Source organism: Lactuca virosa, chromosome 2 (genome assembly GCF_052849685.1).
Source record: "Lactuca virosa cultivar CGN04683 chromosome 2, Lactuca_virosa_CGN04683_v6, whole genome shotgun sequence".
Classification (NCBI taxonomy): domain Eukaryota; kingdom Viridiplantae; phylum Streptophyta; class Magnoliopsida; order Asterales; family Asteraceae; genus Lactuca; species Lactuca virosa.
The window spans coordinates 298436002-298508090 of NC_136427.1; the positions used below are offsets into that span (position 1 = coordinate 298436002).

General features: G+C 38.6%; 1 protein-coding gene and 1 pseudogene across 1 annotated transcript; both read left to right on the forward strand.

The window, feature by feature from the left end:
* The first annotated feature begins 20580 nt into the window (after positions 1-20580).
* On the forward strand, positions 20581-22558 carry LOC145157126 (uncharacterized). Its single transcript, XM_079076246.1, has 2 exons — positions 20581-21976; positions 22252-22558. The coding sequence occupies exons 1-2, from the start codon at positions 21340-21342 to the stop codon at positions 22287-22289; spliced, it is 675 nt and encodes a 224-aa protein (XP_078932372.1). The 5' UTR covers positions 20581-21339; the 3' UTR covers positions 22290-22558.
* Positions 22559-32045: 9487 nt separating this feature from the next.
* On the forward strand, positions 32046-32540 carry LOC145158683 (secreted RxLR effector protein 161 pseudogene; annotated as a pseudogene).
* The last annotated feature ends 39549 nt before the right edge of the window (positions 32541-72089 follow it).

A 72089-nucleotide genomic window follows, 5' to 3' on the forward strand; every position in this document is an offset into this window, starting at 1 on the left:
AGTGAAAATTTCAACAAATGTAAAAGAAACCTTTTGATGAGTCTGCAATTAGCTAGCGGTGGAGGGACATATGGCAAACAAGGGGTGGATGAAGGGAGACGTGTGTAGTAACAGTGTCAGAAGCCGCCGATGACGATGCAATCTGAAGCCCCAACTTAGTGAAAGCCAAAATAAACCATAAAACCACCAGCTCAAAACTGGGAAGCCCTTGAGATTTAATTGTACATATAACAATCGATTGGAGGAGATAGACCTATGATGATCGTTGTCTAATCAGTTTGAAATGAAGAAGGAATAGACGGTGGAGACGAACTGGAGCAAACGGTGGTGATTGTGGTGCTGAATCGCTTCTAGAGAGAAACACTCACAGAGGGTTGAGGAAGGATCGAGATGAAGGCGGTGACTAGGGTTGAGGAAGTAAACCCGATGAACAGTACCCTGGGTCAGGTACTGTTCATAAGGCTTAACTTCTTTAATATATATATATATATATATATATATATATATATATATATATATATATATATATATATATATATATATATATATATAGAGAGAGAGAGAGAGAGAGAGAGGGAGCTAGGTTCAAATGTGGATGAACATCTATTGTGCGGACGTATGGACAGTGCTATTCTGTGAGAATGACAAAGAAAATATGTTGTTTGATAATATGAATTCGTTCAATCTTACATAACTATTGTCATTATCACACATTCTCACTAATTAAATCATCTATAAATTTATTATAGACTTTTTATTATTATTCTCATTCTGTCAGAATGTTTATTGAGTCGTATTCTGTCAGAATGAAAATGAGTGAAAAACGATTTGTGAGACAAAAAATGAATAAAAATTAGTAAGAATGCATGAAAGTGACGACATTTTTGTAAGGTTGAACGTATTCGCATTACTAAACAACTTATTCTCTTAGTAATTCTCATAGAATCGCACTATCCATACGTCCACACAATAATTGTCCATCCACATTATAACCTATATATATATATATATATATATATATATATATATATATATATATATATTATAAAGCATATTTAGCTTTTCTTGAAATTTAAGAGGTACATGCTTGATAACTTAATGTACAAATCTGTTATGCACAAATCACTTATCTTTTTATGAACAAAAACTAATTATGGTAAAAAAAATAATCAACGAAAATATTTAAGGAAGAAAACATCAATTAATTTTTTTTTTCTTTTTTAACATGGACATGATGTTTCTCCAAATGTTGGGCATCAAAACTTTCTAACATATCAGCCAGAACATTTATAGTCATTGAAAGAGTCAAATAACATTTTCTAAATAAAAAAATCATTCATCGAAACAGTAATAATTGCCACCGCCGCTTTGCGCGGGTGTACACCTAGTATATATATATATATATATATATATATATATATATATATATATAAAGAGAGAGAGAGAGAGAGCTAGGTTCAGGTATTTAAAGTAATTATTGTGTTATTGTATGAATAAATATAGGTCAATCATTTCAAAAGGGTAAATTTGTAATCATACATTTAATTAATTATGGTAAATAAATAAATCAATTAATATCCCTTTAATTTAGGAATATCAGTTTTAAAACCCAATTCCTAGTATATATTCTCACGTCCGCCTCTTCCCTCTTCTCTTCTATTCATCGTCGCCCCCAACCTTTTCCCTCTCATCTCCCTCTCGTACACACTCCACTTCCGGCCGACCAATATGAAAATACATTTTTTGCCCTTTATGACTCTAACCCATTAACCCTAAGAGTGTATCCCAATTCTCAGCTTCGATTCTTCCGTTTGCAGCCGACATTCACATTTCACAGTGGTTCTGGTTCGTCGACTGCACTCGCCTTATACACGCCTTAAAAGACTACGTCCCCTGTTTGCTACTTCGTCGATGGTGTTATTGATTTCTACTCACCGACGCAACGTCGTCTCCACTCGGGCGAAGCAAGGCAGCGACGACTCAGGTCAATTTCGATTTCTATGCCATTGTTTGAATAAGATGTCTTTATTGATTTCTTTTTTGAATCTGATTTCATAGGTATGCAAAATTTGTTCTTTGCTGATTTCATACACAGTCGATGTATTTGTTGATTTCATTCACAGTCGGTTTCTTTGTTTATTTCAAATCCTCATTTTATAAACACTCGATGTTTTTGCTAATTTCATACACAACCACGTTTAAGTAAAACTTATTTGATAAACATGTAATCTGCTTTTTATCATAGGAGTGTGAGTTGTTGATTTTTGCTTTAGCTGTTGATTGCATTTTGTTTTATGGCTTGTTCATTTGTTAGCATAGTTTAGTTAACATTGTATGGGTTTCATTATGCTTTATCTAATATGGATTGATTCTATTACACATATGGGTTTATCTAATTAAAACTATGTATCTATGTATCTGATTTGTAACAATATGTTTCTAGACGAATTGATGCAAACAGTTAGACAAGAAACAGAGAAGAATAACGATTGCAATGACAGTATGTTTGTAGACGAATTGATGCACACCAAGCGCTCGCTAAAATGCTTCAACTGAATGGTATTTCTTCGTTTATAGTATTCTATCAGAAAAGAATGTTTTTTATGATAATCATGAACATATTCTGTTAGAATTCCCCGAATTAATATAATTATTGGTAAATGAATTCCAATTCTATCAGAATGGAACCACGAATTCCAATTATGTTGGAATGGAATATGGATATTTTCTCACTAATTTATTATTGGATTTGTTTCTACAGAAGGTGATGCTTGAAGAACGGACCACAAAATTTGAACGATGCCTCTTAGCAACATTATTCTTTTAGAATGTAGTAGTGTCTTTGTTAGATTTTGATGTTTTTTTTCCAGATTTGAAATTTTTTTAGTTTTATTCTTTAACAATAAATGTAATTCTTAGCAATTGTTACATGTATTCTATAAGAATTAATGTAATTTTTGTTTTAATTCTTCAATTGATGGTTCGAGAATTTTGTTATTCTACAAGAAATTTTTAAAGTCATGATCAAGAAATATGTTCAAGAATATTTTTATTATTTTATGGTTCAAGAATTTGTTTATTTTTGAACACACTCAAACATATTCTGTCAGAATGTCCGAATTAAAAACCTTATAATTCGTAAAATCGGATTTTTAAAATTAATAGAATATATGATCCCTTAAAATATGCAAATTTCCTTTATTAAATCTATGTTAATTGACTAAAATACCCTTTTAGTTAAATTAGATGGTATTTTTCAATTATATTTAATTCAATAATATGTAATAATCACTTTCTTAAAATAAGTAAAATGATTGGCCCACATTTATGCATACAATAACACAATAATTACTTTGAATATAATAACCTAAGCCTATATATATATATATATATATATATATATATATATATATATATATATATATATATATATATAGGGTTGAGATCGGTTGAGAACTCATAGTTTCCCGAGAACCTAAGAACTAAAGGTGGAGCATTGGATCAAAATCAAATCATTAAGGACACGATCGTCATCATACCAATCTCACTTAATTTTTTGTATTATTGAAAATATTAATAAAAAGCTCTCAAATTAACATTATAAAACAAAATTTTGGATTTTTTTATAAAAAGAAAAATTATTTTCATTTTTTTTTAAACTGCAGATTTTTTTAACTTTTTTGGAAAGCATAAATTTTTAAAAAATTTGAATTTTTTTTTAAAACTGCAATGTTTTCAAAAAAAACAACAATTTTTTTGAAAAAAAAAATTGTTTTTAAAAAAAGCTGCAAATTTTTTAATAAAACAGTAATTTAAAAAAAACTGTAACTTTAAAAAAAACTGCATTTTTTTCTAAAATACTGCAATTTTTTTCAAAAAAAAGTGCAACTTTATCAAAAAAAAACTGCAATTTTTTTAATAAAGCTGCATTTTTTAAAAAAAATAAAAAAATTTAAAAATCAGTAAATTTATATAAAAAAAACTAGAATATTTAAAAAAAACTCTAATTTTTTTAACAAAAAAAAAAATCAACATTTTAGATGCATATGTTCATGTTTTTTCAAATGAATATATACATATTTCTTATACTATAATATTAGTAAGTAAATCATAAAAAATCTCATTTTTATTAATCAATCTATAAACATAATAGTACAAGTATTTTATTCGATTCAAAATAAAATATAAAAAATAAAAAATGCTACGAAGATTCACAATGTTATCATTTCGTCATATCAAGATTTTCATATTTTCTTCAATTTATCACTTTTTACCTCTTCAATATTTTTCACAAATTCTTCAAAATCTACAAGAAAATTAAAAAAAATTTGATTAATGCAAGAACACTCACAAAAATACACATGCATATATCATATAAGATTTACATGTGATTTATATGTGAATTACATGTGATTTACATGTGAATCACATGTAATTCATATGTGAGTTACATGTTTTTTACATGTGAATCACATATAATTCTTATGTGATTCACTTGTGATCTATATGTGAATCACTTGTGATTCATATGTAACTCATATGGGATTCACTTGTGATTTATATGTGAATTACATGTGATTTTATATGTGAATTACATGTGATTCATATGTGAATCACTTGTGAATTACATGTGAATCACTTGTGATTTATATGTGATTCACTTGTGATTTATATGTGAATCACTTGTGATCCAAATGTGAATCACTTGTGTTGTTGTTGTAGTCATTAACAAGATGAAATTTAAATGCTTGCTTCTCCTATACATATCACACTACCGAAAAAAGAAAAAAGGAATCTACGCATTTCCAGTTACAATTGGTCAATTATATCTAGCAAAAAGAGCAACTAAACAAGTATGGGCTATGAAAAAGAAAACAGGCTTAAAAAGTTACTCAATTTCCATTCAATGTTAGGTAACATGCAGAACAAGTTCACCAATTTAACCAATCGCGAAGAACATATACGACATAACAACCAATTAACTACAAATTCAAGAAATGTCAACCAATTCTGAGATCTTAATCAAAACTATAAGTTAATCAGCAAAAGAAGTACAGTACGAGCTAGGGTTTGAAAAGAAGGTCGTTCAGATCTGGAAATGCACCTGAAAAGCAAAGCGGATTCTATTGTACTCTTTAAACGAATCACAAGAGTCTGAGATATCTGATGGATCGGCCGAATCTGAATATGAGGCAACGTCGGTGGTTGGATGTGTTGAAGGATTATGATTGTGATATCCTTTATCATCCGGGGAAGGCCAATGTGGTGGCCGATGCTCTTAGCTGCAAGGCAGTCCTGGGTCCGATCAGGGATATTTGTTTAAGGATGACCGTGATTACTCCACTTTTGGAGCGGATTTGAGAGGCTCAGGTTGAGGCTATGAAGGAAGAGCACCAGAAGAGTGAGCACATAATGGTTCAGGTGGCTTCCTTTGATTATGATAGTCAAGGGTTATTAACTCTTCATCAAAGAGTATGGGTTCCGTATTGGGGTGGTGTGCATCAGGTTCTGATGGAGGAGGTGCACAAATCGAGGTTCTCCATTCATCCTGGGGCGACGAAGATGTATAGAGATCTTTAGCCTGATTACTGGTGGCCATGTATGATGCGGGATGTAGCTTGGTATGTGGAGAGGTGCTTGACTTGCCGGAAGTCAAGGCCAAGCATCATCGGCCTCATGGCAAGATGCAGCCGTTGGATATTCTTGTTTGGAAATGGGAGGAGATTACCATCGATTTCATTATGAAGTTGCCTCGAACTGCGTGCGGAGTGGATTTGATTTGGGTCATCGTAGATCAATTGACCAAGAGTGTGCATGGTATTCCTATTCAGGAGGGTATCTCTGCGGAGAATTTGGATGAGGTATACATCAGGGAGGTCGTGGCACGACATGGGATGCCAGTTTCTGTGGTTTCAGACAGGGACGTCCGGTTTACTTCCAGATTTTGGAAGAGGATCCATGACGAGTTGGACACTTGTCTGCATTTTAGTACAGCCTTCCACCTGCAGACCAACAGTCAAAGAGAATGTCAAAGTGAGATTTGGTGGTGTTTTAGTGAAGGAAAAAGAAGAAGAACTCTTGGTGGTTGCTTGGGAGTAGCTTGGGCTTGTTGATCCAGATTCATCATCATCTTTGCAAACCATTTGTGCGCGGGGATTTCCAGAACATTAGACTGAGACTCGTTTGAGAGATTCGGCAGCTAGAGGTGAGTTTCCTCACTATGTTTAGCGGGTCGAAGGCACCAATGTCGGCCCATGGTTTCATATGTCAGGATGCTAGTTGTCTACGTGACTCTTGCATGTAGTATGTGCTTATATGTTTACCGGGTGGAGCCCGATGCCCTGCGAAGCCCGATGACTATCCCGTATGCTATTTATCTTGGTGATTATTGCATATGCTTGTATGATTGTATGTTTATGTGTTTATATGTATACCGGGAGCGGCCTGATGACTGACATATCTGTTTATCGAGCGGGGATCGATGTCGGGCGGGGCCCATTATATGTTTTATATGTATGGTATGTGGTATTTGGGGAACTCACTAAGTTTTGTGCTTACGGTTTTTAGTTTATGTTTCAGGTACTTCTGGTTCGAAGGGGAAGAGCTCGGGATGATTGCAGTGCACACACCACGTCGTTCCGCATATTTTATGTTACTCTGATGTACCCGCATATTATTGATATATTTTGATTCACCATGATTGCTATGATGTCGTTTGGATAATGGTTTTGTTAATTTAAAAATCAAAATTTGTAGTCTTGGTTTTTGGGACGTTACAGACACGTATATTTGTGGAAATCGTTTTTTCTTTCTTTCATGGATTGACGTTTGTAAAAATCGTTTTTCTTATTCTTTCTTTCATAAAAAAACCCAGAGAGAGAGAGAGAGAGAGAGAGAGAGAGAGAGAGAGAGAGAGAGAGAGAGAGAGAGAGAGAGAGAGCCCACTTCATATTCTAAAAATTAATAAATAATAATAGATAAATTATAAAAAATGACAAAAAAAAAATAAATAAGGGCAATATAGTCATTTAAGGTCTATAGGGACGAAACGTGCAACTTTTAACGTTATAAGGGATTGTCCGAGTTAATTTTTAAAAATAGGGACCAGACGTGCCTTTTGACACCTGTACGAGGTACGATTCGTGTAATTTACTTGAACTTTTAAATGTTAAAAACTCAAAACTAAAAGCCCCTAAAAGCTAGTTGCAGTAGGTTTTAGATTCAAAACTTCTTCTTTAAAATAAAAACTAAAAGCTTCACCTGCCAAATAATTTTTTTTTTCGAGATCTCAAAGCTAAAAGCTAAAAAAGCTTTGTGCCAAACATACCATTTATCATTTCTAAACAAACATAGAAATGAAGAATAGAAAAAGAAAATTTGAGGTGAGTTAATTGTTAAAAATTAAATAGGATCAGACGTGTTTTTTGGCACCTGTGTACAAGGTGCGATTCATGTAATTTACTCTAACTTTTAAATGTTAAAAACTCAAAACTGAAAGCTCATAAAAACTTGTTGAAATAGTTTTTAGATTTGAAACTTGTTCTTTAAAATAAAAACTAAAAGCTCCGCCTGCCAAATGATTTTTTTTTTCGAGATTTTTCTCAATGCTAAAATCTAAAAAAGTTTTGTGACAAACATAGCCTTTACCATTTCTAAACAAACATAGAAACGAAGAAACAAGAAAACTAGAAAAAAAAAGTTTAAGGTGAGTTTGGTTGAGTTATATTATTATAGATCACAAACTATGAAGACAAAAACACCAAACTCTTTCTCCACAACGCCCAAAATACCATAGTTACTATAAAAATAAAACTAGTTACAAAGTTTGTACCAAATACCATTGATACCAAATTCCAAAATACAATTTGGATTAGTAAATAAAGTACTAATATATCAATTTTCAAAATACCATTGTACCAAAATAACAATGTGTCAAAATAACCAAAATATCAAAACAATCTATTAGAAAACAATTAAACTTCAATCAGTTTCTTTCTATTCCATTTATCTTCTTCTTCCTTCGTCGCCTCTTCAATCTCTACATAATTAACAAAAAACGCAGTGAGTTTCTTAATTTTTTAACAAACAACAAATAAATATTAAGATGATTTAAATTTACTACCTATCGTTAATTAATTTTTTTTTTCATTTTTCTTTGTTTTGTATCCTTATTGATTTATAAAATAATGTCTTTAACCTATGGATATCGGGTCGGTCTGGTTTTTACCCGAAGACCGAAGAAGCATCAACAATGGAATCGAAACCGGCCCAATTGTAGTCATTTTTCCGGTCCGGTCTTGTTCTACGGGTCATATACTCAATGTATAAAGACAACATTTTTCTTTATATATCTTAAAAGTAAAAAAAAAAAATGATTACCACAAACTTATTAGTTAATTTTCCCAACAACAATTTATTATTTTTGTAGTTAAACTTACTCGAATTAATTATAATTTTGCAAAGAAAAAAAAAATCTGCAAACATATAATAACTTAATCAGTGGGAAACATATATACAAAACATATTTAAATTTTTAATATAAATCTTTAACCATTTTCAATCTTCCAATAAATTCAAATGCTATTAAATACTATATAGATATATTTCAGTACTATCCACCTATCAATGCGTAATCAAATCCAATAAATATTTGATAGTTAAATTTAAGTGTTTTATCAATTGAAAATAACTCAAACTCAGTGCTACTAAACTGTGAAAAAACTTAAATGAATACATATATTAAAGGTCAAATAACAGATATTAAGCATTTGAGAATTGAGATGGAACACAAGTGAGACCATATTACTTATGCTGTTATGCCCTAGTTTAAAACAAACAGATATTAAGCATAAAAACTTAACTTAAAACATATATTAAAGGTCATATAGCAGCTATTAAGCATTTGAGATGGAACATAAGTGAGACCATATTACTTAGGCGGTTATTCCCTAGTTAAAAGCAAATAGATATTAAGCATCATTTGAAATGAAACATAACAACACTCAATGAGAGACTAAAACCAAGGAATATCAAAACGATATTGGAAATGATGCAAAGCCAAAAATGGAAATACGTGTTTAGACATAGTTTATTTCGTGTCTAGTTGTACATTCAAAAATGGTAAATAGTCAATACTACCAAACGACATGCCAAAAGATTACTTTCATAACCTTATTATGTAAATGAAACTATCATTTATGGTTTTTTTGACTTTTGAGTCAACAACATAATTAACAAACAAGGAATTCACTTTATAAAAACACCAAATAAGATTGGATTCAAAATACTTTAAAATTTTACCAATTTCAAACACACAAAAACAATTCGAAGATCCAAACAGACACTTAAATGAATTAGGTAGAGGAAAAACAACATACCTCATCAATCAACTCAAAGACAAGCCATATAATCTATTGATTGATAGGCATGCCAAGGTAGCAAGAGAACATCAGGCAGAAAATGATGTATCAATGATACTTCTCCGGATACAATCATGCATTTCCAAGCTGTTCGGTTTTGAACTTGAATGACAAAGAATGACTGGTTCTCATCCTTGTTAGGATCGAGACACTTAACACACGACTCTAAACACACACACACAGCTCACGAAAAACAAGAACACAAGGATGAACACGAGGGATTTAACGTGGTTCGGTCCTTCTCTGACCTACGTCCACCGGTAACTAGGAGTTTATATTTTTTGGTGCTAATCTGCACTCACTCTTTGTTGCTTATTTTTACAATACAGATGAGACTCATATATAGAGTCTGAAGTAAACAATTGAACAAGAAAAGCAGCCATGAAACATGCATCCGGGAAATATGGATCACCTCTCCTTTTCCACCTTTTTGACTTGCTTTTCTTCCATGTTTTCTGCCTTTTGACCAGCCCAATGGCTTCACACTCAACAATCTCCCACTTGAAGCCACGAAACAATCTTCACCATAGCTTCAACTGTGTATCTGTATTTCTGTAAAAACTTTTGATCTTGACTCCTTCCTAGTTACCCTGGCCTTCTCTTCAATTTACCTGAAGGCTAGTTGAAGCTTCCGTTAGCTCCAACACATCAGTCATGACTAAGTCTGCCACTGACCCGTTCTCTGTCTCCACCGGCTCCCACTGAAATGAACTGCCCGATCCTGGAACATCTTGAGAACAAACGACACTCTCCATGTGAAGCAGATAATCTGGAGAGACTTTTACAGATGGAATACTGGTTCTCTTAACCCACTGTGTTCTGGATATTCTAGCTGAAGCACAACCCTTGCTCCCACTGCTATGAATGCCCTTGACTGGTTTTTCTGAACCGTTCCAAACACGTTCAACCTGAATCTGACCTGTGACTCTGGGTTTGCCATCTGCAAAGCAAACCTTCTTCTGTCCACGAGACTCTATGAACCGGATTTTGTTTTTCTTCTGAACTGGGACGGTTACTCCCTCAGATGGTAATCTGACCATATATAATGAACCCTTCTTATGTCCACGAGCTATCACAAGATTTCCTTTGACAACCTTCCACTGCCCATTCCTGAACTTAACCTCGTGTCCCTGTTCATCCAACTGCCCAACAGAAATCAATTGTTTCTTCAGACTTGGAATTACCCGGACATCCTTCAAAGTCCATGGACCAACTGGAGTCTTCAAAACTAAGTCACCTATGCTCGTCACATCAAGAACCTCATCGTTCGCCAGTCTTACCTTACCAAAGTCTCCTTCTTTTAGATTCTGTAGTGCTTCACGGCTGTGGGTAGCGTGAAATGAAGCACCCGAATCCATAACCCAGGAATCCACATTGCTCTCCACACTACAGATCAAAACATCATCATCTGAATGGTCTACTGCAGCGTTAACTTCTTTCTTGTCTTTTGGACATTGATTCCTGAAATGTCCAACCTCTTTACAGTTTCAACAAGTCACATCATTTCGAGTCCTCGACTGACTCCTTCTCCTGTTCCCGCTCCCACTACCTCTGTTATTTTTTCTACCTCTGACCGCATTCAATTGTTCACTTGATGATTCCCCGGAATTTCTTCGTCTGACGTCTTCGCCTAGAATTAAATCCCGAATTCCCTCAAAAGTGAGCTCTTTCGATCCTGAGGAACTAGTAACGAATGTAACTGTTCCGGACCAAATGTCAGGTAATGATGATAACAGTAGTAAAGCTTGAACTTCTTCCTCAAATTTTATTCCCACTGACCCAAGTCTGGATAAAATCGAGTTCAAATTGTTGATGTGTACTGTAACTGAACTTCCTTCCCTCATCCTCGTGTTGACTAGCTCCCGAATCAGGAAGACTTTATTTGCTGCCGACGGCTTCTCGTACATATTAGACAATGCCTCCATGATTCCCTTTGCCGAGGTCTCCTTCAAAATGTTGAAGGCAACATCCTTTGACAACGTCAGTCTAATAAATGCATTGGCCTTCTTATCCAAAATCTCCCAGTTTGCCTGTGTTATCGCCTCCGGTTTTTCACCTAAAACTGCGTCCAAGTCTTTCTGCACGAGCAAATCTTCAATTTGCATCTTCCACCAACCAAAATCTTTCCCATCAAACTTCTCAATCTGAAGCTTACTGTTTTCTGCCATTTTCTGAAAGATTAGGGGCTAAACTGCAATTTTCTGAAAGTTCAGGGGCTAAACTGCAATTTTTCAAATCTGCTACAGTGTTGCTACAGTGCCTGCTGACGTCACCGCTGACGTCGTGCTACAATGCTTGCTACAGTTCCTGTTGGCGTCACCGCTGACGTCGTGCTACAGTGCCTGCTACAGTGTCGTCTTCTCCGGCAGAACTCCGGTGCTACAGTGTCGTCTTCTCCGGCAGAACTTCGGTGCTACAGTGTCGTCTTCTCCGGCGGAACTTCGGTGCTACAGTGTCGTCTTCTCCGGCGTAACTGGTTTTTCCGGTAACTATTCCGGCAACCTTTGACCGGCGATTTGGACGTCTTCCGGTGGTCAAAAAATTCAGAAAAAAATATTTTCGGAATCTTCGGAACGAGACCTTTCCAACGGTATACACCAAAATCGTTTTTGACGAAAAAAAATTTCGACCAAAAACTGAAAATCACCTTCTGGAGCTAAAACCTTGCTCTGATACCACTTGTTAGGATCGAGACACTTAACACACGACTCTAAACACACACACAGCTCACGAAAAACAAGAACACAAGGATGAACACGAGGGATTTAACGTGGTTCGGTCCTTCTCTGACCTACGTCCACCGGTAACTAGGAGTTTATATTTCTTGGTGCTAATCTGCACTCACTCTTTGTTGCTTATTTTTACAATACAGATGAGACTCATACATAGAGTCTGAAGTAAACAATTGAACAAGAAAAGCAGCCATGAAACATGCATCCGGGAAATATGGATCACCTCTCCTTTTCCACCTTTTTGACTTGCTTTTCTTCCATGTTTTCTGCCATGTTTTCTGCCTTTTGACCAGTCCAATGGCTTCACACTCAACAATCCTCACGTAAATCGATAGCACATACGTAGAATCCTCTTATCCAACTAGAACGATCAAATTCAAACATATCCTCATATGTGTTCAAATTAATAGTATAGATAAGCAACCAGGAGTTGTTTTCTTCAAGTTTGTGAATCTTAACTTCCGTTTGAAATTGTTCCCAAAGTTCTACGACAAGTAAGTTCCCCATAGATACGAAAATTCCGTTGCAGTATTCAAAATAATGAGTTCTTGTCTTTGCCACAAATGGGAAATCAATCTTCCCGGCTACGTTGTCTTCTAACCTATAGTATATAAGCCATCCATGTTTCTGAGCCCAGTATGCAGTCAAGTTGCAATACAAGCCGCCTTCAAAATCAAGGGCGTCTGGGTGAAGTATGTTCGGAACCCAAAAAGTCGTTCCAATGCTGAATCTGTTTTCCCTAGTAGAATAAACCCCAAACTCTAGCATATAGTTATAAGACGGATCATGGGCATAGACTCGGTTCACATACACAACCTTGAAGTGTCTCCGGGACTCTAGCCGGTTGAATGCCAATACCATACCCTTTTGTGGCAAACTGAGATACCTCTCAAAGGGAGGTAACATATTGAAAAAATTATTAACGGGAAGGAAGATAAAGAAGTTACCTCTGCTGCTTAAAAGCATAACTCCATCACTCGAACTTTCAAGCTTGATATCAGGAAGATCGGGTAAAGCGAGGGTGTTCAAAAGCGAATCATCCTTAGGAAAGTAGTTAATGAAATCAAACTGAATAGTATTAACTGCGACTGGGACCTGATGGAGCGCCGGCGACCTCCTTTTAACCAGAAATCCGCGGGGATGTTGCAGTTCCTGAATGATCTCCGCTTCCCAAGCCTTATCGAGGTTTCTCAACGTTAACAACGCCAACTCTCTTCCAGTGAGTCGGAAGAAGATATCTCTGAGAATGTGGTCGGGTACATCGACAAACGGCACCACCTCGTGCTCAGCGGCATTCTCTGCGTTATTCTCGTCTGCCATTTTTTTTTGTTTGTTGGACAATCTCGGAGAAAGACGACGAGTAAGGAGAAATAGGAAAGAACCTGGGGTATATTAATGGAGCAGCTAGTATGTAATGATAACCTATATTTTTCTGTTGAAATGTTCGTTTTAGTACACATACACCCCTTATTACTTTCACTCTCTTTCTTTTTATCGTTTACTACACGCGCATGCGGTGTTGATACGAATAGGGCATTTGGATAGAATAAACTTTTTTTAATTCATATTAAAACTGATTGATTGATACACCATTTCGATTTCATCGTTTCGTTAAAATATTTCCTCATTAACCCCTTTAATTTGTATTAATGTTTATTATTATACCTATATTGGTTCTATATAAATAGTTTCCATTATCTGCTTTTTTATTTTTATTACATACGTATATCATTTATTTAAATACATAGTTTGAAATTACATCTTATAAGTTTTTAAGATCCCTTCGAAATGTTGTGGATTTTACTGTCGAGTTACAATGTTCTTGCAGTTTTATTCTCTCGAAAAGTCCTTTCGGGGTTTTGCCACACATCTCTAGCCGATACCACAAATGGTATTGTGATTGTTATTGATTTCCCAATGCGTACACAAATACAGGGCCAATGGGCTACATGCTGGGCCATCTAAACTAACAGTTTCTCTCATCGTAATATTTCTTACTTTGTTATCTCAAATTTTCATTTTTTTTTTCTATTTCAAAAAAACGACATAACAGACATTTATTTACATCCACCCCCCATACCTTGTATATAGGTCACAAACCGACACATTCCTTGCCCGAAAACAAAAAATTTAAACTGCATCTCGATGGTATAGGGTAAGAATGTGCGTGTAAACGTGTTACTGTTTGTAGAAGAAATTAGAACAAAAAAAAATTGAAGATCAAAATACCATGAACTGGCTTCTTTTATTGCTTTGTGTATGTATATGCGTCCACAAGGAAAGAAAGAAGAAACTAATGAGACTAAGTCAATCTCAAATTCACAATACACATCTACATGGTTAAGTCAAACCAGCATTTGACTTTATCTACAACTAAAACTCATATACTTTGTATTTACGTCACCAAACACACACATCCATTGTCCTTTACACAGGATCTTCAAACTGCATCTTCAGACGTCACCTCCCCTTTTTCCAATTCCACACCTTTGAGTTTCAGTTTCAGTTCATCTGTACATATCTTCAGAGCATCATGCTTCTTGTTCAGATCATCAACTAACTGACACTTTTCAGTAAGTTCTGTTTTCAACATTTCAATAGCAGTATTCCATTTATCCTCTTCAGTCGCATGAGAATTTTTGAGTAGATCAATCTGGGTACTCAGTTCTTTGATTACATCATCTCGCTTTGATATACCAGCTAGGCTTAACTTTACTTGCTCATGCAATTTACTTTCCCTGGCTTCCTGTGCATCTAATTTCCCAGTTAACATGGATATAACTTCCTCAATTGATTCAAGTTTCTTCACCAACTGAGTTTGGTATACAACTTTTCTAGCAAGCTCTTCTTTCAGCTTTGTAGTTTCATCGTCTGCTGTTAATACTTGCTTTCTGTACACCTCTAACACCTTTCCGGTTGTTTCAATCTTACGATTAGACTCGCTAACCATGCGTTTAAGCTCAGCCATGTTAGCTTTCTCAGCTTCAAGAAGGGCATTTTCGTCTCGTAAATACTGAATCTTTTTCTTCAAGCTGAACTGTTCTTTTTCAAGAGTTGAAATCTTTTTGAGTAACACGTCAGGCTCAGGGTCATGAACTTTGATTTCTTTCGCCTTCGATTCATCATTCTTGACTGGTGGGTTTAGATTCTTGTTGATGGACATGAAAGATTCTGCCAGATCGGAATTTGATGATAACGTGAAGGAAGATTCTGTGCCTTCTCTTGTAGAAATATGAAAACCACCTCCACTAGTGTCCAAAATAAAGTCATAACCAACAGGTGTCATGAATTCAGGTGTTTTAATCAGTTGAGTAACTTGAGTAGAGGTTGAAGTAGAAGAATCAACATGCTGTGTTTTGATAGGTGTTGTAATTTTGAGTGTGTTCTTGCTCACTTCTTTAATCAAATCAACAGTTTGATCGGCCAATGCCCCATGCATGCGTGATAACTCGCTTACCAGTTTTGCCATGTTCAATTTCTTGCTATCGTAAAATTCGGCTATTATTTTGAAGAAATTTTCATCTTGTTCAATCTGGTTATGGATTTCTTTGACGCATTGCTGGAACCCTAGTTTCCCAGAAATTTGAAGATCAATTAGTATATACATTGAAATGAACGATAATTGATTTGTATCGTGAAAGAAAGATTATGTAATGATTCAAGTTCCATAAGGATATTACCTTCTACATTTTCTACAAGGCATTTGGAATTTTCTGACATAATCCGACTATCCTGCCCTTGTGACTGTGATTTTGATTCGACTCCCTCCATACCAAGCGATCAACTGCGTGCAAATTCTGTTAGTCTTAAGAATATTATTTCTCTGTATATGCTCTGTATATTGTGGCTGCAAGATAAAACAAGAATTGTTTTGAAGGCGAAGAAGAAGAAGAAGAAGAAAGAAATAACAGTGGATGCGGTGGATGTAGATAAGAAATCGATTGAATAGAATTGAACCGTGTATAAGTCTTGGTGTTCTATGGGTTGTTTTCTTTTACTCTGTTTTATGTTCTTGATTCCTCTTGATTGACTGGATTGTTTTCAAATGATTCTTGATCATCAATTCGGAGTTAATCAAAAAGTTTGATTAATGTGTAAGCTTTGCACTGAAGTGAATTTGTAATCCCTGCAGATCAATATCACTGAGAGAATTCATGGAACTCGTTTTTTACAACACAAATCATAATGAAACGAAAATAACAACAATGAAGTGGATCACTGAAATCAGTACTAACATAATCAGGCAATCAGCATCCGATCCTTCACAACAAATCGAACTGAACATCATTGAAACCAAAATTAAGAGAGAAGAGTTGAGGATTTCACTAACCTTTCAGAAAAAAACTGAAATTAATTCGAGAGAATTGGTTTACATCTGCAATAATCAGTAATCACTGATTGGGAATATGAAAGCTCGTTCTGTTTTAGAGAGAGATTATGGAGAGAAAGTATAACGGGAGAAACAGGGATCCGAGCCAAAAGAAAATTCCGGAATTTAGGGAGCGAATGTTACCGCCTTTTTCCCGTTTAAATATGCGTTTCCAAATGTTAACGTGGTTGGAGAAGAACTTTGATTCCCCTTTATGAAACTGTAAACTGTAAAGTTGGAATCCTTTTTTTGAATATTAAGATTGATTATTTTTTACATTTTGTTATAATCAGTATTTGTCAAATATAAAAAAAGCACTCTTCTATAAAAATGGAATGATATAATATATATTTATCTTTATATTTACCTTTACTATATTATTAAATATATTGTCTGTTTCTTGAAAATTAAGAGGTATAACTCTTGTAACACCATGTACAATCCTGTTATCTTTACTATATTATTAAACATATTGTCTATTTCTTGAAAATTAAGAGGTATAACTCTTGTAACACCATGTACAATCCTGTTAAGCTTACAATGTAAGCGTATACACACGCGTATTTGAAAAACCCTAATATGTTCCATCAGCCGTCATTTCTCCTAGATCTTTTCTGTTTCCCTCCTTACTCTCTTCAATCTCCGGTAGCCTCGGTTACCACCAACCTCCTGACGTTGTCATTACCTACCTTCACTGGCATCTGCCGCCCGCTTCTAACTTATGTCGAGACGAGAAACCCTAACTCTATCTCGCTGCCACCATCAACGCCATCATTGCACACCGGAAACCATATCCCTAAAGTGGCTCCACTATCGCCACCAGACATCTCACAGTATAAACCGGATTGAGGTAGGTTATTCAAGAGTTTCTTTATGTTCTTACTTTGTGTATGTTAACATGTGTGTTTCGATTTCACGTGCTAGGGCTCAAAAACAGGTGTGAGTTATGTTTTTTTTCTATGGAAATCTTTATAACATGTTTGATTTACTAATAGTCGCGAAAATCTGCAGCAAACCTTCCGAAGAATTTTAACGATCTACCATTGATGTTGGTTCTTGTTGCTTTAAGTTTTTAACAGGTCATACTTTTTTTTTGGTTTTTTTGTTTCTAATATCTCTGGAAATATTGAACAAACTAGCCATTTGATGCTTATCTTGGTCTTTCTAAACGTAACCCCTTTCATATCGTTGATTTTTCTGAAATTTTGCAGATCATTTGCTTCCAGGTCTGTTCAATGTCTGTCATGAGCTTGAAGGACATTGAGATGCAACGCACAAATCATCGTTTGCCCCAACCCGTATCATGTACCTCCGACCATGGCGGACAATTCAAATTTTTTTTTTGAAATCTTTAGCCCCAAAAGTCGTCTCTCTCAAAGACCAGGAATTTAAAATTTGAAAACAAGAAGCAAAATCTCTCTGAAAATCCTATCAAGAAATCCATCAGCAATGAAGTTTCTCCTTCTTCTCGGCCACCTATACATGCTCTGTTCCGGTGTTTCTCTTCTTTTCTCCTTTTCTTTTTCTCCTCCTTCTTTAAACTTCGATGGTTAAAATATTAATGTTGGATCTGGTCTCTTGGTGCATGGATCGTTTCTAAGTAATGTCGAAGGGAAAAAGTTGGGGTGGTTTGTTTTGAGCTGAAATCGCAAATATAAACTTTCAGATCTAATTTATGTTTTGGAATCTTGCAGTTTTTAGCACTCTCACAGAAAACCCTAGCGCTTCAGAGAGATGTTCATGATTTCCATCCACGTGAAACCTTCATCGGTCTTATTATTATTATTATTATTTTTAATTCCCTTTTGTATAAGAAGAATAATGCTCAGATCTTTTGCCACAAACAGTTGGAGACGGATTCATGAACGAAAAATGGTGCATAAATCAAAATCAAAGGGGTAAAGATGAGTATGGGAAGAATAAGAGAAAACCATAGACATCATCATTGCTCTTCCGTGTAGGGTCTACGATATCAAACTCCGATGTATTCAAAACCTATTTCAAATATGTAAGTGACATTTGGTCCATTAAAATTAAAAAGAGCACATGGAATCATGTATATATGTTTTCTTTTAAGTGTGGATTCATTAATTAATTTTATGTGTGTGTGTGTTATCTTTTGTGTTTTAGTACTTAGATCGGTTTACAATTATTTATGTAGTATCATGTTGATGAGCTTTTGAAGAATTCTAAAACTGAAATTCAGATATAGTGCTAAAGTTAGTATCTTGAGTGTAATGCGATCACTTTTAAACTTCAAAATTGACAGGATTCTTGATGAGATGGTAAGAAATTGCTAATACCATTATTCCTAAAAAACATGACAAAATGACCTTGTGAACGTGAGAATTATGTGTGCATGCAGATAGAGGGTTGACTTGAAAGGGAAAGAGGCCAAAGAAACTACATATAGTTATTATGTTTTATTTGTAGAAAGTAATTTAGACTCTATAGATAAGAAATATCTTATTATTTCAACCTTTTTTTATTTGTTTTCAGGTTAATGGTTAAGTGAGTTGTGTTACCTGCAAGTTTCATAAGGACCCAATATTTCGTATATAACCAATCAAGGGATATTTTTAGTTCAATGAGTGTCTTTTTTATAAAAATAAGTCGATATTGCTTCCCATAAGCACAATGTTTACACAACTTTAACTTTGTTGTTTAATGGTTGCCGGGAATACCTGTTACTCAATAATACCATGTTTTTTTCACATATGTTATATGTCATGTTTAATGGTCAAATATCATATGCCACAATCTTGTGATCTTCGGGTTGACCTCAAGAGACAGCTACCAAACCAAAAATAGTTTCACCCTTTACCACTAGGGGTGGGAATTATTTGGTTATAAACCGAAAAATCCGAAAACCAAATCGAACCGAAATCGATTTCAAACCAAACCATATTCAAATTCGAGTTTTGGTTTGGTTTGAGACCAAACCGATTGTGAATTTGGTTTTTGATTCGAGCTTCGGTCTCATAAAGTTTAAACCAAACCAAACCAAACCGAAAAAACCGAATTTCATAAATTAATTAATTAAAAAATATATTATTTATTTCATAGTTTGATTCATAATCCTAATTCTTATTCCGCATATGTCATTTCGTTTTGGGATTATCAATATTTTATATATTAAATAAAATTATTAGTTATAAAGTAAAAAAAAATCATTTTAGATAGTAGTAATACCATTTTAACAGTTTAATGAAACCTTAGATATTTTTGTATGAAAATTTAGATCTTTATGTTTTCAAATTTAGGTTTTTATGTTAAAAAATTCTAATTTATGTTTGGAAAATTGCAACATTATTTTTTTTAAGTTAATATTTGGTTTCCTCGGTTTTCAAACTCAACCAAACCGAATTTGAATTTGGTTTTCGGTTTGATCTAGAGAATTTGAATTTGATTTGGTTTGGTTTTCGAATTAGACCAAAAAATATTTCAAACCGAGAAAACTGATTTGAAAAAACCAAAGAATCTGTAAACCAAACCGATTTCCACCCCTATTTACCACATACAAAGTCAACTCTCTATATCCCTTCATAACTAGTAACTACTAATGTACCCTTTGACATCTTTAACAACCCATTTTGTCTAAATGTACCTGAACCATTTCACTTATATAGTACCTACGGAAATCATTTCTTTCTTAAGCTCGAGAACAAGTTGCCTCCGTGAGTGTCCACATTGTCTCATTGTGTAGAGATGAGATTGAGTGTCACCCTATCAGAAATTCCACCTTTGCTCTTAGACCATCCATAATGGGAGTTGTACGAGGATTTAATAGAATAAATGTAAATATAATATAGAGGGGAGAGAGTGTGGGGTTGAATGATCATGCAATGGTTCAATAGAATTGTAACGAAAATTTATGAATTTTTGAAGAATTAAAATGAATGTATATGTTAGTGTATATTCTAGTTATCTTGTATCTTTGGGGTCCGTTTTGTATATTCCTTATAGCTTAGGGTAGCTTTATGTATTTTATACCCATTAGTTTAATTCTCTTCGTATATGTATCTTTAAACGTTTCTTTCTCTGTAAGCTGTATCAAAACTTTCACAGCAAAAAGGGCTTAAAGCCTTTAATCAAATTACTTCATCTTTCTCACATTCTTATGATCTACATATACATATATATGCTAACATGGTATCAGAGTGTAGGATTTGTTCTTACTCATCCCTCAATCGGTAACCCTAGGCAGATCAATTTCACAACATCGCTCCTTCAAATTTCGGTTCTCAAAATTGAAAATGCTTCACGAAATTCAACTATAAAAAGGTCAATGATCAATCAACTGTGAAATCGCAGAAGCCCTTTCATCCATATCAATTTCTGGTTCGAAGTGTCCTCATACAGTAACCACGTTCTTCCTTTTATTTCTCAAATTACATTATGAATTTAGCTACTTCCACTTCTGTACAAACACGCCCAATATCCGTAGTTCTTGATGGTACCAACTATGTGATGTGGCATTATCATATGACCATCCATCTAAAGTCCCTTGGACTTTACAGTTATGTCACGGGCACGACTACAGCCCCAGTGAAGAACACAGATGAAACAGATGTTGCATTTGCTAAACGGACTGATGACTGGGATATCAAAAATGCCAAAAATTTTGGGTTTCTTTAATTCTTCCACTACTACATATGTTCATAAACAATTTCTTGGATATACGACTGCAAAACAAGTATGGGATTTATTAGCCAAACGTTTCACTACCACTGGACTTTCTCATCAATATCATTTATGGTCTGCATTTTAAAGCAAACGACAGCAACCAGATCAATCTGTCAGTCAATATGTCTCAGATATGCAAGTCATTAAAGATCAACTGAATGATGCTGCTCCACAAATTTTTGATGAGACAGCTGACAAGTTCAGATCTTACTTTAGTCAGCTTCATCTTATCACACTACTAATGGGCCTCACTGATAAATTTGAGAATGTACGGGCATCTCTACTTCATCGGTATCCTCTTACTACACTTGATGCAGCTATTTCAGAGTTGATAAGTGAGGAAAATCGAATTCGTACTCGTTTTCCGGTATCATCCGAGAGTGTGCTACATGTTCCTTTCTCTGGTCTGAAAGGCAAACCACATGATCAAAAATTTGCAACAAAATGGAATACTAGTGAGTGTTCCTTCTGCAAATCACCAGCACATCTACTTCTCAGTTGTCATATTCGTTCGTGCAAATGTTGCAATGTCAAACACCCAAGACATTATGGTTCTGATTGTCCAAAGAATCCTCGAAATATTGGGTCCTATCGTCCACCCTTCAAACCAAACACAGTTACCGGATCCATTCCACCTGAAATGTCCAGTACGACTACTATCGTCACAACATCTAATAATGATCTCATTGAGCTTATGCGGAAGAACCAAGAGCTGATGGAACGTATCATGTCAGGTTCCATGGGAACAAATGAACCAGGATCATCTTCAGGTAACACGTGGTTGTTTGATTCCGGTTGTTGCAACCACATGACTCCTTTATCTGATATCTTTACTACTAAACTACCATCTCATTTCCATCCATCTGTTAGTACCGTCGATGGGACTCGCTTACCAATTACCTTTAGTGGCCATGTATCCACTCCTCACCTATCATTACATAATATCGTTCACGTCCCCAGTTTGTCGGTTATCCTTGTTTCAATTAGTCAACTTTGTGACTCTGGCTCATATGTTCTTTTTTCTCCATTTGGTTGTCTTGTGCAGGATCTGCAGACCAAGGAGACTCTTGGAATAGGCCGTAGAGTTGGAAAAATGTTTGAAGTGGTCTATCTTCGCCTTCCTGCCCCATCTTCCAATCTTGTTGCTTCTGTTCTTAGTTCTTCTTGTTTTGATACTTGGCATGCTAGACTAGGTCATATTTACCAGTCTAAACTTAAACTACTAGTTCAATCCGGTTTACTTGGTATTGTTAAAACCGAGTCAGTTTCTTGTTTATCGTGTAAACTTGGAAAACATCATGCTTTACCTTTTGTTTCAAATGAATTCAAAGCATATGAACCTTTTGACTTGATTCACTCTGATGTTTGGGGACCATCACCTCATCCCACTATGGGAGGTGCTCAATATTTTGTTATCTTTGTTGATGATTGCACCCGTTTTACTTGGATTTATCTTATGAAAAACAGATCCGAGTTACCACATATTTACATCACTTTTGCAAAAATGATTCAAACACATTTTTCAAAACCCATCAAAGTATTTCGTGCTGATAATGCTATGGAATACAAATAGTATTCATGTCCAGGTACCTCTCAACAAAATGGTCGTGCTGAACGAAAACATCGACACATTTTAGATACTATTCTCACTCTACTTATCTCATCTCAAGTACCTGAACGTTTCTAGGGTGAAGCAACATTTACAGTTATATACACCATCAATCGACATCCCACACAAATCCTTCAAAACAAGTCACCATATGAGCTTCTTCATAAAACTCTACCAGCTTACGATCTCCTTCGTGTCTGGGGATGTGTCTATTTTGTTCAGTTACAGTCTCATGAATGCTCAAAACTTGAGCCTCGTTCCCGTCTTTGTTGCTTTCTTGGTTATGGCATTGAACATAAGGGCTACCGTTGTTAGGATCCTATATCCAAACGCCTTCGAATCTCTCGTCATGTCACCTTTTGGGAACACAAAATGTTCTCTGGCATTTCTAAATTTCAGGTTAATTCTCCTTTATCTAATCTCTTTTTCACAAATATTTCTATCTCATTAGACTCACATGAACCTGAATCCCATGATCCAGAATGTCCTCCATTCAATTCCTCATCTTCTCTTCTAGACGATCAAACAGAACATTCAAGTTCAACTCCACAACCTATTCTCGAGACCCCTCCCCAATCTCCAGATCCGATAGCCAACCCATCTTTGGATACACGACGTTCTGAAAGGGTAAGACATATTCCCTCTCATCTTCGTGATTTTCACTGTTACACCACTTTACTATCACACTATGAACCTTCTTCCTATAAAGAGGCAATATCTAACCCATTATGGCATAATGCTATGCAAGAAGAACTTCAATCCTTAAATAAGGCTCAAACTTAGGAAATTGTTCCACTTCCACAGGGGAAGTCTCTTATTGGTTCCAAATGGGTATATAAAGTCAAATCTAGATCAGATGGTACGGTTGATAGGTACAAAGCACGCCTTGTTGCTAAAGACTTTAATCAGGAATATGGGATTGATTATGAGGAAACTTTTGCTCCGGTTGCACGTATTACTTCGGTTCGTAGCTTACTAGCTATAGCTGCAGCTCGTTGTTGGCCTCTATACCAAATGAATGTTAAAAATGCTTTCCTTAATGGTGATCTTGCTGTGGAAGTTTATGTTGGGTTTTGAGCATTCTAACACTTCCTAAGTGTACATGCAACCCTAATAAACCTTGGATCTATGTTTGTCTAAGGTACATGCAAAATATTATTTTCCAAGGTTTATAACCTATCTAGCATGGCATGGGGTACTTTTAAACATAAAAGGACTAGATGAATTACATATCTTTTGTTGATTGTTGATTCCTTGAAGTTTGAGAGCCAAGCACCAATAATGTGAATGCCTCAAATGGAAATCACAAATCACCACAAACTTGGAAAATGTATGAGAGAGTATACTAACACTTAGAAATCGGCCACCACTATTACACACACACTAGGGTCTCATTTCATGCAACATGAGCTTGTTTATATAGTGTGCATGGTTATGGTGAAACCCTAATAACCCATGTCTTTTCCTTTCCAAGGATCCATGGGTTAAAAGCTCCATGGATCATCCATGGACTTCCACATAAGCTTAGCCCATTAACAAATGAGTATTAGCCCACACCATATAAATATAATAGCCCATGATTTAATTAGTCTTCCTTTTAATCACTAAATTAATTCATAATTAATTCAAGATTAAAACTAATTAAATAACATGACTTTATATTAATATATTATAACTTATAATATATTAATAAATCGTAAGTATACAATTCTCATAAAATTATCCATAAACAGTTTGGGTGAAGTGCAACCCAAATGGACCATGCCGGGTCGGGTCAAGTATATACCAAATAAGTTATGGACTTAGACACCTTATCCAACAGTCTCCCACTTGGATAAGTCTAATAACTGTATTTGCGTATGTTACTTCAGGAACCAACCAGCAATCGTAGCTCTCGAAAACTCAGTTGAACTATGAAGCGCCATTTTAGATAAGTGATCATATAATCCTCTGTTCTCATGATATCAGCCGGACAAATACATGGAACAACGTCGTACTTATTGTCCAACAGTTTGTTTCCCGATTTCCGATTTGTTTGACAAAGAACTAAATTGAACACATCAATTAGGTTCTGACCGGGACCGGTACATAGGTCAAAACAAAATCATCGAGGGGCCCAGATATCGCTTCTATTTCTAGAAGGAACAGATAAACTTCGACTCATATGCTTGTTCTACTACTTGTTGAATTGTACACAAAGGCACGTTTTATAACATCAAGTTACTGATGCGTTTTCGTGCAATCAATGCACAACCAACTCATAGGCAACAACTCATATCTCTAGGTTTGAAGACTTATATGATATTACCGTCTCACGATCACTCGAGATAAATTCCATGAAGTGATACAAGTGAGCGTGGGTTAATTCCAATACTCATAACTTATGAGTACTCATGAATGTTGTAGCAACCATTGCTATGTCTAAACACGTTTAGCCATCTACAAACTCGATTCATGACAGTCTTAATTCATACCTACTTCCAACATATGAACGACTGTGGAGTGTTTAAATAACTTAGTCATTCGGAAAGAATAACCTAGCTATTCTGGAAGTCAAAACATGCAAAGTGAAACACAATAATAATTGAATCCAATATGGTCTCAGAACCCTTTTGAATATAAATAAAACCACCTTTTATTTATTACCATATTGATTACACATTATTCATTGTATAATGTTTCAAATAATCAACTTAATACTTGAACAGAAACAACAGTCGTCCCATGCTCCTAGCATGTACACTTTGTTTTTCTAAACAATAGTTATGCCATACTCCAAGTATGCACACTATGTTTGTCTATGATCTTTACTTTGTGAAATAGATCAATTGAACATGATTCCAATGATGCTCATTTCACAATCCCAAATCCTTATTGTAAATGTAAGAATTCCTAATTCCTACCATTTACCAAAAAACTGTTAGATTTTAAACTTATATGCACTGATCCTCTCGTAATGATTATGCACAAGGTCACCAAAACCTTGTCATCAGTCATTACAGAGGATTCCAAAGGAGATCAACTCTATGGAAACGAACTCTCATATTCAAAGTACATTGCTTTGAACATCCTTCTTGCATAAAAGTTTCTAACTTTCTCATAGATTCTTAATATCCAACTCCCAATATGGAAAATTTCCATATTCCCATTTTGATTATCATATCTGAACAAGAGCTACCTCTTTTCAGAATATATCCATATGGTCCTTCCAAAATTTAACACTATACTTCCAACTGTCCCTGAGCAACCAATCTTTGGTGAACCTTAGATTGTCCTCGACAATTGCTTAATCATTTTAGTCTTATCCAATTCTAGACTTTTCCCTTCTTAATGCTTTGAGCATTTGGAAAATTTAGAAAGGATGAATATTATAGCACATGTGACCGATCCTATACCCGAAGCATATGGGACACGATTCACGATGTCTCACATAAAGACCTGATACTAGATCAGTTTTTTGCTACAATATTTTTTTTTATTTGCCATGTTTTCAAAAATCGACTATGAAGAGGGATGTCGTAATCATAATCGAATTTGAGAACGCAATATATATAGAAATTCTTTAAGTTGAACCATTCCAACATAAAATACATATATATATCCTTGACTAAAGATGATTGAAAACTCAATCTAAGCTTTTAGAATTGAAATGAAGTATAATTTCCTCTCCCTTAATTATAGCAAAACAACTTTTCCAACCCCTACAACTTTACGAATTGAAACTTTTGTTTTTCAATAATTAACATTGCTAACTTGCAACACTAAACATAATAATCATGCTCCCACTAACATGATGATTATCAGCATAACACTTATGCTCCCACTAGCTCTGACATATTTCCAGAAATCAACTGGACTTCTGAAATTTAGATTCGTACACCCTTTCTTAGATAGCTCACATGTGTGTCTAAACAATTTCCAGAACTATGAAAAGGGATGCCGTAATCATAGTATTAATTGTTTAGACCTTTGTCATTTCTCACAAGTCCATGTTAGTGTGCCGGTTAACCACACACGCTCCACTAACGACTTTGAGAATGCAAACATCACAATTGCTATCTACTTAAAATCTTCTTAGTGAAAGCATTTCCTCACCATCATTTTCATGAATCGGAGAGAAACCTTATGACACTTAGATTTTATAGTGTATGAGTTTATATCCATGTGAATTTGTCAAAACCATAATCACAAGACAAGATTAGTGACAAATTCAGCCTTACATGGATTGAACTTGTTCAATCTTAATTTCTTGTCACCTGGTAGCACAAGGCCCACCAATGCTTCCAAGCTGTTATGCACACAGTTTAGAACTAACAGAACTCATATGCATAGTCAACTTAATAGGAACAGACACAGAAACAAGAATTATGTCAACTTAATAGGTTGCAAACCTTAAGTCGTGTGCTAGTGATAAAACTCAAGTTTTACTCTTGATTAAATCTTGAAATCCTTTCAGGATCTTTAAGACTCCCACTGTCCTCTTGACATATAAGTTTCCCTAGTCAAGAACCATTCCTTGACAAAACAAATATTCAAGGGATAGTGCGGATTCTTATCAAGACCAACACTTCACACAATTGGTCTTAATTGGTCTTTGTCTCATTCAAGACATCACAACTTACCAATTTCAAATGTACAAGAGTAGAAAACATTTTACACTACATTTGATAAGTGTTTTAAACCTTACCTTATGTCACTCAATGTTACAATCTTGGAGTATGACTCTAAGAGTTGTTTTGGAACGAAGTATGACTCATTCTCTTGATTTTAACCATTCCAACAATTCATGACCCCTCTTCTTAGTCATACCAATGCACTAAGATATCCTTAGAGTATGAATTTGTGATATGGTTTCATAATCATTAAGATGATCATAAAAACATGATACTAAAGTACTCTCCCATCTTTTCAGATTTGAGAAACTTTTATCTCTCTGCCAAATTTGATTCTTCTCATCCGTTCTGCCATACATTGAAACTTTTCCAATGTTACAGAATTATACTTAACCTTATAAGTATAACCATATTTACTAATCTTTAGTAAATAATGACGAATTGATCTTTGTGGTGGACCTTGACCAGCACACACCCAGTGTACCTAATTCCTTAGTCCTTCAATTGACTCACATATGCATGTGATCAATGAATTAGTCTCAATTTTACAAAGATGAAAATTCTCATTCATCATACAATACAGCTTGTATGATTCCAAGTTTCTGTCCAACTGAAGCTTCGGTGATGAGAACCTTTCCTCATTTGGTAAATTCAGACACTACCACAAATGAGAGAATCAAACTCATATTTCCAATATTGCTAGAAACATACAAACATCAATTTTCCATAAATGCCATTGTAAGGGGATATAATATAAAATAAACTAAACAAAACTTTTATTTCTTTATAATGCGGAAAAATATTCCTTACAATGCATCTTCAAATGAAAACTATGCTATTACATATTTCCTAGCAATCTATCATAACTTTTTAAGTAGTAGTTCAAAAATCCGATCCTCGAACCATGCGATAGAAATCCATCTTCGTGATCAGATTCAACACACTCTTCTTTTAACCTTCCTTTTGCTCGATCCTGCTAAACATCAAGATGCAACCTAGTCACATCATGTAATAAGAATCAACAATTAGGAACTTTAACAAAGTTAGATAGTGGACTTACCTGAAGCCGAGTCAAACATTTTGTCTCTACTTGCTTCCAAATATTTCAGGTATTCAGGGCAGCTTCGCTTCCAATGTCCCTTCTCATGACAATAAAAACATATAGACTCTTTGGGAATGGTACACGAGACAATCACAGACTTAGCCTTTCCCTTTACCTTTTGGTCAACCGGGTTGACCAAGGCCGATCCCTTCCCATTAGGAAGAGAAAGCTTTTCTGGACTTCCTACGTTACCATTTTCCATGTCCATGGAAGTTTCAGAATTAGACCTTCCATCAATATTTGCTTGACCATTGCGCCAAATCATTGCTGATTCAGCAGCAACAAGAAAATAAGAAAGATCTATTAGGGTTATGTCAGGATCTGTCATATGGTATTCTTTAATAAACTCACCATACGACTCAGGAAGTGACTGAAGAACCCAGTCAACAGCGAACTTCCTTGAAATAACAGCACCCAACATTCTCAACCTGTCAATGTGTGACTTCATTCCTAAGACATGAGTGCACACAGGTCTTCCATCTTTATGTTTCATTTCTAGTAGAGCTTGAGTGATCTTGAACCTTTCAAGTCTTCGGGCTTGTGGGTCAGGGAGAATAAATGGAGGAGGTGGGGGGAGTGAAGCATGATGTTGAGGGACATCATCTTCAAGAGGAAAGCTTGTTTCAAGCGATTTGGGAAGATCATAGTTGTCTGAACTAGACATCTACAATGGGAGAAAATCAAGTTAGTTGATTCAAGTCCTTAATATAACACCCAATATGAAATATTAAGGCTAGGACCCAACACAATATTTTATAACTTGGAAGAGGGATGCCGTAATCCAAGCTATAAAATATTTGAAGGTAGGTGAATGACGATTCACCAATTTCCACCATGAAAAACGAAATAATTTATTAGGTTTTAATTGGATTTGAAACTCCTATATCTTTTGAGATTCATTGAACTTTTCAATGGCATGTTTCAATCTCGATTGTGCCCTTCAGGATTTGTGACTGGGATGCCGAGGATCACAAAACAAGGTGTGAATAACAATGCAAACTCACTTGGTACCCTTAATATTATCACCTAATCGATGTGCCGGTTAACCACACACGCTCCACCGATCTATGATAAACATTAAGTCACCCTTCGTGATCCTTACTAGTCCAAGTTAGTGTGCCGGTTAACCACACACGCTCCACCAACGACTTGGTAAGGTACAAAGTGTGAATTTCATGGGTTAGCACCATATTCACATTTTCCTAAAGTAACTAAGATTGGGAATTTATAAAAGGTTTAGTTACTTTATAATATTCATTATACTTTTAATGAGAATTTTAAGTCATTGTCCTACCCGTTCGGCTAACGACCCTCCACCGATCAAGGAAGCGGTGGGTGAGAGTGGACACCCATTAAGCTGCCATTTTATAGGCAACAACCTTATACCCCCCCCCCTTATAGACCGGCTTCGTGAATGAGACCTACTAACGGTAAAACGACTTAATCTTATACATATATATAATAATTAACCATTAATGTTATAAATAATATAAGGGTTGAATTTTAACTTTTAAAACTCTAAGGGTTGGAATTAAAGTATATTAAAGTGTGTGTAACTTTACAAATTCCAAAACTTGAGGGCAAGTTTTGTAACTATCCAAAACTTTTCATTTCATAACTTATGAATTAAAGGTTCATAAAAATGAAGACTCTTCATTTTATGTAACTTATGTGTTTTAAATGTGTGTTTAAAAGAAGTGACCTTTGGATATCCATAACTTGAGGACAAATTATGGACTCCATTAAAACACATAAATGATCAAGAATTAATCCTAAACAATTCAGCAAATAATTCGTATCATCTTCTAAATTCATAAGAACATGAACATGATCATCAAAGTTTCAAGAATTATATGAACACATACAAAGCATGAAATTTTGATATAAGCTATTGTAAATGGATTAGAACAACCATTACACCAACTAAAACAAGTTTTAAAACACCAAAACAGTTTAGGGTAATGTTTCTAGTCCATTTCCAGCAGCAAAAGTCGAAAATCTGCATTCTGAGGCTCCTACTCGCCGAGTGCACGAACCTACTCGCCGAGTAGTATGAATTTACACATGAACTCGGCGAGTCCCCCCATGGACTCGGCGAGTTCATCAGTCAGACAGCAAAAATCGACTTTTTATCACTATTTTGCATCAAGTATCAAACAAACAAGCCTAGGCTCTGATACCACTGTTCGGTTTTGAGCATTCTAACACTTCCTAAGTGTACATGCAACCCTAATAAACCTTGGATCTATGTTTGTCTAAGGTACATGCAAAATATTATTTTCCAAGGTTTATAACCTATCTAGCATGGCATGGGGTACTTTTAAACATAAAAGGACTAGATGAATTACATACCTTTTGTTGATTGTTGATTCCTTGGAGTTTGAGAGCCAAGCACCAATAATGTGAATGCCTCAAATGGAAATCACAAATCACCACAAACTTGGAAAATGTATGAGAGAGTATACTAACACTTAGAAATCGGCCACCACTATTACACACAGACTAGGGTCTCATTTCATGCAACATGAGCTTGTTTATATAGTGTGCATGGTTAGGGTGAAACCCTAATAACCCATGTCTTTTCCTTTCCAAGGATCCATGGGTTAAAAGCTCCATGGATCATCCATGGACTTCCACATAAGCTTAGCCCATTAACAAATGAGTATTAGCCCACGCCATATAAATATAATAGCCCATGATTTAATTAGTCTTCCTTTTAATCACTAAATTAATTCATAATTAATTCAAGATTAAAACTAATTAAATAACATGACTTTATATTAATATATTATAACTTATAATATATTAATAAATCGTAAGTATACAATTCTCATAAAATTATCCATAAACAGTTTGGGTGAAGTGCAACCCAAATGGACCATGCCGGGTCGGGTCAAGTATATACCAAATAAGTTATGGACTTAGACACCTTATCCAACAGTTTATATGCGTCCCCTAGTGGTGTTGATCACCCTCCTGGCCATGTTTGTCGTCTTTGAAAATCACTTTATGGTCTAAAACAAGCACCACGTGCATGGTTTGAAAAATTCAGCACCACTATTCTTACTTTTGGATTCTCCTCAAGCCCCTATGACTTGGGTCTATTCACTCGTACCACAGACAATGGAACTATTCTGCTCTTGCTATATGTTGATGACATGATCATTACATGCAGTGACACTACTGGTATTTTGCAACTAAAACAGTCTCTCAGTTCTTGTTTTGAGATGAAAGATCTTGGCAATCTTCACTACTTTCTGGGCCTTGAGGTATTATCTGATGCTTCAAGAATATACTTATGGCAAGCAAAGTATATTTTAGATTTATTGTCTCGCTCGGGTCTTACAGATGCAAAAGTGGTTTCTACACCGTTAGAGCCAAATTCTCATTTGGTCCCTGGGAGTGGCACCCCTCTTAGTGACCCTACTGCTTACAGATAGCTGGTCGGTTCATTGGTTTATCTTACGGTTACGCGTCCCGACCTTGCCTATGCCGTTCATACGGTTAGTCAGTTTATGGCAGCTCCCTCTTCTGATCATTATGCAGCTGTTCTTCGGATCCTTCGATACCTCAAGGGTACATTGTTTCATGGACTTCATTTTCCGTCTGGATCATCTCTAGTCTTGAAAGCTTTTTCAGATGTAGGCTGGGATGGAGATTTGACTGATCGACGATCTACCACAGGTTATTGTTTCTTTCTGGGTGACTCTCTCATATCATGGAGGAGTAAGAAACAGTCCCTTACAGCCTGCTCAAGTACCGAAGCTGAATATCGAGCGCTAGCCGACACCACTCAAGAATTAGTCTGGTTACGTTGGCTTTTGTCTGACATGGGTGCTCCACAGCCTCTTCCTACTCCACTTTGGTGTGACAACAACAGTGTTATTCAAATTTCCCATAATGATGTGTTCCATGAACGCACAAAACATATTAAGATTGACTGTCACTTTACTCGACAACATGTAGTTCGTAAAACTGTTCAACTTTTTCCAATTTCCACGACTGATTAGCATGCTGACATATTCACCAAGGCACTCCTACCCAGTCGTTTTCAGTTTTTAGTTTCCAAACTTAAGTTGAACCATTCCTTCCCTACTTGAGTTTGAGGGGGGATGTTAGTGTATATTCTAGTTATCTTGTATCTTTGGGGTCCGTTTTGTATATTCCTTATATCTTAGGGTAGCTTTATGTATTTTATACCCATTAGTTTAATTCTCTTCGTATATGTATCTTTAAACGTTTCTTTCTCTGTAAGCTGTATCAAAACTTTCACAGCAAAAAGGGCTTGAAGCCTTTAATCAAATTACTTCATCTTTCTCACATTCTTATGATCTACATATACATATATATGCTCACAGTATACATTCTCTTTCCTACTTGGCATTTCATACAACTCTCCATGGTTTTAATCCATTGGAGATGGCCTTATAGTAATTTGTTATGATTTGCGGAAGCCTAAACCAAAAACTTAGGCCATCTCCAATGCATTGAACTCAAATGAGTTCAATGGATTGCCACATGTACATTCCACTCACTATACCATTTTACCTATTAAACTCTACACTCCATTAAACTCAATATAATTTAATGGATTGACACATCATTTATGTGTGTGTGTGTGTGTGAGTAGAGAGAGTGTAGAGTTCAATGGGGATTGAACTCTCCATTCTATTGAGTGCCATGTCATTAACCCACAATGGGGATTTTGAGTTTAATGGGATTAAACTCCCCATTCAACTCCCCATTAAACTACCATTGGAGATGGCCTTAAGAATAAATTGATTGAGAAGTTAACGATGGAAAAAGCTAATGAATCTATATTTACTAGGCAGGAGCAAACGGACCGAACCGGCCGGAAACGGCCCGACCTGGACCCGAACCAGGAACCGGCTTCGGCCAAAATCAAGAACCGAACCGGCCCGGCGGTACTACCGGTTCCGGTTTTTACCGGTTTTCGGTTTTGGAACCGGTATGAATTGACACACTTCCTTGCGGGACTTGTAACCCATTCAATTTTTAACCAAATCAAGCGTTTTTATAGTCTAAACTTAACTACAAAACCTAAACTACGTGTAGGAAAAAGATTCAGGTCAAATAAACTTAAATTGAGTGAGTTATGCACATTTGAACAACAAAGTCAGATTACGTTTAATTGTTGTAACATAAAAAAATTCTGATTTGACACCCTTCCTTGCGGGGCTTGTAACTCATTCAATTTCTAACCAAATCAAACGTTTTTATAGTCTAAACTTAACTACAAATCCTAATCTACATGTAAGAAAAAGATTCAGGTCAAAAAAGGTTAAATTGAGTGAGTTATGCACATTTGAACAATAAAGTCAGATTACATTTAATTGCTGAAACATAAAAAAAATTCTGATTTGACACCCTTCTTTGTGGGGCTTGTAACTCATTCAATTTTTAACCAAATCAAGCGTTTTTATAGTCTAAACTTAACTACAAATCCTAATCTACATGTAGGAAAAAGATTCAGGTCAAAAAAAGTTAAATTGAGTGAGTTATGTATATTTGAACAACAAAGTCAGATTACATTTAATTGCTGAAACATAAAAAAAATTCTGATTTGACATCCGTCTTTGCGGGGCTTGTAACTCATTCAATTTTTAACCAAATCAAGTGTTTTTATAGTCTAAACTTAACTACAAATCATAATATACATGTAGGAAAAAGATTCCGGGCAAAAAAAATTATATTGAGTGAGTTATGCAACTTTCAAATTTTGAGTGAGTTATCCGGTCCGGTTCCCGGTTTTGGGCCGGTTCCACCGACCGGTTCTTACCGGGTCCCGGTTCCAAAAATTGACAAAATTATAGTACCGATCCCGGCCCGACCGGTTCCATCGGGTTCCGGTTCCGGTTCCGGCCGGTTCCCCGGTCTATATGCTCATCCCTAATAATTGATGTATCCGAATACTGTGACACGATACTAGTTAGGAAAAAAAAAATACTGTGAAAGGGTGATATGTCCTATACATAGCCACATAGGCACCCAAGACAAATGTTTAATATCACATTCTTCACATGATTAATCACAGAAATTGCATATCTCCTTCATATTCGAACGAGATTCTTCCACCTTGTAGCTATAATACCAAATTGTTACAAAATGTGTGTGTAAACGTGTTTGTAAAGGAATTAGAACAAAAAAAATTGGACACCAAATTGCCATGCATGAACTGGGTTCTCTTATTGCTTTGTGTATGTATGCGTACAGAAGGAAACAAAGAAGAAAATTGGGAAAAACTCAACACTTGAATAATGAGACTAAGTCTATCTCAAATTCATCACAACATACATCTAAATGGTCAAAGTCAAACCAGCATTTGACTTTATCTACAGCTAAAACCCATATGCTTTGTATTTACGTCACCAAATACACACATTCATTGTCCTTTACACAAGATCTTCAAACTGCATCTTCAGACGTCACTTCCCTCTCGCTATCCAATTCCACACCTTTCAGTTTTAGTTTCAGTTCATCTGTACATATCTTTAGAGCATCATGCTTCTTGTTCAGATCATCAACCAACTCACACTTTTCCTTAAGTTCCATTTCCAACCTTTCAATATCGTTATTCATTCTATCCTCTTCAGTCGCATGAGAATTTTTTAGTAGATCAATCTGGGTACTCAGTTCTATGATTTGTTCATCTCGCTTTGCTATTTCAGTTAGGCCTAACGCTACTTCCTCATACAATTTTAGATTCTGAGCTTCTACTTTATCATATTCCTTCTGTAAACGACCAGTTATGCCAAGAATCTTGTTAGTCAACTCATTTTTCAGATTTTTATTTTCTTCGTCCGATTTTATTACTTGCTGTCTGGAGGCCTCTAGAACACCGAACATTTTTTCATACCTACGATTTGTCTCAGCAATCGTAAGTTTAAGCTCAGCCGCGTTAGCTTTCTCAGCTTCAAGAATCGCATTTTCGTCTGTTAAATCCTGAATTTTTTTCTTCAAAGTAAGCTGTTTTTTTTCAAGAGTTGAAATCTTTTTGCGTAACATGACTGACACCTCAGGCTCAGGGTCATGGACTTTGGTTTCTTTCACTTTCGATTCATCAGTCTTGACTGGTGGATTTAGATGCTTCTTGGTGGATTCTAACTGATCGGGATTTGATGATAATGCGAAGGAAGATTCTGAGCCTTCTCTTGTAGAAAAACGAAAACCACCTCCACTTGTGTCTAGAGTAAATTCATAACCAACAGGTGTCTTGAATTCAGGTGTTTTACTCATTTGAGGAGAGGTTGAAGTAGAAGAATCAACATGCTCTGTTTTGATAGGTGTTGTAGATTTATGAGTGTTCTTGCTCACTTCTTTAATCAAATGAACATGTTCATCAGCCAACGCCATGTGCATGCGAGATAACTCTGTAACCATTGTTGTCAATTTAGGCTTCTTGAAGTCGCCAATTTTGGGTACATTTTCATCTTGCTCAATCACGTTAAGGATTTCTTTAACACACTGCTGGAACCCTAATTTCCAAGAAAATTCAAGCTCAATTAGCATAATGGTTTGTTTAGTGATAAAAACATTCTGTAAATTTTCATGTTCTGTAAGGATCTTACCTTCCACATTTTCGAAAAGGAATGAAGAATTTTCTGGCATATTTTCACTGTCCTGCCCTTGTGAGTGTGATTTTGTCATGTTCTTGTTGACTTCTTTAATCAGATGGATATTTTCTTCAGCCAATGCCCCATGCACACGCGATAACTCGGTTACCAGTTTTGTCATGTTCGACTTCTTGCTGTCGTAAAATTCGGCTATTACTTTGGAGAAATTTTCATCATCTTCGATCTGGTTAAGGAATTCTTTGACACATTGCTCGAACACTAGTTTCCAAGAAATTTCAAACTCAGTTAGTATATAGATTGTAATATAAATATTTCAAAGATTCTTTAAAAAGAACCATAGACAGCAAATTCATGAAAAGATGGCTAAACAATACATGTTCTGTAACTCTAAGGATCTTACCTTGCACATTTTGTGACGTAATCTGACTATCCTGCCCTTGTGACTGTGCTTTTGATTCGTCGCCCTCCATATCAAGAAACCAACTACCCTGCAATACTTGATATATCAGAGCATAAGATTAAGACTTGCTTCCGACCCTTTAATTGTGTCAAAACATTCAAAAGGGTCTTGTTTACTTGCACACAAACAATATAGATACAATTTATATTGATTGAAAACTTATTTATCATTGCTTGTTATCTAAATGCATCAACTCACAAAAGTGCAAAATCCAACAGAGATGTCAAAACTCAAATCCTTCACGCAAGTAAAGAAAAATGTTCATGTTAGAGATCACCAGAAAAACATATTGCAACATTGATAGAGTATAGTTAGCAACTGGGGTGTTATTTCTGTGAATCCTGTTGTAAGGTCTGTTTTCGTTTACTCTGTTTTGTGTTCTTGATCGTTCTTGATTGATTAGGTTGTTTGAATTTGATTCTTGATCATCATTACCATTTGATTTCATCCAAAAGTCCGATTAGTCTGAAATTTTGCACTGAATTCAATTGTAATCTAATACTACTTTCATGTCACCTTTCATTCTACCACATCAGAAAACGTCAATGAAGCAAAAACTTAAAACCATGGATTAAATACAATTCAATCATATCTAACACAGATTGTGCAAAACAGAATCATAGATGATAATGAAAATTACGAAGATGAACTGAATCACCGAAATCAGTAATCACTACTAATCATAATCAACATCTTACATCCAATCTTTCACAAGAAATCAATGAAACCAAAATTGAAGAGGAAAGTAGCTTACGGATTTGACTATCCTTTTCACGAAAGTGAAATTGATTCGAAAGAAATGATTTACAGCTACAAGAATTACTGATTGCGATGTTCAAAGCTCTTTCGGTGTGTTTGAGAGAAGAGAGAGAGATGCTCTGAACAGGAGAAGACTCCGGATTTAATGGACTGGATGGTACCCGCCTTATTCCCGTTTAAATTTGTAATGACTATAATAACCTTCGGCTTTTGAAAAACCTGTACGTGATTTCAAAGAACGCGGAAGGGTATTTAAGTAAATCAGATGGACTGCAAATAACTGCCAGACCCAAATGTGAATGGAAAAAGGGTCCTGTTATTCGCCCCCCTACAAACCCTATATTCACCCTATATGCACGCGCTTTTTGCATCTGTTTTTTTTTCTTTTGCAAATAAACTTCTCTAATTTACATTAGGGACCCTTTATTTTTAAAATTTATCAAAATTAAAACTTTCCATTATTTTCTTTTTTTTTCTTTTTATATTGTTTATTTTTATTTTATTTTCATTTTATTTTCTCTTATATTATAGTTGAAATTTATTAATTTTTTCTTTAATATTTTTGTCATCGTGTTTTTTAAAATTTATATCATTTTGTTATAAATCAAGTTCAATTTTATTCATGCTTTGTAATGTTTATATCCTTTTACTTTAAGTCAAGTTCATTTTTTCATAAGTGGCATAATTATTTTATTTACTAGTATTTTTTGTTAATAAAAACATAAGATTTAAGTTCATTAAAAATGAATACTATATATTTTCTAATAAAATAAGTTAAAAAAAATAAAAAACTTTAATATATATATATATATATATATATATATATATATATATGTATATATAAACATCAAATCAAATAGGGGGATGGGATATTAAATGGATTGAGGGGGGCTGAATACCTTCACCCTATGGAAAAAATGTGCAAGGGTATTTATAAAAATTTTGGAAATTAACACTTATTAATGACTAGCCAAACATATAAAATGATTTCTATGAAAAATATAATAAAATATCAATATAATTTTTCATTTGATCCGATTCTAAATCCTTCTTAATAAATGAAGAGTTTTTTTTTGTCACATGTCAATCTTTCATTAGTTTTGACACTTGTCATTTTGTAGTATTTTTGAAATAAATATTATCCACTTGTCAATTTTTGGTTTGTTTCAATTTTTAAAATTAAAGTCATATACTTATATATGTAAAGTATTAAATATCATATATATGATACTCCCTCCGTCCCAATATTATTGTCCACAGACAAAAAAACATACAGATTAAAAAAGTATTAATTACCATTAACTTTATACAATAAAATGACAGTTTTGTCATTACTTTGCATTTAATGTTCTATTAAATGTTTAGTTGGTTAAGTAATAATGGGGAGTATTTTGGTAAAAATGTTATTTATTTTTAGAAGTGGACTATTATTTTAGGACAAACCAAAAAGAAAAGATAGACTATAATTTTGGGACGGAGGAGTATTAAATTGCAATAAATACGTTTCTCCATTTCTTATTTTAAATTGTACATTAAAAAATATTTTATGTTTACACTTTAATGTTTAATCTTTTTTAAATCAATCCGTGTAATACACAGGTCTCACAATGAAAATATATTATTGATAATTTTCTTTGAAACATTTCAATTTACTGTAAAGTGTAAAATAGAAGATAACCATACCTATCATTTTTTTTCTTCTTATTTTATAGTTTGTGGAACGTGACTGCCTACAAATATAATCTTAGGGTTCTTTTTTCTCCCGATTGTTGCAAAGATAAAATTTAGTTTTTATCTTCCTAAAAAAACTATATAAATAAAAATAAATAACCATTTTATCCTTATATTATTTTATTTATATGTATGTATGTATCAATTTTAACATGCTGAAAGTTTGGAAGAAGAAAATATTGAAAGGTCAAATAGATAGAGGGTTAAGAAAGAAACAAATGTATATACGGGTTATTCATTATTTGGATAAAACTGAATTTTTTAGACTATTTGGTTTGAATATACAAATTTTTGGATTGGTTTTCAAGGAAAACTGAATAATTATTTAGGATTTCGGATTGATTTTTGTTTATAAAATATGAAGCGAATTGTCCAAAAAACAGAATAAGAATTTATTAGTTATCAGTGTTTTAAAAACCGGTTTGAACCGGCCGGTTGAACCGGGAATCGAAGAAGGAAGCGGTTCAACTACCACCGGTTTTATGTTTATTTATGAACCGGAATGAACCGGTCGATTTTACAAAAATCTGGTTGAACCGGTTAAAATAAATCAGTTGAGCCGGTTAAATTAAATAAAAACACATGAAAATTAATAATTATTATAACAAATTTTCGTTTTTTTCCACATATGTTAGATTTCTTTGACTAAAAAACACATGGTAAGTGTTATCAAGTTTTTTAATGCATTTGTATTCATCTAAGACTATATTTTGTTTCCGTATTATACTTTATTTTATTTTTGATATATATAGAGTGATGTAAAACTTACAGTTATGTGTTTTCAATGTATTTTGATTGATCTTAAACTTGTATTTATGTGTATTTGTAATTTTTAAACTTGTGGATGTGTATGTGTGTGTAGGAAAATAATAAAAAAAAATGAAAATAATAGAAACCGGTTGAATCGACGGTCGAACCAGTTAAACCGGGAACGATCACCATACCGGTTCAACTAAAAAACCGGTTTTTAAAACACTGTTATTTATTCATTTATTTATAGTATGGAAAATGGCATTGTAGCCCTATAAAGTTCATGAATTGGTCTAAACATTCACTACTTTTTTTGCTTCATGGGGGTATAAAATGACTTTTTTTTGGGTTGAAATAGTCCTTTTAAATTTTCTGAAGGGGTAACCCGGTTACACCTTGCCAAATAGACACTTATCTTGACCCTTAGCCTAGATAGGTAACATGAAAGCTTCAATGGTGTTTGATCCACATTTGCCTTCAAAATTAAGAAGTCATGGAAACCAAAGTATCAACATTTAATAGAATAGAAAACCTCAAACAATCCACCAACATTTTTTTTCTTCAGGTGAGAACATGTTGAAGATGAAGACGAAGACATCTGCTCAATCAAATCTATGAATAATCAGACGGAAATTTCCAAAGGTTTTGCAAAGAATGTGATGCAAAGAAGAAACTGATAGCTAGTTGTGGTATAAGGAACAATATATTCAGTTCCAATGTCATCGTGCTCTGTGATGAATCAAAACCATAGCAAGTCTTCACCCTTGAATTTCTCAAATCTCTGGTTGAGGAACGAAAAAGGTGCTAGATGATGTCTTCTATGCTGCCTTATGTCAATGTAACACCGTAAATTTTCAACCAAAATTTTCATTTTTAAAACACATAAAAATTCATGTCACATTTTCCAATAACCACAATTGCCTCAAATGTCAAACACAAATCCACAAAATAACTGATAGTATCCCAGAATCCTCGGACATAGTCTCAAACATGTGTGTACAATCAAGCCGGCGCCTTCCCGTGATCCTGAGAAGTACCTAAAACACATAACACACAACACGGTAAGCACGAAGCTTAGTGAGTTCCCTAAAATACCACATACACATATAATAAGCCTCTCATGGCTATAACTCGGCATGGACCCTCCGGTCTCATACGTCTCCGTGAGGACCCTCCGGTCTCACGGCTCGGTGTGGACCCTCTGGTCATGTGTCTCAGTGAAGACCCTCCGGTCTCACAGCTTGGGTTGGACCCTCCAGTCCTATATCTCAATGAAGACCCTCCGGTCTCACAACTCGGTTTGGACCCTCCGGTCCTAACTCAGTAAAGCACATAATAATAGAGCATATATCACAAGGACAAAATGCATAATATCACATAACTCAATATAAGCACATATGACCCTCCGGTCGATAACTCAAATAAGACCCTCTGGTCACTCAGTGTTACCACTCAGGTAAGTATAGTAAGAATACTCACATCGGAAGTATGCAACTAAATCTAGGACCCCCACGACCCATCTAGACTCTGTCTACATAATGTAATTATCTTTAATAAGCAAATTTGAAATAACCACTTCAAGATGCTAAGCTAACTCCTCTACTAAATCTCAAAAGGGTGAAAAGACCATTTTACCCCTCCATGGTCTCCAAGGTCTGTTGGATATAGTGTCTAAGTCCATAACTATATTTGGTATGTACTTGACCCGACCCGGCATGGTCCATTTGGGTTGCACTTCACCCGAACAATTTATGGATAATCGTTTGAGAATAGTATAAGTTATGATTTATTAATATATTATAAGTCCTAATATATTAATATAAAATCATATTATTTAATTAGTATTGATCTATAATTAATCTAGAATTAATTTAGAGATCAAAAGTATGACTAATTAAATATGGGCTCTTGTATTTATATAGTGTGGGCTAATGCTTATTTGGAATGGGCTAGGCTTGCATGGAAAGTCCATGGATACTCCATGGAGCTTTAACCCATGGATCTCATGGAAATGAAAAGACATGGGTATTAGGGTTTACATGGATGTAACCCTAATCCACCACACTATATAAAGGAGGCTTTGGTTCTTGAAATTACACGAGTTGTGGTGAGTAAAGTAAGAGGGCCGATTTCAAGAAGTTTGTGACTATTCTCTCAAGTTTCCAAGTTTGTGGTGATTTGTGACTTCCATTTGAGGCATCCACATTATTGGTGCTAGGCTCTCAAACTCCAAGCAATCAACTACTACTACAAGGTAAGTAATTCTACTAGTTTTATTTGATTCAAGTACCCCATGCCATGCTAGTTAGGATAAGAACCTTGGAAAAATAATTATTTGCATGTATCTTAGTCAAACATAGATCCAAGGTTTCTAGGGTTGCATGTACACCATAGGAGTGTTAGAATGCTGAAAACCCATCAAGGTCCACAGTTGACCAAACCCTAAAAGTCAACGAAAGTCAACGCTCAAGTCAACAGTCCATGTTGACTAAACTCGTCGAGTGCATCTATGCGACTCGTCGAGTTTCTTCGTTTTCTTTGAAATATCAGAAATATCCAAGTCAACTCGCCGAGTTGTCTCGTCAACTCGCTGAGTTGTAACGCGTCCAGTCTATTGGGGAAAACCCTAACTGACTCGTCGAGTTGGCCCATGCACTCGTTGAGTCCCTCTAGACCAATTCTCATTCAGACTATTCCAAGAAGAAATAATGTCCCAAACTCTAGATCTAGCCTCCCAAGGATGAAATATCACGTAAAGCTACAAGCTTTACGTCCATGCATGGCATCTAGGACTCGAAATGCCATAATAAGCTCTATATGGGGTTTAATGCATAAAAGCTTGTCACTAGCTTGATAAAGCTTGGACCTTTGGGCTCAAAGGACCTCATTCAGTCCAGATATGATGTTTCAACTTCATGTCATGCTCAAATGACTCAATAACCAAAAGATAGATGGAAGAAAGCCCTAAAACTCCCTAGAAAGAGATCTTACACAAGAAATGATCAAGGTGTTAGCTTTTTACCTCCAAACAGAAGCTAATACTGAAGAACTTTGGATCCAAAAGTCCCTCCTCATTCCAAGCCTTGTTGCTCTCCAACCTCCTTCCAAAAGTGCACTAAAACACACAAGATTAGCTTCTCTTTCTCTCATACAAGGTTACAGCTCGATTAGGGTTTCTCACAGAGTTTTAGGGTGATAAGGGAGGTGGAAATGAAGGCTTAAGGTCCTTTAAATAGGACACAAACCCTGAAAATTAGGGTTTTCTCACTCAACATCTACCCGTCGAGTTGAGTCCTCCAACTCGTCGAGTAGACTCTAAAAATCACGCGACCATTAACTCCTCCACTCGGCGAGTTTGGGCATCTAACTCGTTGATTTTCTCTGACATTATAAATGTATATAAATTAAATATTATACCTGGGAGTCGGGATGTTACAATTCTCCCCCACTAGAATCAGACTTCTCCCTCGAAGTCATCCTTTGGAAACAACTATGGGTACTGCTCCCGCATCTCGGACTCCGGCTCCTAAGTACACTCGGATCCCTTCCGATGTTGTCACTGGACCTGAACCAAGGGCACCTCTTTATTCCTCAAGACCTTCACCTTCCTATCCAAGATCGCTATCAGCCTCTTAATGTAGTTTAGGCTCGCATCTACCTGAATGTCCTCTAAAGGGACCACTGCCGTCTCATCGGCTACACACTTCCTCAGCTGGGACACGTGGAAGGTGTTATGAATCTGACTCGACTCTGCAGGCAGCTCCAACTGATAAGCTACCTTACCCACTCGGGCGATCACTCTAAAAGGGCCAATGTATCTAGGGCCCAGCTTGCCTCGTTTCCTGAATCGAATCACCCCTTTCCATGGGTATACCTTCAGGAGGATAAAATCTCCGACCTGAAACTCTAGCTCTGAACGGCGTCGGTCGGCGTAACTCTTCTGACGACTCTGGGCCGTCAGTAACCTCTGTCTGACCTGCTGGATCTGCTCTGTCATCTTGAGCACTATCTCAGTGCCCCCCATCAGTCTCTGCCCTACCTCTCCCCAACAGATGGGAGTCCGACACCTCCTCCCATATAAGAGCTCAAAAGGAGGCATACCAATACTGGAATGATGGTTGTTGTTGTATGAAAACTCAGCCAAGGGAAAATAAGTGTCCCAACTTCCACCGGAGTCCATAACACATGCACGCAGCATGTCCTAGAGCGTCTGAATCGTTCGCTCGCTCTGCCCGTCTGTTTTTGGGTGATATGCGGTACTGAAGTGCAACCGGGTACCCAACTCCTCATGAAATTTCTTCCAGAACCTGGAAGTAAAATGCACATCTCGATCTGACACTATCGATGTCGGCACCCCTGCCATGCTACCACCTCTCGAACGTAGATCTCGGCCAACCTCTCCGCATAAGATCTCTCGCTGATAGCCAGGAAGTGAGCGCTCTTCTTCAATCGGTCTACAATCACCCATATTGCGTCAACACCTCGCGTGGTCCTCGGTAATTTGGTGATAAAATCCATGGAAATCTGTTCCCACTTCCACTGCGGAATCTCTAGAGGCTGCAATGGGTCATGTGGCGCTGGCCCATAGCCAATACCCTCCCTATGTTGCCCGCTGTTGCTGCCTTAGGGCAGTTTCTTTTGAAGTGCCCAACCTCTCCACATCCATAGAAGGCTTGTCCAGCACCCGCCCCAGGAGCCTGATTGGTTGGTTGGACTGGTGCCTTGCAGTATCGAGTCGTGTGCCCCTTCTTTCCACAACTGTTGCATTGCAAATCACGGTAGGGTCCGTGATGATGAAATTTACACTTGTTGCACTTTGGAAGAGTACCAGCATAACCACCGGTAGGAGGTTGGGTGGTTGGAACAGTAGCTGGAGTAGCAGCAGGAGTAGTAGCAGCATGAACTGTCATTGTTTGCTGCTTCTTGGAGGGCTCATGCGAAGACTGGCCCTTTCGCTTGTTCCAGAATTTCTTCTTTTTCCCACCACTCTCCTTTTGTGGCTCGGGAACAGCTGTTACCTCATCAAGATCGACCCCATGATCTATTAGAGTCTGCGCCAGACACTTGGTGCTATCAAAAGTAGTGGGCCTAGCAGCCAATACATTTCCTTTGGTTGGGAGCGTCAGTCCCCAGATGTACCTCTCAATTTTCTTGCTTTCCGGGGTGACTATTCCCGGACAGAGGAGAGCCAGATCACAGAATATAGCGGTGTAGGCTGCAATGTCGGAACCCTTCATCTTCAGGTTCCAGAGTTCGTGCTCCAACTTTTGCACCTCGCCCCTTCGGCAGTATTCCGCAAGCATGAGTTCCTTCAGCCTTTCCCAACCCATGACATTAGCCACTGGCAGGGTTAGGGATTTGACTTGACCATTCCACCAGGTCAATGCTCTGTCGACGAGGGTGCAAGCGGAGAAATTCACCTTGTTTGCTTCGGAACAGGCGCAAATTTCGAAGATGGATTCGATCTTCTTAAACCACGAGTCAGAGCGATAACACCTCCATTTCCGTCGAAGGACTTGGGTTTTGCGTTCATGAAGTCCTTTTAGGAACACTCCTTTTGATGTCCCTGACTTCCATCTTGACTTTGAGGGTCGGGTCCACCTCCCTCCCCACCAGAGTTTATTTGTGCCATTGTTGTAGTCACGACGGCTGTAACTGCTGCCTGGAACATAACGGGGTCGAACTGAGGGGGTGGTGGTGGCGGGGTGTCGTCGTTCCTTCTGTTGGATCTTCTTTGGGGAGGCATCTTGTTCTAGAAACAATCAGGAAGAAGAGGATGGTAATTCATCAAGATATATGAAATAATATATATCTCATCCTGATAATTAAAGTGTTCTACCAAGCGATAAGCAAGGAAAGATTACTAATGCAAGTAAGTTATCACTTAGAAAAGAATAGGTAGCAACACTTGGAATGAATCTCTATACTGTATTTGGCTCTAGCTAAAATACTCCTATAGTATTTTAAGTTGCATGTTTTAGTGATATCGATATCTGATGTATATATACTTGGTAAGTTTTAGGCTTGCTGCAACACCACAGTCACTCCTAAGCACATGTTGGTCGTGTCTCGAATGAATATAGTTGATCAGGCTATATTGACCCTAGACATGATTACATAACCGCCCAGGTTTAACCGCAGTGTCCAACATCCCAATACTTTTTTTTGCTCTAAATATGACTCCGGTTCTGTTATGTATGCATACTCGTATACTTCTTATAAAATATATTTTTTTTTATTTTGAAAATATACTTTTAGTTTTTAGAGCGCTGCAGCCCCTCAGTGTTTATAGTTGTATACCATGTAAGGTACGGTATACTTAGTTCACTATAAACAAGGGCTCTGATACCAATTTGTCACACCCCCAAACCGAAATGGCGGAAACGTTTGGGGGTGGATGACATCATGTTTAGTATCACAACCATTGTATCATAGCAATCATAGTAACACAACCATTACAATGAATACATATATGAAAAAGGTTTACATCTGTTTAAAACTTGTTTGAATACATAAAAAACGTAAGTATAATGAAAGGACAAGACTCTTGTTGCTCCAGCTTCTCAAAAATCCATGAGGTACCTGTCTACTGATTTCATGAGAATACAAGTAGTTTTGAAAGAGTATCAGCATAAAGCTGGTGAGTTCATAAGCGATGTTTTGTAAATGAAAACGTGTTGATACTTTGTAAAAATGCTCACATGTTTCCAAGAAAATCCAATATTTTCTTTAGTGAAAGTGTGATGTTATCAGTTCTGTCTATAATTATGAATGTTCGTTACTGAAATCCGTTGTAGCATGTGAAAACACTAGTTTGTATGTCTAGCTAATGTTAATCATGGTATGTATGTATTCTGTATAAAAATCATTGTATAATAGGTTTCGTTTGAAAACCCTGGCTATCACCAGTAAGTGTAGTATGTTTTATTACTTAAAATAAAACCAGGCAATGAAATCCCTGGAATCCTCCAGTTGTAGTGTGTAGTAGTTCTATTAGTAAAAATAAAACTAACGAAGATTGAAAACTAGTAAACAAAAGTTAATTGATACAATTGTGAGTCGTATAACCATGCTTGATATGACCTAGAGACCTTTACAACGTTCTTCAGGCGTTGGGTTAAATGACATTTGTCACCTCAGGCATGCCTGCCTAACTGTAGCTAGCAGCTCAGGTGTGGGATTGTCAATCCCGAATAGATCTATTCACAAATCTCACGCTCTCCCTCCAGGAGACTCTGGTTATACTATGATAGGATTTACTCCTGTACACCTATGGGTACAGTTTTGAAGTAGAGCCTCACAATGTTGTATAATCTAGTTTACATGTAATTCTGTAGTGATCTATTGTAGTAAAATCCGTGTGCATACTGTATACAGTGATAATTATACTTAAATAATTATGAAATGTCATGTCCTTGTAGTGATGTATATCATAAACTAAATCTGCCATAGTTTATATGCTTAGTAGTGAATAACTCTGAGTACGTAAAGGCTATGTATTGAAAACCCCAAACTATACCTATTATAGTTTGCATGTATAGTGTAGTTGATGTGAATATTGAATCTGAAAAACTATGCAATTTTGGTTGTAAGTTGAATTCGTCCCTTATGCTCAACATGGTACAAAAGGGATAAAATATCTAAATGAAAGTTGTTTGTCTGTATCAATTGCATGAGTTTTATACTTGTTAAAAGTTCTTTTGTATTAGTTCACAAAAGCATTTATGTTTGGCTTGTATTCTCCCCCCTGAAAACGTTTTAAAACCATAAAAGCGTAGGGGTATGAACTCACCTTGAGTGAGTGGTTTGTACTAGAGATCGATATGGGATGCCGAGTGTCAAGTGAAGCCTCGAAAACAATTTGATCTTATTTAACATGTAATAACACATATAGGAGCCAAATTAGGGTATTTCACTACTAGACATGATAAGAAACCACTCTAGTGACTTCGAAACACTTAAACTAAGTGTTAGAACCATATAGGATTGAGTGAAGGAGGTGTACGGCCACCCTAAGGGTGTGTACGGCCATGGGTGTACGGACTATGAGTGTACGGCCGTACACTCATGATGGAATGTGTCTTTGAGGTGATTCCAAGGTTCTAACTAGCATCCATGAAGTGTTCTAGGTCCATGCTTAGTTGTAGTGCAAGTTTGAGGCCAATAAAGGTCATCAAAGTGGGTTTGCGGCCACAAGGTGTGTGTGCGGCCGTACAAAGGGGTGTACGGCCGTACACTCCTCATGTTCATGCCCAAGTTGTCAACTTTAAGGTGCATCAAGGCTAAGGTCATGTCCAACTGGGAGATAGGGGCCAAACTCTCAATTTGGAGGGTCCTTAAGGTGTGTACGGCCCACCTTATGAAGGTGTGCGGTTGTACACCTTCAAGGGATAATGAACATGATGAAACTTGATGTACCAAGGCTTGAATAAGGAGGTCTTTCAAGTATAACAAGCTAAAGGATGGATTACTCACGTTTTGAAGCCTTGAAGAGTTCACGGTTGAAGAAACTTGAGAGAAAGGGAGTAGTGTGCAGCCAAAAGAGGAAAGGAATGAATGGAAGGAGGTATACCCTTATATATAGGGGTGAGTGTGCGGCCATGAGGGAGGTGTACGACCGTACACCCAAGTGTGTGGCCGTACACTCCTCCTAAGAGAGTGTATGGCCCGAAAATGCTGCTACACGACTTTCTAACTCATCCCTAATCTCAACATTGGTTGTACTTAAGCTTAGAACTCTTAATTAACCCTTAAACAGTACTAAAAGACAACAGAAATGAATCCATCATTGATTGATTTGAATAGTTGTACCAGATAGAAGTTTCGGGTTGTCACAGTATAAAGCTCCTAACTTTCCTCCTCAAAGTCTAGATCTAGGGTTTTGGAAGATTTGGACCTTTTTAGGTCCAAAGATTGGATATTGATCATGCAACTTCGATTTTGAGCTTAGGGTTGCCACCCTTGAAGCTCAATGAGTCCCTTTAGCAGTAAAGTTGCAAGATTTGAGGATTTTATGAAGCCATGCAAGAGATCTAGCCTTTTCTTTGGAAGATCATAGTCATTCTTAGTGTTGGGATCATTTAGTGGATTGCAAGCCACCAAGTGACCAACTTTAAGGACTAGGACGAAGCATGAGACTCAGATCTGTAAGTTGGACGTTCTGTCTTAAGGGATTAAGTCGTTTTGGAAAAGATGGCTTAACAGGAGAGTACGCTGGGCGTACACGCCAGTACGCGCAGCGTACAAGCCATTCAAGCAGTACACGCAGCGTACAGATGGGTACGCTTAACGTACACTCAGTCAGTGGGTTTTAAGTTATTGGGCCTCGATTTGGGCGTAGCTTTGGACATAGCAGTAGTTGGGCTGTGATGGGCCTTCAGAAGCTAGTTAAGGGCCCAAGAATTAGTTTGGGCTTGGAAGGAAAGCCCATTTGAAGATTTGGGCCCAATTTAGAAAAATTGGGCCATTTGGGGACTTAATGGGCCTTAGTGAGGATTAGAAAGGAGTGGGCCTAGGTCATGGCCCAAATTAGATCAAAGGGGTAAAATAGTCATTTTGCCCATAGAAGAGCCATCAGTTTTTGACTAAATGTTTATTTGGTCATTATAGTCGGGGAGTAGTTGGAGTAGTCGACGGTGTCACCTTTGCACGAGTTATTCAGCAGTCAGTTGAGAGGTGAGTTTCCTTCCCGTAGGAACGGGTCTACGGCCACAATGTCGGCCCGTTTAGATGATAGTAGTTCCGGACTTCTGTTCGATGCCGGGGTGGTCCCGAGAAGTAGTATGTATGCTTGATGTCTTCGTGATTCATGCATGTTTATGATATGTGTTATATGTTCCGGACTTCGGTCCGATGTCGGGCAAGCCCGATGCAGTATATGTGATTATGTTATATGTTCATGTTTATGTTATGTGCAGTTTATTCCGGAATTCGGTCCGATGCCGGGCGGGGCCCAAGTTATTCTGAGCTTCGGTCCGATGTCGGGCGGGGCCTAATTTCTGCCGGACTTCGGTCCGATGCCGGGCGGGGCCCGATGCAGTGGGCAAGGCCCAATATGTGTTATATGTGTTATTGTATGGTATGTGGTAGTTTGGGGGAGCTCACTAAGCTTCGTGCTTACAGTTTTCAGTTTTGGTTTCAGGTACTTCCACTAGCAAAGGGAAGGGCTCGGGTTGATCGCATGGCACACACCACAGTCATAGCCTGGGAGTTTACTCTGATGATTTGTTATGAGATATTGATTTGAGACAGACACTATGATGTTTTATGATACATGTCTTATGATTTTACTTATGACTTTTGATGGTTTATGATTTTAATAATGATTTGAAAACAAAAATTTTTGGGTCGCATTTTCGGGATGTTTCAAGTTGGTATCAGAGCCTTGGTTTGAGGGATTCGGGCAAACTCTCAGGTGTGTCTGAACTCAAACTAAGGGATTGGTATGAAAATTTTCAAAAGAAAATCATTTTTATAAAAAAAAACTTTGAGAAAAAGAAAAGAATTTTGAAAAGAGAAAAGAACTTTGAAAAAGATAAAAGGGTGTGGTGCATGCAATCAGCCGAGCTTAAGTAAGTACTCCCAAATTACCCATACAAGTTTATGTTATGATACATGTACCAGCTTTATGAGAACAACATGCTAGATTAGGACTAAGTATCTAGGAAAGATGCCTTATGTGCCTGTTATATGTGTTCCATCTTTATGAGAACTACATGCTAGTACAGATTAGGCAGTATGATAGCCAGAGTAGTATATGTTTGATTATGTGTACTCAATGCCCGAATGTTGCTTGCTCTGTGCTTTTAGGAGTTCTAGTTATCTTGTACTAACTAGTAAATGAATATGTTACGTTACATATTGCGAGGATTAAATAATTTCAGAAGGTTAGGTCTAGCTCTATTGCACAGCTCTTGTCTGAGTCCAACCGTTGTAGGGTAGGATCTCTCATTCGAAGAATTATCTAGTCTTAGTGATATGTAATAGTATTCACGAGCTAGTTAGGGGAAGGTAGCAGGGACTTCTTATGCAGCTGATGGCGGAGAGTGAGTTGGTGATTACCCTAGGGCAAGCCTAGGATGAGAGTATTAGAGAGCAGTAGCAGTAGAAGGGACTTGGTGGAGTCAAGGCAGTTCTTGAGGAAAGTATGGATAGATGTGGAAGGTAGTATGGGCCCGTACTACTGAAAGCAAAGGATACGTACTCGAGTCAAGAAAGGCTGAGATAAGACCAGGGAACTTGTAGTGTATGTGATCCCTCCAGTTATATTAGTATCCTAACGCTTGTTATGATGTGTTTTCAGAATGGTGGTTTTACGCCCTAGACCAGCAGTTGATAGTTCAGGCGCAGGAGAGGGATCGGGCTCAGGCTCTGGAGTCGGACAGTTAGATGAGCAGACCAGGGAGTTCATCTCCTCGGAGGTCACACGTAGTATACTAGACCAGACTCCTGTGATTTTTGGATCGGTTAAGGAGGGTATCTTAGAGCTTCTGGATGAGAAGTTGGGCACGTTCCGTACTGAGATAGCGGCCATGATGGGATCGCACACATTGACTTTCAGGGAGTTCATAGCTTGTGGAGCTCCCGACTACCATGGGGCTCGGGACCCCATTGCGAGTACCAGATGGTTGGCGGATGTCGCCAACGCGTTCCGTACCAGCAGATGTCCCGAGGGGGACAAGGTTAGATTAGCATCCTGCCTTCTGAAGGACAGGGCACGAGATTGGTGGGAGGAGATCGGACGAGCTATTGGTGATGATTCAGTTTTGGATGCGATGACATGGAGTGATTTTACTACTAGGTTCAGGGCCGAGTTCTCACCTGTCATTGAGGTGCTACAGCTTGCTAGAGAGTTTCAGGACCTCCAACAGACGACAGAGACTGTTGCGGAGATTACCGCCAAGTTTAGGGAGAGGGCCCTTCTCGTTCCGCAGTATGTGACGGAAGAGGAGATGAAAAAGGCCCGATATCATGAGATGTTGCGGAGTGATATCCACCAGTTTGTGAGCCGCTCCAGCTGCAAGACGCTGGAGGACATGATTGCGAGGGCTCGTGAGAGGGAGATTGATCTAGATATGGAGAGGAAGAGGAAGTCAGAGGTTACGTCTGGCGCAGCAGGTTCGGGTAAAAAGCCCAAGGTGTCTGATCACAGGTCTAGGGGACAGCAGAGCCACAGTCGGTGTGGCAAGTGTGGCAGGTTGCACGATGGGGTGTGCAGGGCGAGGAGTTTCGGCTACTTCAAGTGCGGTCGAACTGGGCATATGAGTAGTGATTGTACAGCTACTACCACTACCACCACCACAACATCTGATCTGATTTGCTTCCATTGCAATTAGAGGGGACACAAGAAGTCCCAGTGTCCGAGTTTAGCATCAGCAGGACAGGTAGTGGTACCCGCTCCTACCACACTGAGGATTACAGATGGTCGGCATGGTCGTGCTGAGGCGCCAGTGGCGAAGAGCAGAGCCTTCCATTTGACAGCAGAGGAGGCACGAGCGACTCCAGATGTGGTTGCTAGAACGTATTTTCTCCATCTTCTCTCTTTATTACTTTCAATTATTACTCATGTTTATGTGTTGTTTATAGGGTCGTTCCTAGTGAACGGCATTTCAGCTATGGTATTGTTTGATTCGGGGGCTAGCCGATCGTTTGTGTCGCTTGCACTTAGCAAGCGATTTAGCAGAGCTCCGGGGGAGCTGGATTGCCCACTTGATGTTGAGATAGCAGATGATAGGACCGTCAGGGTCGCGAGAGTTCATAGAGGATGTACACTTCGGTTATTTGATGAGCGGTTTTCATTGGACTTGGTTCCTATTCACATGCGAGGGAATAAGGTTATCGTGGGTATGGATTGGTTGAGCCCCAACGGGGCAGTGATCGACTGCGAGCAGCAGCTAGTGAGGGTTCGCACTCCTAGTGGGGGAGAGCTAGTGATTCAGGATGAGAGACCACAGCGCGGACCGATTCTTTGTTCAGCAGCGAGAGCGAGACGTTACCTTCAGCAGGGTTGCGCAGGATATGTTGCTTACGTCATGGATACCCGGGATAAGGGTAAGACGACAATTGATGATGTACCAGTGGTACGAGAGTATCCGGACGTATTTCCAGAGGATTTGCCTGGGATACCTCCAGAGAGATAGGTTGAGTTCCGGATTGACTTGGCCCCTGGTGCGGCTCCGATAGCCAAGGCACCATATCGGTTGGCTCCTCCTGAGATGCAGGAGTTGTCTACGCAGCTGCAGGAGCTGCTAGACAAGGGTTTTATTAGGCCGAGCAGTTCACCATGGGGAGCCCCGATCCTGTTTGTAAAGAAGAAGGATGGGTCACACCGTATGTGCATAGACTACCGGGAGCTGAATAAGGTAACGGTGAAGAACCGTTGCCCACTTCCGAGGATAGATGGCTTGTTTGACCAGCTTCAGGGAGCATCTTGGTTCTCCAAGATTGATCTACGGTCCGGATATCACCAGATGCGGGTTAGAGATGATGATGTGCAGAAGACCGCTTTTAGGACCCGCTATGGTCATTACGAGTTTGTGGTGATGCCGTTTGGGCTCACCAACACTCCAGCCACGTTCATGGACCTCATGAACCGCGTGTGCAGGCCGATGCTGGATCGGTCTGTAATAGTATTCACTGACGAGATCTTGGTTTACTCCAAGACTCAGGAGCAGCATGAGGAGCACCTGAGAGAGGTGCTAGAGACGCTGAGGAGGGAGAGACTTTTCGCAAAGTTCTCCAAGTGCGAGTTCTGGTTATGCGAGGTGCAGTTTCTTGGGCACCTCGTCAACCAGAAGGGTATTTTGGTAGATCCGACCAATATAGAGGTCGTGATGCAGTGGGAGATCGTGAAGTCTCCATCCGAGATTCGAAGCTTCCTGGGTTTGGCAGGGTATTACAGGAGATTCATCCAGGATTTCTCCAAGAAAGCAGTTCCGCTTACCCGACTGACTAAGAAGTCGGTGGTGTTTTGTTGAGGTCCTGAGCAACAGGAAGCCTTCGAGATGCTCAGGCAACGACTGAGCGAGGCGTCGATTCTTACCCTGCCAGAAGGAGTAGATGACTTTGTAGTCTACTATAACGCCTCTATCACAGGTATGGGGGAAATGTTGATGCAGCGGGGGCATATGATAGCTTACGCCTCGAGACAGTTGAAGCCTCACGAGGCTAACTACCCGACGCATGATTTGGAGTTGGGGGCGATGGTGTTCGCCCTCAAGATTTGGCGGCATTACCTCTACGGGGTCCGGTGTACTATCTACACGGACCACAAGAGTTTGAGGTGCCTCATGGATCAGCCGAATCTGAACATGAGGCAACGTCGGTGGTTAGATGTGGTAAAGGATTACGACTGTGAGATCCTTTACCACCCGGGCAAGGCCAACGTAGTGGCCGACACCCTGAGCCGCAAGGCGGTAGCGGCACCGATCCAAGATATCTGTTTGCGGATGACGGTGATTACTCCACTGCTGGAGCAGATTAGAGAGGCGCAGGTCGAGGGCCTGAAGGAGGAGCGCCAGAAGTGCGAAAGGATTGTGGGCCGAGTAGCTTCGTTTGATTACGATAGCCGAGGATTCTTGACCCTGCATGGGAGCGTCTGGGTACCGTACTGGGCGGAGTACGACAAGTGTTGATGGATGAGGCCCACAAGTCTCGGTTCTCCATCCATCCAGGGGCGACGAAGATGTACAGAGATCTTCGACCCGATTACTAGTGGCCCTGCATGAAGCGGGACGTAGCTTGGTACATGGAGAGATGCCTGACCTGCAGGAAGGTCAAGGCGGAGCACCAAAGGCCTCACGGAAAGATGCAGCCGTTAGACATTCCCGTGTGGAAATGGGAGGATATCACCATGTGATGCGACATCGACCTCCGACGACTCTTCTCGTCTTCTGCTGCGGCGGAGATCTGACATCACAGTGCAAAGTCGTTAGAGCCGTCCCAGGGACTGTGCCCCGGGAGCGGACTCCGACGGTCAAGTTAGATCAGCTAGAAGATCTGAGATGGTCCTCCATAGCTGGAGAGAACCATCTTGGTGCTAGTGGTGGTGTATGGTGGCTGACGGCGGTGGGTGGCGGCTGAGCCACCCTACCGGAATATAGTGGCGGCTGAGCCATGGGGGAAGTCTAGTGGTGGCTGAACCACTTGGGAAAGAGTCCTAGGGAAAGGTCTAGGAGAGGAGGAGGTCCCCATGGGGGAGGCACTATTCTATTTATAGTGGACAATTAGGTCAAGGGGAATTGGGTCAGGCCTTGGGCCAGCCCAATTCAGGCCCAACTAGCAAGGAGCTGGGCAAGGCCGCCCGGAGGCGCCGGGCGGGGCTGGCGGGCGCGCACCAGAAAAGGATGGTAGGGGAGCGCCTGGCCGGGCCGGCAGGAGATTCCCCAGCAGGGCTGGCAAGGGAATCCCCAGCAAGGCTAGCAAGGGAACGCTAGGCAGGACTGGCAGGAGCGCGCCAGGCCAGGCTGGCGCGCTAGAGCAGTCTAGACTGTGCTAATGGACCATATATCATCAAGTCCCCCCCCAGTCTGATGTTATTGGTATACGGCCAATGACATCGGACTGGAACTAGTCATATAAACTGTGCGTCATCAAGTCCCCCTAGTCTGATGCGATTGGGTCGCTGACAATCGGATCGGACTAGATAAAGCACCAAAGCATTTAAATAATAGAGAGGATGACCGAACCTCGCCCACGAGAGCCGTGGGGTTGTGCGATGAGCCAAACATTGCTTATGCAGCTTAAGCTGACTTGATACTCTTTCATTGAGTGGAGTGTGAGCTGATCGATGCGGTGCAACGTAACTATTGTTGCGATCATGCGGACCGAGGCCGCTAAAGAGTGTTACGTGACACTGATGTCGATGGAATGTCAGTCTCTAAGACCGTTATTCGAGACAATTGTTGTGGTAATCATGCGCATGTGGAATATCACCGATATCTGTCTACATAGTCTGCATTAATAACCGCCTTGAAGGTATTTCTTGCTTGGGCTACACCTAGCTGGATTCCCCCCAGTCTGATATGGGTAGCGTAGGTAGCAGCATCAGACTATGTTGTCAAACCAATAAACTGTAAGGTTGTTGACCATAATATAAGTGGAAGATATTCCGAGAGCTGTGCGATTAGGTTGCTAGCGAGGGTCATGCAGTGAGACTATTGCCAATAGCCAGACAATAGAATTGTTTAGGGATAGGCAGTGAGGCTATAGGTTGGGGTTGCGCAACAAGATCATTTCCGAGAGCCAGGAAACAGAGATGTTGTGGGGTACGCGGCGAGGCTACAGGTAGGGTTGTACAGCGAGACCATTTCCGAGAGCCAGGAAACAGAGATGTTGTGTGGTACGCGGCGAGGCTACAGGTAAGGTTGCACACCGAGACTATTTCCGAGAGCCAGGAAACAAAGATGTTGTGGGGTCGTAGGTAGCAGGGCCACTGTCGGGATGACCTTCTTGCTGGAGAGTAACCTCACTATAGCAGGTTGTAATGTGGATAACACTTCATCGATTGTCCGAGCACAAGATAACCATGATGACTGAGAGAGAGGAAACATCGAGATCATGGTGTTAGACGTGGAATAAGCTTGTGACGTGCGACTTATGGTGCGCGACGATGCGCGACTTATGTTGCACGACTTAGGAGAATAGCTCGGGCTTAGCAGCCAGCGGACATGGAGATGTCATGTGGGAAAACATCGCGTGTAACGGATCGGGTTTGGCTGCTAACGATCGTAGATAACTCACGCGGAAGAGCGTCGTGTGGAATGGATCGGACTTGGCTGCTAGCGATCGTAGATAGATCACGCGAAAGAGCGTCGCGTGGAATGGTCGGAGCAAGTTGCTATAATGGAGTCGAGCTGAGAAGTCAGGCGACTCGAGGCGAGGGTACTGAACCTCGTATGCGGAGCGTGCCGCTATAATGGAGGCCGGCTGAGAAGCCAGGCGACTCGAGGCGAGGGTACTGAACCTCGCATGCGGAGCTTGCCACTATAATGGAGTCGGACTGAGAAGCCAGGCAACTCGAGGCGAGGGTACTGAACCTCTCATGCGGAGCTTGCCGCTATAATGGAGTCGGGCTGAGAAGCCAGGCGACTCGATGCGAGGGTACTGAACCTCGCATGCGGAGCTTGCCGCTATAATGGAGTCGGGCTGAGAAGCCAGGCGACTCGAGGCGAGGGTACTGAACCTCACATGTGGAGCTTGCCGCTATAATGGAGTCGGGCTGAGAAGCCAGGCGACTCGAGGCGAGGGTACTGAACCTCGTATGCGGAGCGTGCCACTATAATGGAGTCGGGCTGAGAAGCCAGGCGACTCGAGGCGAGGGTACTGAACCTCGCATGCGGAGCTTACCGCTATAATGGAGTCGGGCTGAGAAGCCAGGCGACTCGAGGCGAGGGTACTGAACCTCGCATGCGGAGCTTGCCGCTATAATGGAGTCGGGCTGAGAAGCCAGGCGACTCGAGGCGAGGGTACTGAACCTCGCATGCGGAGCTTGCCGCTATAATGGAGTCGGGCTGAGAAGCCAGGCGAATCAATGCGAGGGTACTGAACCTCGCATGCGGAGCTTGCCGCTATAATGGAGTCGGGCTGAGAAGCCAGGCGACTCGAGGCGAGGGTACTGAACCTCGCATGCGGAGCTTGCCGCTATAATGGAGTCAGGCTGAGAAGCCAGGCGAGTCGAGGCGAGGGTACTGAACCTCGAGTGATTGGGCGTAGCACCCCACAATCTATGCGTCTAGCTCGTGTGATCAGTTTGGGTTAAAGTGGAATGGTACCTGATGCTTTGCTGTATTTCTAGTCGTACTAATAATTGATGCCTCGGTGTCTTGACTGTTTGTCGAGGGCTGTGCGGGGATGCTACTTAGAGCTGGATAGTGTAGCTACCATAAAGTGGTGCGTAGCGAGACCACCGTCGAGGGCTGGTCATCAGGGCCGCTGGGAACTGAGCATCGAGCTGCTAGCGATAGATTAGCTGCACAACTGCTGAAAGCTGGGCAACGAGACTACCGAGGGTTGAATGACGAGGCTGATCTTCTGACTCGGAATATTAATGTCACCTCGGGAGTGCACTATTATCATGGTGTCAGTTCTTTTTGTACCTTAACTCTGCCCCTTCGGAATGAAAATCACTTCTGCATAGTGTCGTACCAACCCTTCCCCCCCTTCCCCCCACCTTTTTTTTCTTAGAGGAGGCGAAGAAAGGGAAAGTTGAGATACATAGCTGCTGGAAAGAGCTAGGCAACCCAAGTACTAATAAAACTGGGTAGCATGGCTGGCGAGAGCTAAGCAGCTCGACTGCTGTAAGTTAGACAAAGTAGTTGCTGATGGTTGGGCTTTGCAGCTGCTGAGCTAGGTCGTGTCGCTGCTGAAGGTCAAGCTGTGCGACTACTAAGAGCTGGGCAGTAAGACTAGCGGGGGTCGGTCAACATGAATGTGAGAGTTGATTATCGAGACTTCCCGGGATTGGTCGACAAGGCTGCTGATGACAGTGCAGCGCAGTTACTGATGGCTATCTCAAAACGCTTCACGAGTATTAGTAGTAATGTACTACTCTTCACCCTCCCCCATTTTTTTATATGAGAGCGTCAAGCTGTTTGGAGCGCATGAGCTTCAATTTTTTTTTCTTTTTTTTTTCTTTTTTGTAGAGAAGCAAACATATTCTGAAGTGTATTTGCTAATTGCTGACTTTTGTCTTGTAATATTGGTCTAATTTATTATTGTTGATAGCCAATATAACAAGGAGCCCAACTTAAGTCATGCAACCCATTTATTCATTAAACGATCCAACTGCAAAATGATAATCAATGTTCTAGTTGTGGGCCCAGCAAGGAGGTAACTCGCCCAATATGGGATTGTTGGAGTTGCTTGCGGAATTTGGGCTGCTTTAATTGTTTTATAGGCAGCCTAGATAAAAATGTATGAGAAGCCCAAATTAATTGTTATAGCTCAAACACTACAATACAGCCCGTTAGGGTTTTGGAGCTGTAGGCCCAAATCCTGTTGTTTGTGTGTCTAAACGTGCCAAGGGTATCATGCGGGGTCTATTACACTTTGTTTCAAGAATCGCCAAAAAGGGAAAACACCACAGATGGTCGCTCAACTACTAGAGATAACCCTCCTTTTTTGTTCGTCGCCGGATTTCATTGTCTACAAGGGACGATCGAAGTAGTGACTTCCGCCAATAACAATGGTCTGTTCAAACGAAGGTTAAAGGCAAGCGGGGATCGCAGGTGGTTTGGCAAGCGGTGAGGGCGCAATAGGCGGCTGAATGGCGCTGCTTTGTCGAAGCCGGAGACGACCGATGGAGACGATATGGGTTCGTCAATTGAAGGTTGTTAAAGCCCGATTTAGTGACGACTGTATTCAGATGGGTTGGTGAACTTGGTGGTTTCTCCTCAGATTGGAAAAGGAAGTCGTTGCTGGGGGAGATCGGTAATGGGTTCCGGTGGTCTGGAAGCCACTATGATGGAGGAACGATGGTCTTCGGTCGGCGATAGGAGGGGTAAGCTTTGTTGCTGGCGATTGGTAGTGTCGGGTTCTATTGGCGACGATAGATCGGGAAAACAAAGGTCGGTGACAACTATCGGTGTTGAGGATGAAGGTTGAAGGTCGTCGTCGATGGTCTTGGGTTGCCGGCGGCGGGATAGGCTTTGGAGAAAACACTCGCCAGTTGAAGATGGTCAGGAGGTACGGCGGGGTGGAGATTAACGAGGTGGGGCCACGCACAATGTTTTTTGTCTTCTCTAAACGACATATCACATTTTTTCATGTGGTACCGTATGCAGATGGGTCCCATCTTCTTTCTATTTTGTACCGCTGTCGGGTGAAAACAAACATACACTAGAGGCCACTATTGTAATTTTCATATCAAATTTGTAGGCTTATGAGCTGTTTATGAGCTGTAAACTGTAATTTCTTTTTGTACCCTTTGTTGGACCACATACAACACCTTGTCCAATGTATATACACGGTTATCCCCCTTTTTTTTCTTTGAAAATTATTTACTGTAATGGTAACTAGTGCAGGGGTCCGATTTTTCTTTTGACTTTTGTGTGTGGGATTGAACCAGGTGGGTCCTGACGCTTTTGTTTTTTTTCTGTACATAGGAGATTGGACAAGATGGATCCAGCTTTGTTTTTGACTATTGAAAGCTGTCATTTGTTTGGTGCACTATGCACCCTTTCCCCTTCTTTTTTTATTATTATTTTTCGAGATGGTGACAGCAAGTAGTGTAAATGAGAGCTGTAAAAATTTTATATCGTGCATATATATTTACTTTTTATATTCATATATTTTTTGAAAACCATTAACTAAAATGGTACACTGATGTGAAATGCAACTTTTATCAGTGTTAACTTAGACATTTTTGAATGTACAACTTAAACAAACTTGTACATATAAACTCATTACTGAAGAATACATTGGCTGAAATGTTGGATTAATGTCTAAGTTCATAACTATATTTGGTATGTACTTGACCCGACCCGGCATGGTCCATTTGGGTTGCACTTCACCGGCACAATTTATATGGATAGTCTTTTGAGAATAGTATATTTATGATTTATATTAATATATTATAATTTCTAATATATTAATATGGAATCATATTATTTAATTAGTATTGATCAAGAATTAATTTAGAATTAATTAAGTGATCAAAAAGAACTAATTAAATATGGACTCTTATATATATGGAATGGGCCAAGTTCATTTAGGTTGGGCTAAGCTATCATGGATGGTCCATGGAGCTTTTAACCCATGGATCCTATGTAAATGAAAGGTCATGGGTATTAGGGTTTACATGGATGTAACCCTAATCCTCCATAATATATAAAGGGGTCCTTGGCTCACAAAATTGACACAAGTGTGTGAAAATAAGAGTGGGCCGATTTTAGTGTGCATACATATTCTCTCAAATTCTTCCAAGGTGTTTTGGTGATTTGTGATTCCATTTGAGGCTTCCACACTATTGGGGCTAAGCTCTTAAAGCTTGAAGACATCAAGCTACATCAAAAGGTATGTCATCTAACTAGAACTTTGTAGTATAGGTGCTTCATAATATGCTAGTTAGGATGAAACCTTGGAATAGTTAATATTTGCATGTATAATAGAGAAAACATATATCCAAGGTTTATAGGGTTGCATGTACACCATATGAGTGTTAGAATGCTCAAAACCCAACAGTGGTATCAGAGCCATGGGTTGTTTTTTGTTATATTGATGCAAATGTTTTATTTTCAATTTGGAAAAAAAAGGAAAAAAAACATGACGTTTGTCAAATTTTAAGATAATTACTTGTTTTATGAAAAACGAATTATTTGTAAAATTTGAATAATTTGTTATATGAGTTGAATTAGGTCAAATTTAGTAAAAGATAAAATGATATGATTATTTTATTAGTTTTAAAAGTTTGATCTAAATGTTTTAAGGAGTTACATATTTTGTCATAAAATTTTGGAGCTCAAAAGTTTTTTTTTAAAGTTGTGATCTTAAGGGTTTTTGAAACTTCCATAAGTTATGGATATGAAAGTTTTTTTTTAAAAAAAATTTGATTCAAAGTTTTATGAAGTTACAAAATTTGGTGTTAATGTTTTAAAGAATTCCATAACTTGTTCTTAAGTTATGGAACATGGAAAGTTTCATCATAAAACACCATTAATTCCATAAGTTATGAAATCCAAAGATTTTCAAGAATTACAAAACTTGCCCTCAAGTTTTGGAATTTGAGAAAAGTTTTTTATGAAAAAAAGAATTGAATTCTAAAACTCTTGGGTTCATAACTTAAACAATTAATTAAATGGTTTTAATTTTGAGTTTAATAATTGGAATTATGATGTTTTGTTGAATAGTTCAAATTAACTCTTATGGACTTTATTAATAGTTAATTAAAGCGTTTAATTAAAAGAGTATTATTAATCCATAAATATATGGTTTGAGTTTAATTACATTAAAAGTCTAGTTTAATTAATAGATTAAACCACCAAGTATTTTAAATGTCTAAAATACACCCTTATACTATTATAATATTAAAAGTTTAATATATTATATGTATAAGAGCAAGTCGTCTTACCATTAGTAGGCCTCATTCACGAAGCCGGTCTATAAGGGGGGTATAAGGTTACTGCCTATAAAATAGCAGTTTAATGGGTGTCCACTCTCACTCACCGCTTCCTTGACCGGTGGAGGGTCGTTAGCCGAACAGGCAGGACAAAGACTATAATTCTCCCTTCATTATAAGTATAATGATAAATACTAAGTAATTAAACACTTATAAATTCCCAATCTTAGTTACTTAGGAAAATGTGAATAAGGTGCTAATCCATGAAATTACACTTTACACTTTGTTTAAGCTGTTAGTGGAGCGTGTGTGGTTAACCGTCACACTAACCTGGACTTAACAAGGTAGGCAAAGGGTAACTTAATGTTTATCATAGTATCGTTGGAGCGTGTGTGGTTAACCGGCACATCGATTGAGGGGTAAATATTAAGGGTACCAAGTATATTTGCATGGTTACTTCACACCTTGTTTTGTGATCCTCGGCATCCCAGTCACAAAACCTGAAGGGCACACTCGAGATTGAAACATGTCATTGAAAAGTTCAATGAATCTCAAAAGAATCTAGGAGTTTCAAAACCAATTAAAACCTATTAATACATTTCGTTTATCTTGGTGGAAATTGGTGAATCGTCATTCACCTACCTTCAAATATTTTATAGCTTGGATTACGGCATCCCTCTTCCAAGTTATAAAATAGTTTGTTGGGTCCTAGCCTTAATATATCATATTGGGTGTTATATTAAGGACTTAAATCAACTTTACGTGAATTTCTCCCATTGTTGATGTCTGGTTTAGACAACAATGATCTTCCCAAACCAAGCTTTCCTAATGAATATGACTTCCCGAGTTTGGCTCATGGAAGTCATACTTCTCTTCCTCCACCTCCTCCAATTATTCTCCTTAACCCACAAGTTCAAGGTCACTCAAGCCCTAATGGCAAGCAAGGTCTATGTGTGATCACATCTTAGAGATGAAGTCACATATTGACAAGCCGGGAGAGTTGGGTGTCAAAGTCTTGAGAAAGTTGGATGTTCAATCACTTTCTAAGTCACATAGTGAGTTCCTTTGGGACTACTATGAAACAAACTATGACATGAACCTTAATGATCATATCTATTTGCTTGGTGCTGCTGAATCAGCAATGATTTGGAACGATAGTAAAGCAAATTTGATTAGAAGATCAACTTCCCAAAAACTTTATGGACAGTGACAATGGTGACACTGGAAATCCAGAAAAAGCATTATCTTCCCAATGGAAAGGGATTGGCCATAGTCAACCCGGTTGACCAAACGGTAAAGAGAAAGGCTAAGTCTGAGATAGTCCCATTACCAAAGGGTCCATATGTTTATTTTGCCGAAGGAAGGGGCGTTGATTGCAAAGCTGCCAAATTTACCTAAGGATGTTAAAGTCAATAAGTTTGACTCTACATCAGGTAGAGCCCATTATCTAACTCTGTTAAGTTCTATTCTGAGATCCTCATTACATGATGTGACTGGGTCACATGTTGGTGTTTTAAGAATCAAAGAATAGAGTGAAATCTTAAAGGAAGCATATGGTGATTCTGATCGCGAAGGTGGATTTCGATCGCATCAGAATTTTGAGCAGTTGCTTAAGAAGTTATGATATATTGCTAAGGAATAGATAACAACAATTTTCCATGTGGATTGTAAGGATAAGATTTTCCGCAAAGTTTTAAAATAAAAGAAAATTGTTTAATTTTATTTATTTGAAGTATCCTTACAATGGCATTTGTGGAAAATTATTGCTTATATGATTCCACTGACATCAATATTGGAAAATGGATTTGATTCTTTCATTTGTGGTAGTGTCTAAATTTACCAAATCAGGAAAGTTCCTCATCGCCCAAGTTTCAATTGGACCGAAACTTGGAATCATGCAAGTTGAATAGTATGATGAATGAGAACTTTCAAGCATTGGAAAATCAAGACTAATTACTTGTTCACATGGATGTGTGAGTCAAGTGAAGGACTAAAGGGATCGAGTACACATTCTTGTGCACTGGTCATGTCCACCACAAAGCTCGTTAAGACTATTTGATTTACTAAAGTTTAGTAAATATGGTTATACTTACAAGTTTAAGTATAATTCTGAAACATTGGAAAAGTCTCAATGTATGGCAGAACGAATGGGAAGAATCAAATTAGGCAGAAAGATAAAAGTTTCTCAAATCTGAAAAGATGGGAGAGTACTTTAGTATCATGTTTGTGATCATCTTAATGATTTAGAAATCATATCACAATTAGTCCTCTAAAGGTCATCTTAGTGCATTCTTATGACTAAGAAGAGGAGTCATGAATTGTTGAAATGGTTAGATCAGGAAGATGAGTCATACTTCGTTCCAAAACAATTCTTAGAGTCATACTCCAAGATTGTAACTTGAGTGACATATCTTAAAGAAAGGTTTAAAACACTTGTCAAATGTAAGAGTAAAAGTGTCCTACTCTTGTACATTTGAAATTGGTAAGTTGTGATGTTTTGGATAAAACAAAGACCAACTAAGGCCAATTGTGTGAAGTGTTTGTCTTGATAAAGAATCTGCACTATCTCTTGAATATTTGGCAAGATAGTCTTATATGTCAAGAGGATAGTGGGAGTCTTAAAGATCCTAAAAGGAATTTCAAGAACTAATCAAGAATAAAACCTGAGGTTCTTCACTAGCACACGACTTGAGGTTTATAACCTATCGTGTTGACATATTCTGTGCCCATTCCAGTTAAAGTTGGCTTTGCATAGGAGTTCTGAAAGTTCTCAATTGGTTGCATAACAACTTGGAAGCAATGGCAGGCCCTGTACTGCCAGGTGGCAAGAAGTTAAGATTGCATAAGTTCAGTCCATATGAGTTTGGATTTGTCATTATCCTTGTCTTGTGACTATGGTTTTGACGATTCACATGGATAAGAACACATACACCATAAAATCTAAGGGTCATAAGGTTTCTCTCCGATTCATGAAAATGATGGTGAGGAAACACTTCCACCAAGTAGATTTGAAGCAGATGGCAAAAGGTCTAAACAATTGAGACTATGATTACGACATCCCTTTTCATAGTTCTGAAATTGTTTAGACACACATGCATGTTATCTAAGGAAAGGTGTATGATTTTGATAAAGTTTTATCAAAGCATCTCGTATCAGAAATCTGAACTTTGGTAAGAAAGTCAATAAAGTATTGATTTCTAGAAGTCCAACTGATTTCTGAGTACATGTCAAAGCTAGTGGGAGCATAAGTGTTATGCTAATAATCATCATGTTAGTGGGAGCATGATAATTATTGTTAGTGCTGCAAGTTAGCAATGTTAATTATAGAAAACAAAAGTTTCAATTCGTGAGGCTGCAGGGATTGAAAAAGTTGTTTTGCTATAATTAAGGGAGAGGATATACTTCATTTCAGTTCTAAAGGCTTAGATTGAGACCTTAATCATCTTTAGTCAAGAATATATATATGAATTTCATGTTGGATTGGTTCAACTTAAGGAAATTCTATATATTGCGTTCTCAAAATTCGATTATGATTACGACAACCCTCTTCATAGTCAAATTTTGAAAACATGGCAAATAAAAATATTGTAGCAAAAGACTGGTCTAGAATCATGTCTTTATGTGAGACATCATGAATCGTGTACCATTTGCTTTGGGTACAGGATCGATTGCATGTGCTATAATATTTGTCATTTCTAAATTTTTCCAAATGCCCAGAGGCATTAAGAAGGGAAAAGGTCTAGAATTGGATATGACTAAAATGATTAAGCAATTGTCGAGGACAATTTGAGGTTTACCAAAGATTGGTTGCTCAGGGACAGTTGGAAGTATAGTGCTAATTTTGGAAGGACCATATTGACATATTCTGAAAAGAGGCTCAATGAAATTATGTTCAATTGGTTTATTTCACAAAGTAAGGATCATAGACAAACATAGAGTGCATACTTGGTGTATGGCAAAGCTATTGTTTAAGAAAAACATAGTGTACATGCTTGGAGCATGGGACAACTAGTGTTTTTAATTCAAGTATAAAGTTGATAAAACCGAAACAATAAATAATGAGTAATCAGTATGGTGATAAATAAAAGTGTTTATTTATATTCATAGGGTTTGATACCATATTTGATTCATTTATTCTTGTGTTTCACTTTGCATGTTTTGACTTCCAGAATAACTAAGTCGCTCTTCCTGAATGATTAAGTTATTCAAACCATCCACAGTCGGTCATATGTTGGAAGTAGATATGAATCAAGACTGTCATGGGTTGGTTTGTAGAGGTCCAAGTTGGTGGACAAAGTGGTGCTACAACACTCATGAGTGCTCATAAGTTCTGAGTATTGGATTCAACCCGCGCTCATTTGAATCACTTCATGGATTTTATCACGAGTGATCATGAGACGATAATATCTTATATTCTTCAAACCTAGAGATATGAGTTGTTACTATGAGTTGGTTATACATTGATTGCACGAAAACGCATTGGTAACTCGATGTTATACAACGTGCCTTTGTGTATGATTCAACAAGTAGTAGAACAAGCCATATGAGTCGAAGTTTATCCATTCCTTTTACCTTCGGGATAAAAGCGATATCTGTGGGCCCCTCGATGATTTAGCGATGACACATGTGAGTGCTTGGCCAAGCCAGGACTGATTTGATTTGTTCAATCAGTCAGTCATCATAAATCGAAAATCGGGAAACAACAAATGGACAGAGAGAATGATTATAATCCATGTCTCAGTCCATATGATATCTAGAATGGAGGAATATATGATCCCTTATCTAATGGACAAGTCATTGACAAGGTCAGAGTTCGACAGCGGCTTTAAGAGCAACGATTGCCAGTTAGGTTTTGAAGTCATACTCAATAATAGTTTTAGACTTATCCAAGTGGGAGACTGTTGGATTAATGTCTAAGTCCATAACTATATTTGGTATGTACTTGACCCGACCCGGCATGGTCCATTTGGGTTGCACTTCACCGGCACAATTTATATGGATAGTCTTTTGAGAATAGTATATTTATGATTTATATTAATATATTATAAGTTCTAATATATTAATATGGAATCATATTATTTAATTAGTATTGATCAAGAATTAATTTAGAATTAATTAAGTGATCAAAAAGAACTAATTAAATATGGACTCTTATATATATGGAATGGGCCAAGTTCATTTAGGTTGGGCTAAGCTTTCATGGATGGTCCATGGAGCTTTTAACCCATGGATCCTATGTAAATGAAAGGTCATGGGTATTAGGGTTTACATGGATGTAACCCTAATCCTCCATAATATATAAAGGGGTCCTTGGCTCACAAAATTGGCACAAGTGTGTGAAAATAAGAGTGAGCCGATTTTAGTGTGCATACATATTCTCTCAAGTTCTTCCAAGGTGTTTTGGTGATTTGTGATTCCATTTGAGGCTTCCACACTATTGGGGCTAAGCTCTTAAAGCTTGAAGACATCAAGCTACATCAAAAGGTATGTCATCTAACTAGAACTTTGTAGTATAGGTGCTTCACAATATGCTAGTTAGGATGAAACCTTGGAATAGTTAATATTTGCATGTATAATAGAGAAAACATATATCCAAGGTTTATAGGGTTGCATGTACACCATAGGAGTGTTAGAATGCTCAAAACCCAACATGAAAGTGGGTTAAGACCCGATTAAAGCTTCTCCTCCCTTTTTTTTTGAAGGTTCTGTAAAATGTACAAGCCATATGGCTGTGTGTACAAATTGTTGTTGCAGTGGGAGTGAAGATGCTCACAGAAAATGACTGAGATTGGATAAAAACTCATAAAAATTTCTTTTCTACTCAACTTTCTGGAAAGACACCAAAACATAAACAAAAATGAATCTCTTTTTTTTCTCAAAAACTTTCTTTTCTTCTTCAGCTTGCTCAACAGTATCAAGATGTGAGCAAGGGCAGATCTGTAAAAAATTTCGTTTTCCTTCTTTAAGCTTGTAAGGGAAAACACCAGAAATATGAACAAAAGTGACTAAGAACTCGATTTTTTGAAATGTACAAGCATCCCAGCTTTGTTTACAAACAAATGTTGCTGGGAGTAAGGTTATACACAAAAAATCTTAACTAAAAAACGATTTTCTAATAATATGAACTTGATAAAAGGATAAACTTGTAAAAATTTCTTTTCTCCCCAAATTAAAGAATGGGTCACTGAAAAGAAAAACGAAACTGATCTGAAATGCCTTTGTAAACTCGAAAAATCTTTAAATGAACCAAAACTAGAACAGATCCAAAGATCTGGTCTAAGAAACAAAGCAAATCCATAGATCTGAACAAAAACACTAAGTAGATCAGGAGATCTGAGCTAAAAACGAAGTAGATCTATGGATCTGAATGAAAACACATCAGATCGAGAGTTCTAAAAGATAGCTAATCAGATCTGAACGGATCTGATCAAGTGAGGGATAAGAATGGACAGATCTGAGAAAACCTGATGTGGAACTCAATAGATCTGAACATATCTAGGAAGAACATGGTGATGGCTGCTTGTTCGAGTCCAGGATGGCGCCAAATGATGCGACATCGACCTCCGGCGAGTCTTCTGGTCTTCTGCTGCGACGGAGATCTGACATCACAGTGCAAAGTCGTTAGAGTCGTCCCAGGGACTGTGCCCCGGGAGCGGACTCCGACGGTCAAGTTATATCAGCTAGAAGATCTGAGATGGTCCTCTATAGCTGGAGAGAACCATCTTGGTGCTAGTGGTAGTGTATGGTGGCTGACGGCGGCGGGTGACGGCTGAGCCACCCTGTTGGAATATAGTGGCGGCTGAGCCATGGGGGAAGTCTAGTGGTGGCTGAACCACTTGGGAAAGAGTCCTAGGGAAAGGTATAGGAGAGGAGGAGGTCCCCATGGGGGAGGCACTATTCTATTTATAGTGGACAATTAGGTCAAGGGGAATTGGGTCAGGCCTTGGGCCAGCCCAATTCAGGCCCAACTAGCAAGGAGCTGGGCAAGGCCGCCCGGAGGCGCCGGGCGGGGCTGGCGGGCGCGGACCAGAAAAGGATGGCAGGGGAGCGCCAGGCGAGGGAGCGCCTGGCCGGGCTGGCAGGAGAGTCCCTAACAGGGATGGCAAGGGAATCCCCAGCAAGGCTAGCAAGGGAACGCTAGGCAGGACTGGCAGGAGCGCGCCAGGCCAGGCTGGCGCGCTAGATCAGTCTAGGCTGTGCTAATGGACCATATATCATCACCATGGATTTCATTACTAAGCTTCCCATGACCGCACGTGGAGTAGATTCGATATGGGTCATCATGGATTGGTTGACCAAGATTGCTCATTTCATACCGATCCAGGAGAGCATATCAGCCGACAAGCTGGCCGAGATTTATGTGCGAGACATAGTGGCACGTCATGGAGTGCCTGTCTCGGTGGTGTCAGACCGAGATGTCCGGTTTACTTCCAGGTTTTGGAAGCGGTTTCACGACGAGATGGGTACTCGTCTCCATTTCAACACCACTTTCGACCCCCAGACGGACGGACAGAGCGAGAGGACGATTCAGACTCTCGAGGACATGTTACACGTATGTGTGTTGGAATTCGGTGGCAGTTGGGATACGTATCTTCCGTTAGCGGAATTTTCGTATAACAAGAAGTTACCATGCGAATATAGACCGGCCTCCCTTCGAGATGCTCTACGAGAGGAAGTGGAGGACCCCAATCTGTTGGGGTGAGGTCGGTCAGAGAGTCATGGGGAGTACGGAGGTAGTACTCAAGACCACGGAGCAGATTCAGCAAGTCCGGAGCAGGCTCCAGACTGCTCAGAGTCGACAAAAGAGTTACGCCGACAAGCGGCGTTCGGACTTGGAGTTTCAGGTAGGGTATATGGTCCTCCTGAAGGTGTCACCATGGAAGGGTGTTATCAGGTTTCGGAAGAGGGGCAAGTTGGGCCCCAGGTTCATTGGTCCGTTTAGGGTTTTGGCTCGGGTGGTTCGGGTTGCTTATCGATTAGATCTTCCAGCAGAGCTCAGCCAGATCCACAGCACGTTCCATGTTTCTCAGCTTCGGAAGTGCCTAGTAGATGAGTCAGCGGTAGTACCTTTAGAGGACATTCAGGTGGATGACAGCCTGAATTACATCGAGAAGCCAGTGGCGATTTTGGATCGCAAGACGAAGGAGCTAAGGAACAAGAAAGTCAAACTAGTGAAAGTACAGTGGCAGCACAGAAAGGGTTCAGAGTGGACATAGGAGTCCAAGGAGGAGATGAGGGAGCACTACCCGGAGTTATTCCCGGAAGCAGCAGCAGCAGACTTCGAGGATGAAGTCTAATTCAAGTGGGGGTGAATTGTAACGACCGACTTTTGAGGTACTAATTATCAATTATTTCCCAAAATTATAGTTGGGTCAAATATAGATAAAAGGACTATTGGATTGGACTTAAGCAAAAGGGCCAAGGAATTGGGCCGCCCATAGACATATGTTGGGCGTAGCCTTGGCGTACGCGGGGCGTAGAGGCATGCATCGGATACGGGGGGCGCGCGCACGTACGCGCAATGTACCAAGAGTACGCGCAACGTACGTGAGCAGATACCAAACCCTAATTTTAGGGTTTAAGACATATAAATACCCCATTATAGCCAACCCTGGCCTCCCCACCAGCCCCCTCACCCTCAGAAAACCCTAATACGCCTCATACTCCATTGTTGTGTGTGTTTAACCTTTTTACCTTATTTTGGTGAAGAAAAGCTTTGAAGAAGAGAAGGAGAGGTTGGAGAAGAAGCCTTTGAGTACCTTGAGCTCAGGGATCTGGATTAAGCTCATCATTTGGCATCAAGAGGAGGTATAAAGCTCCTAACTTTCCTCCTCAAAGTCTAGATCTAGGGTTTTGGAAGTTTTGACCTTTTTAGGTCAAAAGATTGGATCTTGATCATGAAACTTCGATTTTGAGCTTAGGGTTGCCACCCTTGAAGCTCAATGAGTCCCTTTAGCAGTAAAGTTGCAAGATTTGAGGATTTTATGAAGCCATGCAAGAGATCTAGCCTTTTCTTTGGAAGATCATAGTCATTCTTAGTGTTGGGCTCATTTAGTGGATTGCAAGCCACCAAGTGACCAACTTTAAGGACTAGGACGAAGCATGAGACTCAGATCTGTAAGTTGGACGTTCTGTCTTAAGGGATTAAGTCGTTTTGGAAAAGATGGCTTAACAGGAGAGTACGCTGGGCGTACACGCCAGTACACGCATCGTACAAGCCATTCAAGCAGTACGCGCAGCGTACAGATGGGTACGCTCAGCGTACGCTCAGTCAGTGGGTTTTAAGTTATTGGGCCTCGGTTTGGGCGTAGCTTTGGACATAGCAGTAGTTGGGCCGTGATGGGCCTTCAGAAGCCAGTTAAGGGCCCAAGAATTGGTTTGGGCTTGGAAGGAAAGCCCATTTGAAGAGTTGGGCCCAATTTAGAACAATTGGGCCATTTGGGGACTTAATAGGCCTTAGTGAGGATTAGAAAGGAGTGGGCCTAGGTCATGGCCCAAATTAGATCAAAGGGGTAAAATAGTCATTTTGCCCATAGAAGAGCCATCAGTTTTTGACTAAATGTTTATTTGGTCATTATACCCGGGGAGTAGTTGGAGCAGTCGACGGTGTCACCTTTGCACGAGTTATTCAGCAGTCAGTTGAGAGGTGAGTTTCCTTCCAGTAGGAACGAGTCTATGACCACAATGCCGGCCCGTTTAGATGATAGTAGTTCCGGACTTCGGTCCGATGCTGGGGTGGTCCCGAGAAGTAGTATGTATGCTTGATGTCTTCGTGATTCATGCATGTTTATGATATGTGTTATATGTTTCGGACTTCGGTCTGATGTCGGGCAAGCCCGATGCAGTATATGTGATTATGTTATATGTTCATGTTTATGTTATGTGCAGTTTATTCCGGACTTCGGTCCGATGCTGGGCGGGGCCCAAGTTATTCCGGACTTCGGTCCGATGCTGGGCGGGGCCTGATGCAGTGGGTGGGGCCCAATTTCTGCCGGACTTCGGTCCGATGCCGGGCGAGGCCTGATGCAGTGGGCAAGGCCCAGTATGTGTTATATGTGTTATTGTATGGTATGTGGTAGTTTGGGGGATCTCACTAAGCTTCGTGCTTACATTTTTCAGTTTTGGTTTCAGGTACTTCCACTAGCAAAAGGAAGGGATCGGGTTGATCGCATGGCACACACCACAGTCATATCCTGGGAGTTTACTCTGA

Excerpts from the sequence above, each read along its gene's own strand:
- LOC145157126 (XM_079076246.1), top strand. The coding sequence starts at position 21,340 with ATGCAAGTCATTAAAGATCAACTGAATGATGCTGCTCCACAAATTTTT. Across the intron at positions 21,977-22,251 it reads TGAACCAGGATCATCTTCAG|GATCTGCAGACCAAGGAGAC; the intron begins GTAACACGTGGT and ends TGTCTTGTGCAG.